The 72,089-nt window shown below is 43.8% G+C and overlaps 1 protein-coding gene, 2 long non-coding RNA genes and 1 other non-coding gene across 5 annotated transcripts; 2 read left to right on the forward strand and 2 right to left on the reverse strand.

The window, feature by feature from the left end:
* The first annotated feature begins 9,971 nt into the window (after positions 1–9,971).
* Positions 9,972–27,242, forward strand: LOC129640721 (uncharacterized). Of its 2 annotated transcripts, none has more exons than XR_008708931.1 (3): positions 9,972–10,269; positions 12,789–12,953; positions 27,220–27,242. It is a non-coding gene; the product is annotated as an uncharacterized LOC129640721 (long non-coding RNA). The 2 variants fall into 2 exon arrangements; XR_008708930.1 differs by lacking the exon at positions 27,220–27,242 and adding an exon at positions 16,750–17,185.
* Positions 22,097–22,203, reverse strand: LOC129640735 (U6 spliceosomal RNA). Its single transcript, XR_008708939.1, has one exon. It is a non-coding gene; the product is annotated as a U6 spliceosomal RNA (small nuclear RNA).
* An 11,568-nt stretch (positions 27,243–38,810) lies between the features above and the next one.
* On the reverse strand, positions 38,811–41,354 carry LOC129640716 (uncharacterized). Its single transcript, XR_008708926.1, has 2 exons — positions 41,015–41,354; positions 38,811–39,974 (listed from the first exon to the last, which is right to left on the reverse strand). It is a non-coding gene; the product is annotated as an uncharacterized LOC129640716 (long non-coding RNA).
* Positions 41,355–55,027: 13,673 nt separating this feature from the next.
* On the forward strand, positions 55,028–56,860 carry LOC129640725 (liprin-alpha-1-like). The gene is made up of 2 exons (XM_055565811.1): positions 55,028–55,329; positions 55,975–56,860. The coding sequence occupies exons 1-2, from the start codon at positions 55,204–55,206 to the stop codon at positions 56,077–56,079; spliced, it is 231 nt and encodes a 76-aa protein (XP_055421786.1). The 5' UTR covers positions 55,028–55,203; the 3' UTR covers positions 56,080–56,860.
* Positions 56,861–72,089: the final 15,229 nt, after the last annotated feature.

Consider the following 72,089-nt stretch of genomic DNA (forward strand, 5'->3'; position numbering starts at 1 on the left):
AGTTGTGGCACACGGGCTTAGTTGCTCCACTGCATGTAGGATCTTCCCAGATCAGGGATCAAACCCATGTTACCTGCGTTGGCAGGTAGATTCTTTACCACTGAGCCACCAGGGAAGCCCAAGGATACTGATTTTTAAACTTAGCATTACTTGGGATTTTCATTGTACGAGTCAAGTATTGGCTTTAAAGCTCAATCTCATATTAGAAGTAAAGTCACTTTTAAAAACAATCTGGATAGTAAAGGGCAAGATGTAATGTGAAACCTATTCAATGATAGACAATCCAAAAAGTATTTTATATTTAGCCATGTGTGCATGCTCAGTCGTGTCTGACTCTTTTGCGACCCCATGAACTATAGCCCGCCAAGTTTCTCTGTGCATGGGATTTACCAAGCAAGAATATTGGCGTGGGTTGCCATTTCCTTCTCCAGGGGATCTTCCCAACCCAGGGATCAAACCCAGGTCTCCTGCATTGCAGACAGATTCTTTACCAGCTGAGCCACCAGTAAAGCCCAGGATAATATAACCAAAAAGCAAAAAAAAAAAAAAAATAACAGCCTCTTCCTTCATCTTGACCTCACTGCCTGAGAACTTTCCTCTCCTTGCCATTTGGTGTGCGATGAGTGGCTCTGATGCCCTAGCAATGGTCCTCACATCTTGAAAGTGCAGCAAGAATCCTTGTAACAACTACTCTGAAAATGGGATTTTCACAATCCTATTGTCAAGAAATCCGGAAAGGCATTAAAAGTAACTATAAAATATAATTATGATATGATATAAGATAGTATTGTTGCTGTTTAGTAACTAAGTCATGTCTGAGTCTTTTGCGACCCTGTGGACTGTAAACCCACCAGGCTCCTCTGTCCATGTGATTTCCCAAGCAAGAATACTGGAGTCAGTTGCCATTTCCTTCTTCAAGGGATCTTCCTGACCCAGGGATTGACCCCCTGTCTCCTGCTTGGCAGACGTATTCTTTTCCACTGAGTCACCCGTGATGGTCATAGCATATAAGATAGTGTAGCATAAAATAATGTAGCACAATGTCGTATACTAATTACATGGTATTAATATTAAAAAGGAACTAACTGTAAAATGAGGTATCATACATGGTACTAGGATAAGAAAATGGTCTTAGCTGCTCCCCTACCTCACACATTAGATCCCTGGCTGTGATGGTATGGCTCTTTTTTCTTGAAGAGCTGAAGCAAGAGATGTGGGACAGATATATATACTACTATATATATATATAATAGATTTGAAAAAAAAAAAAAAAAACAAACCCAGGAACCTACTGTATAGCACAAGGAACTATATCCAATATCTTATTATAACCTACAGTGGAAAAGAATCTAAAACAGAATATGTGTGTGTGTGTGTGTGTGTACATATATAAATCAATATGCTAGATACCTAAAAGATTGTAAAATAACAATGCTTCAATTTAGAAATTTTTTTAAAAAAGAGAAAGATACTGGGTGATTACCAAATTCATGTACAGTTAATTCTTCCATGGATTATCTACTTTTTGGATTATTCCCAGCACCTTTTAAATTCCAAGGGTTTTCCCCCAGCTGTTAAGCATTCTTCTCAGTCATCTACCCACCTTCAACTGGTAGAAGTTCAAGGAATGCAAATTTGTTTTCTATTAGACTAAATAAACACAATTAGAAAGGAGAAACCCCCAAGGCAAGAACACCTATCAAAGCCAAATATAAATTATCTTTGACTGTTATAATCAGGGAAATAAATGAGAAACCAATGTAATTATCTTTTTAATCTCTAGAGGAAAAGGTTTGAATGTTTTCTTTTATAGATTTCTTCAGCGCTTTATAATCCTAATGTTCTTTTATATTCATTCTAAATCACTGTTCTTCAATCTGAGCCTGTTCTCTTCTTCTGGGCATCCGTGACAATAATTGAGCTGACCTCAATCCTTGCAAATGTGCTTCCTGTCCTTGTTAATGTACAAACATGGTAACTTTATGCTTTGTAATTTAATTATTATGTATCTAATGATTTACCCCTCATGCTTATTATTTTTAACATCACTATGATATTTTCTAACAGGGGTCCCCAACCTCTGGGCCACAGACCCACTGGTACCTCTCATCAGATCAGCAGTGGCATCACATTAGAAATAAAGTGCACAATAAATGTAATGCTGTAGTTTTCCCAGTAGTCATGTATGGATGCGAGAGTTGAATCATAAAGAAGGCTGAGTGATGAAGAATTGATGCTTTTGAACTGTGGTGTTGGAGAAGACTCTTGAGAGTCCCTTGAACTGCAAGGAGATCAAACAAGTCAATCCTAAAGGAAGTCAGTCCTGATCGTTCATTGGAAGGACTGATGCTGACGCTGAAACTCCGTACTTGGGCCACCGGATGTGAAGAGCCGACTCATTAGAAAAGACTGATGCTGGGAAAGATTAAAGGCAGGAGGAGAAGGGGACGACAGAGGACCAGAGGGTAGGAAAACATCACTGACCCAATGGAGGTGAGTGTGAGCCAGCTCCAGCAGATGGCGAAGGACAGGGAAGTCTGGCATGCTGCAGCCCATGGAGTTGCAGAGTCAGACATGACTGAGTGACTGAACTACAATAAAATGCAATGTGCTTGAATCACCCTGAAGCCATCCCTCCCTGCCTGTTCCCCCTGTCCGTGGAAAAATTCTCTTCTATGAAACTGGTCCCTAGTGCCAAAAAGTTTGGGGACCACTGTTTATAACATTAGCTACCATGAGTTCAAAGAGTCCTACACTCTTTCAGGAATTTTATACATATTTTCATTTCTTTAATCTTCCCAGTAACTCTAAATTTTGATATAATTATTCAATCAATGTGTAAAGGAAGGAATTAAGAGATTCTTAGTGAGACTCTGAATGGCCTCACTCCCAAAGCCCCCATGCATCCTTAATGCCGTATTTTCTCTTATCATGTTGCTGAGCTGATTCACTATTGTGAGGCATTTGCGGTTATTTCTGATTTACTGTAGTGATAATTATATCCCATAAACATTTCTTCCCTCATCATCCTGGGTCCCCACATAGCTCAGTTTCTACAGAGTAGCACGTAGCACTGCCCAAAGTAATTTTAAAGATGAATACCAATTTTCATGTTGTCTCTCAAAGAAAAATCACAGGGGATCCAATTCAGAACTCATAACACTACTTACCAGATCCCCTTTCTTCACTCCCCAGTTCTCTCACACTGTATAACTGCTGGAAGGGCAGTTACAGTCTGAACCGCCACAAACTGCCTACACGCCAAAACCCTGCAGCTCTCCTATTTCCATATGCCCCCCACTGGCTCCTTGTTTTAGAGATCACCGCAGCATCGTGGGCTGGTCCTTCCCCCAGCCCTCACCACTCTGGTCTGGCTTCTCTATCATTCTAATAACCCATCCCCAAAGGAAAGAAGTCTCATATTACGTTAGTTAGAAATATGGACTGTGCAGAAACAGGCGGAGAGGAAATCTGGGAACATTCATACATGAATACATTTTATTCACTTATTTGTAAATTAAGGTTTCTGATGGTTTTTTTTTTTCTTTTTATTTCATTTGAGAGTCCCCCCTCCCCCTTGAATGATAGTGTCCAAAGTGAGATTGATGAGCGCTGAAAAGATCTTGTAACAGTGAATAGTTTTTGCTTTATTTAAAAATCTTTGGTTTGGCTGCACTGGGTCTTTGTTGCAACACAGGCTTTCTCTAGTTGTGGCATGTGGGCTCTTAGTTCCCTGAGCAGGTTATCAACCCTAGTCCCTTGCATTGGAAGGCAGATTCTTTTTATTTATTTGTTTATGGCTGAGCTGCGTCTTCATTGCTGTGTGCGGGCTTTCCCTAGTTGTCGTGAGCATGGGACCACTCCTCCCTACTTGAAGGACGCAGTCTTCCTACTGCAGTGGCTTCTCTGGTTGCAGAGCACAGGCTCTAGGGTGCTTGGGCTTCAGGGGCTGTGGCACGTGGGCTCAGTAGTTGTGGCTCTCAGGCTTACTTGCCTTGCAGCAGGTGGAATCATCCCAGACCAGGGATGGAACCCATGTCCACTGCACTGGCAGATTGTTAACCACTGGACTTCCAAGGAAGTCCCACAGTGAATGGTTTTAATCAAGAAGTACTCCAACTAATTAAAAAAAAATAGATCCTATGATTACAAAGAAGTTGACTTGTCATAAGGCTTAAAATACATTTTTACTTTATATGCCTTTTTTTTTTTTTTTTTAAAGGGCCTCCCTGGCGGCTCAGATGGTAAAAGCGTCTGCCTGTAATGTGGGAAACCCAGGTTCGATTCCTGGGTCGGGAAGATCCCCTGGAGAAGGAAATGGCAATCCACCCCAGCACTTTTGCCTGGAAAATCCCATGGACAGAGAAGCCTGATAGGCTACAGTCCATGGGGTCGCAAAGAGTTGGAAATGCCTTTACTTGCACTTTCATGCCTTTTTAGGTGGTCAATGTATTTTATGATTAAAACTAAAGTATTATAAAATTCTGATTACTTTATACTAACTAGCAAATATCTATTGGTGAAATGCAATAGTGTATAAAATACAAGTAGCCCCAAACTTTCCTGTTTTCTCTCCTCTAATGGACTAAAGAAGAAAACCAGAGGTTTAGACTCTGATAACAGCTCCTTCCGCTGCTAGCTGTTCCCATAAGAACCTTTCTTTTGATTTTGGCCAGCTCTCACACTCTCATCTTTGATTAGTCACTAATCTTGGGACTGGTTTGGGGTCATCACTGGGGAAAATTGTGAAGTAACCCAAGCGTTTGTTTGGTATGCCCCAGATTGCTTTGGCATGTACTTCCTGTCTCTGGCACTCTTTTTTTTTTCCAGGTCCTCCTATCAACTTTTCCTTTCCAATCATATCAATCATTTACATATTAGTAGGACTTTAACTCGGAGAAGGCAATGGCACCCCACTCCAGTACTCTTGCCTGGAAAATCCCATGGGCTGAGGAGCCTGGTAAGCTGCAGTGCATGGGGTCGCTAAGAGTCAGACACAACTGAGCGACTTCACTTTCTTTTTTCACCTTCATGCATTGGAGAAGGAAATGGCAACCCACTCCAGTGTTCTTGCCTGGAGAATCCAAGGGACGGGGGAGCCTGGTGGGCAGCCATCTATGGGGTCGCACAGAGTCGGACACGACTGAAGCGACTTAGCAGCAGCAGCAGCAGGACTTTAACTGGAGCTTCCCAGGTGGTGCTAGTGGTAAAGAATCCACCTGCCAATGCAGGAGACCCAAAAGACACAAGTTCGATCCCTGGGTCGGGAAGAGCCGTTGGAATAGGAAATGGCACCTCATCCCAGTATTCTTGCCTGGAAAATTCCATGGACAGAGGAGCCTAGCGGGCTCAGCAAAGAGTCAGACAAGAGTGAGTGACTGAGAACACACACACACACACACAGGACTTTAACCCTATATACTCCCCCTTCTCAGAGATATTTGCTTGTATTGCCTTATCTCTAATTGTGAATGCAAAGGTTTGTTTCTGGTCCTGGAGTTTTAATCACTAATGAGCTGATGTAAACTATGGGGGAAGACTGACTGCCCGGGTGTCTTCTCTTAAGGTTGTACAGACAGTCTGTGGCTTAAGATGCTTTGGCTTAGCAACTTTTTGGCTTTACAGTGATGCAAAAGTGATAGACATTCAGTGGACACCATAGTTAAAATTTTGTATTTGGGTTTTTTTGGGAGGGGTGGCTAGCCATGTGCAGTAGGATACTTATTTATGGTTCTGGGCAGCCAGTGAGCCACAGCTCCCAGTCAGCCACTCAGTCACAAGAGTACAGGCCAAATACACTTAAAACCATCAGTACCCAGACAGCCATTCTGGTTTCACATTCAGTGTGCTTGTATATATGCTAAGTTGTGTCAGTCATGTCCAACTCTGTGCAACCCCATGGCCTGTAGCCCCCCAGGCTCCTCTGTCTATGGAACTCTCCAGGCAAGAATACTGGAGTGGGTTGCCATTCCCTTCTCCAGGTGTAGTAGTCAATAAATTACATGAACTAGTCAATGCTTTCTTCTAAAATAGGCTTTGTGGTAGATGATTTTGCCCAACTATAGGCTCATGTGAGGGCTTCCCTGGTGGCTCAGTGATAAAGAATACTTCTGTCAATGCAGGAGACTCAGGTTTGATTCCTGGGTCAGGAAGATCCCATGGAGGAGGGCACGGCAACCCACTCCAGTATTCTTGCCTGGAGAATCCCATGGACACAGGAGCCTGCTGAGCTACAGTCTATGGGGTCGCAAAACAGCTGGACATGACTGAGCGGCTAAACAACAGCAAGGAGCATCAGCGTTCATGTAAGCGTTCTGAGCACGTTAAGGTAGACTGGGCTAAGCTAGGATGTTTGGTACGTTAAGTGTATTATGTGCATTTTTAATTTATGATACTTTCAACTTAGGATGGATTAATTGGGATATAGCCCCATCAGAAGTTAAAGATCTACATTTTACAAGTCTGTATATATTATCAGTTTACGACTATGACCAGCTCCCAAATTTTTCTGTAACTCCAAGTTTTGAGGTCAAGTGCATGTCTATGTCAACACTGGCCTTGCTTGGGCTCACACACACACATGTGAGAAAGAACAGGTAGGTGGCAAAACATGGGGTGTACTTGTTAGGGAAAGAAATGCATGCAATTCGTTAAGAATAAGTTACTAAACTCACTTTCTATGCAGTTCTTTATCTCTTTCATAATGCGTCTCTGGTGTCAGACTAAACCTGGAGCTTTTTTTTTTTTTTTGCTTTGCTTTTTTTTTTCTCCAGTTTGACAAATGGATGGACACTCAGAGGAGAAGAATCCTGACAGTCCTGTTAGAACGCTGCTCCCTGTCACAGCAAAAGTTCTGCTGTTGAAAGCTTCAGGAGAAAATTCCAGCAGAAGCTCTGGATTTTACGACCAAGCTCCCAAAGGTGTTATCTTTATACATCTTTTCTTTCCTGGACCCCCAAAGCCTTTGTCTCTGTGCACAGGCACAGATAAAGAAGCAGGGTTCAGTGTTTTGTAAAGACAGCCTAGAAAACACTGAACCTTGAGGGAAAAAGGAAAGCACGCATACAAAACCGAGCACCGACAAGACGCTCACCGCGTTTCGTTTGCACGGTTTGGATTGGCCCCAGCTCTTTGTGTCTGGCTGTGCACTTAGTGCTCAAAGGGGAGAAAAAGTAAGCCATCGCTAAGTGTCCGTAAAATAGTATTAGCCAGTTGGGGAAATATATACACATGTATATAATGGTTCATCATCAGAATAGCCTTATATTGCACAGCAGAGGACCATAAGAGTGTAGAGTGCAGGCCATTCATAAATAGAAAAGCATGAAATAAGGTGCTAATGTGATAAATACAGAAGCATGTGAGACTAAAGGAGTTCAGAGTGGGCAAATGTGCTCACAGGTTGGAAAAGCATCTGACCATTATTTTCTTACAAATAATTTCACGGTGTATTCAAGTATATTTTTTAAGACATAAAATTGATAGTCATTTTGTTGATTTCTTTTCATAGTCTAGAAAGACCAGAAATTCCCTGTTACTGTGCATTCACAGGGTAACTTTAGTTTTTAAAATTAAGAAAATGAAAAAAAAATTAAGAAAATGAATGCAGTAAGATAGATGACGTATTTAATAATTGGTGCTGGGACAATTGGGCAGTATCTGGAAAAAAATTCTAGAAGGATAAAAGATTGATATGAAATTATGGAAAACCATTCCCTACTCAAAGGAGGGAATTCCCTGGTCCAGTGGTTAAGTCTCTGCTCTTTCACTGCTGAGGGCAGAAGTTCAATCCCTGTTTGGGGAACTAAGATCCTGTAAGCCACCAGGCATGACTAAAGGGGGAAAAAAATGTAATTAAAGGAAATCTAGGGAAGGAAGACTTTGTGAGTAATCTATAATATTCAGAGCCTCAAAAGAAAATGTATAACTTAAAATCTTTCTTTATTTATTTTATATATTTTGTATATATATTATATATGCTTTATAAATAAAGAAAGCAAGATTTTAAGTTGTGATTATAAAAGTTAAAATTTTCTCCATCGAGAAGAAAACTGTAAATAAATACAGACAGTAAACAGGAGGGAGCTCCCTGGGAGTGGTTAGGACTCAGTGCTTTCACTGATGAGGGCTCAGGTTCAGCCCCTGGCCGGGAGACTATGAACCCACAAGCTGCTGCAGTGTGGCCCCCCAAAATTAAAATAAACTGGGGGAAAACATATTGCCAGCAAAGGGGTAATTTTCTTATTTTTTAAAGAACGACTATAAATCTACATTAAGAAGAAAAAAAAAAGAGCAAAGCCTAGCAGAAAAATGAGCAAAGGAGGCGAACAAATAGTTCACAGAAAGAAAAGCAGATGTTTCTAAAATAGATAAAATGCTTAGCCTCATTTTCATGCCATCGTTTGTGACTCAGATGGATTGAGTTTCTTTTTTTCTTTTTTTATTTATTTTTTTAATGATAACATTTTATATTGTTAGGGGTGTGGGGAAACAAGCACCTTCATATGTTGCACCTTCATAGATAAATTGATGCAAACACCAAGGAGAGCAATTTGGTAGTACCCAATTTTTAAATAAAGATTCCTGGACATTCCCTGGCGATCCAGTGGCTTTCACTACCAAGGGTGTGAGTTTGATCCCTGGTCAGGGAACTGAGATCCTGCAAGCCATGAGACATGGCTAAAAACTTTAAAAATCTTTTTAATTAAAAAAAAAAAAAAAACAAGATTACCTTTGGCCAGTAGTTCCACTTCTTGGAATTTGTCTGATGGGTATACTTCAACACATGCAAAATGTATGTCTATATAAGAATATTGCATCATTGTTTGTGGTAGCAAAAGGTTGGAAACAATGGAAATGTCTGCTAATAGCAGACTGGCTGCAACTATCTCCTCAATATATCATCAATAAAACAACAAAGGTGCAGAATTATCCTACCACTTTGGAAGAATAAAAGAATGCATCCATATTTCTTGCTCTTCTGGAATGGCACACAAGAAGCCAGTAACAATGGTTACATTCACAGAGGGAAATGAGTGGCTACATGACAAGGATGAGAGAGGCTTTTTTTTTTTTTTTTTTACTTTTTTTACAGTGTGCCCCTTGGTATCTGTGATTTTAGTATTGATGTACACATATTATTCTAAAACTGAAACAATTTGTTTTTTAAAAAAACATAGTGTTTTAAATGCCCAGTAATAGAGTATCATTCTGCCATATAAAGAATTATTAGGCAGTCATTAGAAAACATGTTTTGCAAGAACAGAGATGCTTATTATATGTAAAATGAAGAAAGCATGATTTTAAATTGCATGCAGTTTCCCAATTTTGCTTTCATATATACCTGAAAAACAGAAAGGAAAATAACTCTACCAGCTTGTTGATAATGTTTGGTCATCTCTGATTGACAGAGTTCTGGGTATTGTTTTTCTTCAGGTTTCTCAGAATTTTCCATGTTTTTCACAATGAGAATGTTATCATTCCAGGGAGATGTGATATGAAATAGATAATCTTATCATCTATGTGTACCATATGTCAATCTTGGTAGATTTCAACATTTTATTTTATTTCCCAGAACTGACTGTGAGGCAATTGTTCTTTAGCTAGATTTAAAGTAAACAATAAAGTCATTGCACCAAGATGAGCTTTGAGCTGTTTAAAAATGTGGTGGCGGTTGTCTTACAGTTTTGAAAGAGCTTCCCCACCCTCAACTTTCATCATTCCTGTTTAGTTTTAAACAAACAAAAAGCAGCAAAAATCAAAAACAAAGCAAAATTTTATCTATCCCCAGTGCGGGGGCAGTGGGAACCCCAACTTAACTACCCAGGTCTAAACCCGATCTAAGTCAAAAGAGGAAAAGGATGAGAGTTGAGAAAAACTTTCTCCCCATCCCCTCCCTCCCAAATCCCACATCTTGATTGAATTAACTAACCATATGAGGTTTAAGGGCAGTGCAGTTTCATTCTGGGTTGCACAAAGTGGTTGTGATCTCTGTTTCTGCCTGCAGTGTTGTATAAGATCCTCTAAGCCTTTTCCTCCATCTAGATCCTGAACCTACTGTTTCTCCTATTTGTGCCCCACTTCTGCTTCCCTCTCCCCTACATGTCTTATCTTCAGCCCATAAAATAATCCTGGACATAACACACGGGCCACCTGATGCAAAGAGCTGACTCATCTGAAAAGACCCTGATGTTGGGAAAGATTGAAGGCAAGAGGAGAAGGGGACAACAGAGGATGAGATGGTTGGATGGCATCACCAACTCAATGGACGTGAGTTTGGGTAACTTTGAAACTCCGTACACAATGGATGGAAGGAGGGAGGAAGACAGACAGATAGATAAACAGATGGATGGGTAGTGAGTTCCATTACAGAGTGTTCTGCTCCTTTTGGGGGCACTCAAACATTATTTATTATTGAGTTAACCTTGAAAAAGAGGCCAGTTTTCCAAAGATGGAATGAATGTGAAGACTAGCTACCATCTCTGCAATTCATGTTAAGAGATATGGAATGCCTAGTCTGAACTTTATCTATGGACTTGATTCTAGTTTCTACTAAGACTTATTTAAAACCTGGAATAAATTATTTTAAAAACTACTACACATAATAGGGTCACCTCCACCATTTGCTGGATATGTAGGATTGACCATAATGCTATGAAAATGGAATGTACAGAATACTTTTTAAAAAATGTATTAATTTGGCTGCACCAGGTGTCAGTTGCAGCACGTGGAATCCAGTTCCCTAACTAGGGATCAAACCCTGGCCCCCTGCACTGAAAGCATAGAATCTTAGCCACTAGACCACCAGGGAAGTCCCCAGGACAAATACTTAATGCTTCATTGAATCTTAAAGGCTATTTAGGACACATCAATATAGTATTAGTCATTGTGTTCCCTTTATATATTGAGTTAAATCATAAGCATGGAGGGAAAACAGAAGCATATCATGAAAAAAATAAGCAATGTGCCAACTGGAGTTTCTGTAGCCTTCATACAACGTTCATATGCAGACTCCCAGAGATCCTTCAGTTCAATTCAGTTCAGTCACTCAGTAGTGTCTGACTCTTTGTGACCCCATGAATCGCAGCACACCAGGCCTCCCTGTCCATCACCAACTCCCGGAATTTACCCAAACTCGCGTCCATTGAGTTGGTGATGCCATCCAACCATCTCATCCTCTGTTGTCCCCTTCTCCTCCTGCCTTCATTCTTTCCCAACATCAGGGTCTTTTCAAATGAGTCAGCTCTTTGCATCAGGTGGCCAAAGTAATGGAGTTTCAGCTTCAACATCTGTCCCTCCAATAAACACCCAGGACTGATCTCCTTTAGGATGGACTGGTTGCATCTCCTTGCTGTCCAAGGCACTTTTAAGAGTCTTCTCGAACACCACAGTTCAAAAGCATCAATTCTTTGGCGCTCAGCTTTCTTTATAGTCCAACTCTCACATCCATACATGACTACTGGAAAAACCATAGCCTTGGCTAGACGGACCTTTGTTGGCAAAGTAACGTCTCTTCTTTTTAATATGCTAAGTTGGTCATAACTTTCCTTCGAAGGAGTAAGCACCTTTTAATTTCATGGCTTCAATCATCATCCGCAGTGATTTTGGAGCCGGGAAAAATAGTCAGCCACTGTTTCTCCATCTATTTTGCCATGAAGTGATGGGACCGGATGCCATGATCTTAGTTTTCTGAATGTTGAGCTTTAAGCCAACTTTTTCACTCTCCTCTTTCATCAAGAGGCTCTTTAGTTCTTCTTGACTTTCTGCCATAAGGGTGGTGTCACCTGCATATCTGAGGTTATTGATATTTCTCCCAGCAATCTTGATTCCAGCTTGTGCTTTCTCCAGCCCAGCATTTCTCATGATGTACTCTGCATATACGTTAATAAGCTGGGTGACAATATACAGCCTTGATGTACTCCTTTTCCTATTTGGAACCAGTCTGTTTTTCCATGTCCAGTTCTAACTGTTGCTTCCTGACCTGCATACAGGTTTCTCAAGAGGCAGGTCAGGTGGTCTGGTATTCCCATCTCTTTCAGAATTTTCCACAGTTTGTTGTGATCCACACAGTCAAAGGCTTTGGCATAGCCAGAGATCTTTAGGAAGTTCCAAAGTCTTATCTGAAGCTTAGTTTCCCCATTTGCAAGGGAAGAATATTAATTATACTACCCTTCAGGTTGTGACGAGGATGGTTAATAGGTGCTCGATAAATATTAGTTGACTTGGATTCTGTCTGAATTAACATTAAAGAAAAGAAAAGAAAAAGGGGTACCCAAAGCCAGTGCTCTGTGAGAACCTGGAGGGATGGGATGGGGAGGGAGGTGGAAGTGGTGTTCAGGTTGGAGGCGACACATGTATACCTATGGCCAATGTATGGCAAAACCATCATAATGTTGTAATTATCCTCCAATTTAAAAAAAAAAAAAACTTCCTGCCTTGTTAGGAAGCACTTCAGGTAAGAGTTAACTTGGTTGTGATTTGGAAAAAAAGACCAAAAAGAAACTACTTGTGAATTCCAGGCCTGGTTTATCAAGTTAAAATTATGTTTGCTCTGATTCATTCATGAACGAATCCATGAATCCACTTCCCCAGTGGCTCAGTGGTAAAGAACCTGCCTGCAGTGCAGAGAAGTGGATTCGATCCCTGGGTCAGGAAGATCCCTTGGAGGAGGGCATGGCAACCCACTCCAGAAAAAAAATAAAGAAGTTCTCTCAGTACCAGGGTGACGGCTCAAAACCTAGAGAAAGTGGACATGTAAGCTGAATAGTTTTTTAACATTGTTTCTCCAGGTGAGCTGGCATTGGAAGAATTTAACTGAACTGGATCAGCTCTGGATGCTAAAATGTTTACGGTTTAACTGGTATATCAATGTCTCCCCAACTCCCTATGAGCAGGGTGTATGGAAGAAGCATTATATTCAAATGGTGAAAGAACTCCATGTTACCAAGCCCAAGGTAAATTTGGGAAAAGAAGAATTACTAACATCAGCTACTTAAGAATTCTAGAACTAAGTTGGAGAAGGCCATTGTTTCAAAAGAAATATACCATGACTTCAAAATTCCCTTGTTCTAAGAACTTAACAGCTCTTTTCAAGATATCCATGTTAGTTGAAAGTAATCTGACACTCACAAACCACAGTTCCACCAGGTTATGACTTGGAGCTCCTCATTCTCTCCAGATTCCTGGATTTCTGTGTCTCTGATGCCTATAGTACACAATTCTGACACTGGGATTCTGTGGGTAATGTGCAGTATTTATTACCTATGGGTCATCAAATTTTACTTAACTAATTCAAATTTTCTGTGATTCTCCCAGGCAAATTGAAGTTTATGTTTCTATCATTAATAAAGAAAAGTTTGCAAAACATTAGTAACTAGGAAATGGCATAATGGGCATATTAAAGTTCTTTTCACTTTAGAAACTAGCAATGTAAAGTCCTTACATAGAATTGTAAACAGTTAACAGTATGAGCATCAATTTTTTCTAGTGGTTTTCTATGCATTGCAACCAATGTTTATGTTCATTCTTATAGTCAGAGTTAATTAGATAACTTATGGGAAATTTGTATGAGCTTTTTCTTTATGGCATAATCTATATACATGCAGAGTTTTGTATAATAGAAGAGTTCCTGAAAATTATGTGTAAATTACAATTTTAAAATTATTTTTAAAACCACAGGGATTTTTTTTTTATAGAAAAGCTGCAGTGAGTCCTTTTTGAATTGGAGAATCCTTTTGAAATATGAATAGTTGGCTCTTAACATGCTGATTTACGTTTCATTTTATTGTGTTTACTTGAAGTAGAAACCCTCTACATTTAATATAGTAATAAAGTGCATAATTAATATTGTTATAATTACAATGACAAAAGCAGTCTTTCTGATTTCAATGATGGCTGTTCTTCGTGAGAATTTCTTTTAAAAAGAAAAATGTAAAGTGCAGTGGTGGAAGAGTTATTTTAAAAATTACAATAGCTATGACTCCTTTCATCACAAGGTTTCCCTTAACTCTCCTTCAACGTCACTCATAGCCAGGGAAAGGCTTCAATAGCTGACGCGTGGGCTGTTCTGGGACAGAGGAGAGAAAAGTGATCCACCAGGTTGTAGAATGAAAAAAGGTTTTGAGTATTGTATGTAATACTGATTTTAATACTTGGTCTTCAACAATAACTCTTTTTCCAGAAACCATTTATGGACTTCCCTGGTGGCTCAGATGGTAAGGAATCCACCTGCAATGCAGGAGATGCAGGTTTGATCCCTGGGTTGGGAGGATCCCCTGGAGAAGAGAAAGGCCACCCACTCCAGTATTCTTGCCTGGAGAATCCCCATGGTTGGAGGAGGTTGGTGGGCTACAGTCTGCAGGATCATAAAGAGTCGGACATGACTGAGCAACTAACACACACATATTTTAAGACGATGAATAGTTCTGATACAAGAAAATTGCCACATTGTTGCTTAGTATTTCATTTCTTTAGGGAGTAGTTTGTTATAGTAAATTTCAGTTTTTCTATTAAAGAAAAAATTGGCAAATTAAACCTGGTAAGATATAAAAAAGGAATAATACATGATGACCAAGTGGGATGTATCCAAGGAGAGTAAGGTTGGCATAATATTAAAAAAAATCAGTACATGTAATTCACAGAATAAAAGAGAAAAGATGTCTGGTTATTTCAATATATGCAAACAAAAGCATTTAAAATTTTTTCATCATTTGCCATTTAAAAAAGTCTCAAATGGCTTTGGGTAAAGGGAACAAAGTTTTTGTTTACTTAACAGAAAAGTCATCAGTTTTCATTATTATCTATTCTGTTAATGGGTCAAATATTTTGTACTTTTCAGAATTAATGTTTATGTATATAGTTACGAGCATTCATGCCTAAATTTTCTCCCCTGAAAATGCTTTTTTATTATCATGTATTCTTTATTACCAGTGGTGTTAAACAAGACCTCTTCCAGCAAAAATAGATTTCATTCAATATAAACTCAGAAAAATGAAATGAATGCCCATCTTATTTTATTTATTTTATTTTTTTGGCCACTCCGTGTGACTTGGGCTCTTAGTTCCCTGACCAGGGATTGAACTCCTGCTCTTGGCAGTGAAAGTGTGGAGTCCTCACCACTGGACCACCAGGGAATTCCTTGAATGTCCATTTTAAGTGAGATCCGCACTGTGCTGTGCTTAGTTGCTCAGTCGTGTCCAACTCTTTTCAGCCCCATGGCCTGTAGCTCACCAGGCTCCTCTGTCCATGGGGATTCTCCAGGCAAGAGTACTGGAGTGGGTTGTCAGGATTCACACAAAACACTGAACACTAATCTTGTAATGAGCCATCGATTATATAAAAGTAAAATGTCTTCTTACTCTACTACTTACAATCACCCACTAAATCAGTAAATATGTATTAAATACTGTTATGTGCTAGCTGCTAAGGGTACAATGGTCTTAACCCCACTTTCTGGGAGCCTAGTCTATGGCCCAGGACACAAACAGCTAGTTACCACACTGAATACGAAGTACTATCCTATAAGAGAAATATGCACAAAGAAAGAGCAGTTGAAACAAGGATAAGAAACTAACTGATTCTGCTTGGAGGAACTTGGGGAATTTTTAAATTTTCACAAACAATTTAAGCAAATCAATTTACTGAGCAAAGCTTCCCTAATCTCTTAAAGAAAAAAAAAAATTAAACCTTTAATGGCTTCTCAACGTAGCAGTATCTCTTCCCTTAGGCTACAACCGCATAAAAACCCTTACGAATTTTATATACAAAAGAACAAGACTTTCATTTTGGGCAATTAAAAAATAGACTTTCCAAAAAAAAAAAAAAAAGATTTTCATTTCCCAATTCTTTAGGAATGGCTGAAGTTTTGATAATTGATAAAATCTATAGTTTACCCCTACATAATGGAAATTGTTTCTGTGTTTTAGATAGGTAGAACAGGGTACTGTTTTTAAGAACGTATATTGTTATGAACAAACTAACTGCAGTTGTGGAATAGCTGTATAATGATATGGTAGGAGAGGTGGCGACACAGGATAGAGAAGCTCACTGTGTGGCCTGAAGCTGGAGAGTCCCGGATTCAAATTCTGACCCTGGGTCTTACTGCTTATGTCTTCACAGTAGTGGTGGAAAAATTTATCAGTTTATCCTACCTTCAGTTTTCTCTTCTGTAAAATGGAAGCAGTTACAATTACCTTTTAAAGTTATTATGAAGGTTGAATAAAGTAATGTAGGAACGGGACTTTCCTGGTGGTCCAGTGGTTAAGACTCTGTGCTTCCAATGTAAGCGGTGCAGGTTCGATCCCTGGTAGGGGGAACTAAGATCCCACATGCCTCACTGTATAACCCCCCTCAAAAAATAATAAGGTAGGAATACTTCCTGAGACAGTGCCTGGCACATACAAGTACCTCTGGGTTGGTGGCTGCTATAATCACTGCCACCATTATCAGTGCCATCATGGTGATGATGATAATGATTCTTTTAAAGGATTTATTTATTTATTCATTTTTGGTTACAAAGGGTCTTCGTTACTGCCCTTGGGCATTCTGTAGTTGCAGTGAACAGGGGCTACTCTTGACCTTCCGTGCTCAGGATTCTTATTGCGATGGCTTCTCTTGTTGCAGAGCACAGACTCCAGAGCTCTGGCTCAGCGGTTGTGGCACACGGGCAAACGGAATCTTCCTGGACCAGAGATTGACCCAGTGTCCCCTGCATTGGCAGGCACATTCTTAATCACTAGACCACCAGGGAAGTCCATGTTCTTTGTTTTACTTTTGTTATTATTATAGTGTTTTGAGAACAGAAATAATTTTCTCCTTCTGCTGCTGCTGCTGCTAAGTCTCTTCAGTCGTGTCTGACTCTGTGCGACCCCATAGACAGCAGCCCACCAGGCTCCCCTGTCCCTGGGATTCTCCAGGCAAGAACACTGCAGTGGGTTGCCATTGCCTTCTCTGACAAACTAGGAGCACAATCGGACATTTCTCTGGCTTAAAAAACAAAACAAAAATCAAAGGCTAAACAGAAACCCTCTCTCTGGGTTTTTGACATTTACCATCTGTCACCCTCTAGCAGGGCTTGCTTAAGTTAAAACAGTCATAAATTAAAGACTTCAAAAGTTGTGCTCATTCAAGCTGAAAGGGAAACCAGGGCAAAGTAAACACGGATGGAACACCATTAAGCTACGAGTAGGTGAAGTGTGTGATTATATGGACCTACTTGTGCGTGTTATTTGCTCAGTCATGTCTGACTCTTTGCGACCCTGTGGACTGTAGCCTGCCAGGCTTCTCTGTCCATGGAATTCTCCAGGCAAGAATACTGGAGTGGGTTGCCATTTCCTCCTCCAGGGGATCTTCTGACCCAGGGATCGAACCTGGGTCTCCTGCATTGCAGGTGGGTTCTTTACCATCTGAGCCACCAGGGAAGCATACTTGTGTGGTTTCTGTAAATATGCTAATTAGAATCACTATTTCTGCTTAATTATGATAAGGAGCATTAAGGCATAATTAAACCCTCCAAAAGTGAGCTGGGATGTTTGACTCAACATTGGTGTCTATGATATGCGTGCATGCTCAGTCTTGTCTGACTCTTTGCAACCCCATGGACTGTAGCCTGCCAGGCTCCTCCTTTCCATGGAATTTTCCAGGCAAGAATACTGCAGTGGGCTGCCATGTCCTACTCCAGGTGATCTTTCAGACCCAGGGGTCGAACCCGAGTCTACTGCATCTCCTGCCTTGGCAGGCAGAGTCTACCACTCTGCCACTGGGGGAGCCTTGTGGCTGTTCAGGCCGCAGACTGCAGGTGGCTAAGGCCCCCTCCCTCCACTGCGCCAGTTTGCCCCCCACCCCCCCACCCCCCACCCACCACACTCCTACATGAGGCAAGGTGATTGTGAAAATGAAATACTAGCTATGGGGCCTGAGAGGAGAGGAACTGGGTTTTGAGGAAATTCATTTAGGGGACATAAAGAAAGTAAGGAGTAAATAAAATCTGACAATAAAATGGATAATGAAGGACCTACTGTACAGCACAGGGAACTCTGCTTAATGTTATGTGGCAGCCTGGATGGGAGAGGGGTTTGGGGGAGAATGGACACATGAATACGTATGTCCGAGTCCCTTTGCTGTCCACCTGAAGCCATCACAACATTGTGAATCGGCTGTGCTCCAGTGTAAAATAGAAAGCTGAAAACGAAACAGAAATGACAAGTGCAGCTGTGGAGAGAGTGTGGTAGACACGGCCCAGGTGTGATTAGAGTGGAGAAAACCACAGATTCATTAGATAGAAAGTTCTTGCATCATTTAGACAGGTTTATCTAGGAAGATTCAGGAGGAACTAGAGAAACAGGGGAGCAGGAAAAATTTAGGGGAGCGCCTTACAGAGCCAGGATGAGAAGGACAGATCACCAGCGCCCAGGGAGGACCTGAGGCCTGAACACTGGTGTGCACCCTGCCCCTCAAAGTGGGAAGAGGCATGTGACGCTAGGGGAGGTTAAAGCTTTGTGAGATGGGGCAGTTAGAAGACAAACAGTGTGGGTGTGAAGGACAAAGAACATTCCTTTGAATATCCCCAAACTTTTTGGCACCAGGGACCAGTTTTATGAAAAGGGATTTCCCCCATGAATTGGAGAAGGGGGGGTGGTTTCAGGATGATTCAAGTGCATTACATTTATTGTGTACTTTATTTCTATTATTATTACATCAGCTCCACCTCAGATCATCAGGTATTAGATCCCGGAGGTTGGGGACCCCTCTCTCAGCTCTCTCTCCAGGGCATGGCTATCAGGTCACTGAGGCATTTTCTCTGTTTGCCTGTCATTACTTAGAGCCTTCAAATAAGAGAATTATCCCCCCAAACAGAAACATTCTCAAAGAAACAGTTTCAAATCTGTGTATATTGCTGTGAGTGGGTGATGTTTTCTACTATTATTAGGTTTGAGTTTCAAGGGTACCTGATTCCCCTTTGAATTCTAGCACTGCCTCGTCATAGCTGCTTCATTGAACCACCTTTTGGTGTGAATCATTGATAGAAGCTAGCCTTCCCATGTGGCTCAGTGGTAAAGAATCCACCTGCCAATACTGGAGACACGGGTTTGATCCCTGGGCCGTGAAGATTCCCCTGGGAGAGGAAATGACAACCCATTCCAATATTCTTGCCTGGGAAAATCCTATGGACAGAAGAGCCTCGCGGGCTACAGTCTGTGGGGTCCCAAAGAGTTGGATATGACTGAGTGAATCTCTATTTGATTACTAATGTTTTATCATTTTGAAGATGATTTATTAAAATTATGTAAACATCAAGGTATGTTCATTCCCATTAGTTTTTTGTGGTAGTGGTTGTTTGTTTGTTTTGCTTCTTGGCCACACCATGTGGCATGTGGGATCTTAATTCCCTGACCAGGGATTGAACCTGTGACCCCCTGCATTGGAAGCTCAGAATCTTAACCACCGGACCATTAAAGAAATCCCATCATTAGTTATTATAATAAAATTCCAGACAGAACAAAGCCTTGAAAAAAATACAAGCACTACAGGACAGCCAAGTGCCACCTTAAACTTCAGAGATTTTCCCATGTTGAGTAAAGACGTGAAAAAAATAATTGTTTGAAATCTTAACAGCTGGCCCCATGATTCCTTTTTGGGAAGAGGAAGGAGGGAGCTGTCTCCTTGGGGGAAAGCCACTGAGGAGCAAATGCTACAGGCACCTGGACTCCAGGGGAGGGAAAACCTGCCAGGCTGGAGATTAGAGGAAGAGTTTCTTGTTTCTGCTCCTGCAAGGAGAGGAGAGTAGGGGCAGAGGGCAGAAAGGAAAGAAATAAGACCATGAAAGAAAAGCCAGCCGGATGGATGGAAGCTGAGCCCGGGCAGGGGAAAATGACATGTCAGTATTAGATGGTAACCCAGCCATTCCCAATCAAATTTGTTCCCTATTACTGGGATGTAAAGCCTGACTTCCATCTCTTTAGGAAATTGGACTCAATTTACACATGGAAGCAAGATCTCAGTAGTCTAGAAACCAAGAAAGCCCTTCAGGACTATTTACAAAAACCAAGGTGGGGAGGGTGGGACTTCCCTGGCAGTCCAGTAGTTAAGACTTCACGCTTCCAGGGGGTGAAGGTTTGATCCTTGGTAAGGGAACTAAGATCCTACACACTGAACGTGGCCAAGGGAGGGAAAAAATGCTATCCTTAAAAATAAAACCAAGAGGGGCGGGCTTTGGGCTTCCCAGGGCTGGAATTGGGACCCAGCTGAACTGACATCTTGTTTTTTCTTTCCTTTTCCCTACCAAGTTAAGTATAAAAACAAATACCTTTTTGTCTCACGCTCAGCTTTTTTTTCTTGAAGGTTAGAAGTCCTCACTTTCCAGGTTTTGATTTAGCCAAGGATTTCAAAAAGCTTTCTGTTCACAGCGTTCAGCTAAATACAAGTAACAAAAGCTTACCTGCTTACTCTAATTGCTTTAGATTAAGACCTTATCTTGCCTGGTTCTCCTCCCCTTAACTCCAGCCTCTGTGGTTACCGTCTTGACCTCCTTCCAGGATAACTTGATTCTTAATGTCCTGATTGTTTTTTTTTTTTTTTTTTTTTTTTTGATATTTTAATTGTTTCTTTATTTTTAAAAGGTAGTTTTATAATTATAAAACATTTTTTTTAAATTTTATTTTATTTTTAAACTTTACATAACTGTATTAGTTTTGCCAAATATCAAAATGAATCCGCCACAGGTATACATGTGTTCCCCATCCTGAACCCTCCTCCCTCCTCCCTCCCCATTCCATCCCTCTGGGTCGTCCCAGTGCACCAGCCCCAAGCATCCAGTATCGTGCATCGATTGTTTTTTAATAGTCTTTAAGCTTTCTCACTTTTCCCCCCCCTATCTGGATTAAGAGAGGAGGAGAAAGGAGTATTCTCTAAAGGAATTCATGGTTCATGTCTAAGAAAAAACAATGGTTTAAGAATTGGGAAACCCCAGGTTCTGGCCTTAGCTCTACTGTTGACTAGCAGACACTCAAGCTATTTCTAAAATAAATTAGAATTGCATTTTTTTAAATAACTGAGGTTTCTTTTAAATATTTAATTTATTGAGTATTTATTTCACTGCACCGGGTCTTAGTTGCAGCACATAAGATCAATCTTCCTTGTGGCATGTGGGATCTAGTTCCCTGACCAGGGATCGAACCCACACCCACTGCATTGGGAGCACAGAGTCTTAGCCACTGGACCACCAGGGAAGTCCCTGAAATACCTCTTTAATGTCTCTTCCAGGCTAAAGTCTGAATCTCTGGGCCCTCCTAGTTTCCCACCACATTTACTCTCTGCTTTCCCCCAGTACCAAGAAAGAATCCAGTGTATTCATGAATCCTAATTCCAAATCATTAAAAACTGGTTTCTGTTTCCTTTTTTTTCCTTCAAACTTTAGAAAACCTAAATAATTAAAACAGAAGAACTTATAAAACATAGTTTATACAGTGGTTTTCTTGCAAGCAGTCTTTAATAGACTTCTTTCAAATTCTGACAAATACACTAGGTGTTTGGCTTGGATATGCAGGACTAAAAATATCTAAAGGAGAGATTTTTAATTACTTAGTTCAATCCGTGAAATTCCTGCGAATTCTATCTGGAAGAAAGAATAAGAAAGAATATGAGGGACTTCCCTGGTGGTCCAGTGGCTAAGACACTAGTCCCACTGTAGGGAGCCTGGGTTTGATCCCTGGTCAGGAAACTAGATTCCACATGCCAGAGTGAAGACCTGAAGAAGCCAAATAAATAATGATAAATAAATAAAATTTAGGAGCAAAACAACAATATATATTTTTTAACAAATAGAATATGGGCTTTGCAGTCTGAGAGACCTGGCCTTTTTCTTTTTCATGGTAGCAAGCAAACAGGATTTATTTCAGAGAGAAAGTACAAAACTCTCAGCATAGACACAGAGGAGGTGAAGTGCCCCAGACCGGGACTTTGCAGTGCAACTTTAGATAAGTTACTTAACCTCTCTGAGCCTCAACTTCTAAAGAAATTTCCCTGTTTCATTCATACTTTTTTAACTTTATTTTTTAATTGCAGGGAAATCGCTTTACAATGTTGTGATGGTTTCTGCCATAAAAACATGAAATGCTTCACCAATTTGCATGTCATCCTTGAGCAGGGGCCATGCTAATCTTCTTTGTATCATTCCAATTTAAGTATATGTGCTGCCAAAGTGAGCACTGAGCCTCAATTTCTTCATCTATGAAATGGGAATGATACCTCCCTTGCAGGACTGTTGTGAGGATCACATGCCAGGTATATATTAAGTACTCAATACATGTTCATGTTCTCCTCCATTAAACACCATCTTATTTTTTACTTTGCTCACCAAGAGCACACGTTTGGGCCTGAAACAGCCTAGGTTCAATGGCCTGATCCCACAATTTTAGCAACTCGGTGATTTGGGATAAGTTGTTAACAATCTCGGAAGCACTGTATTCTCATCTGGAAAATGGAGTTAGCACCAACAGTGCCCAGCTCCAGGAAGCGTTCATGAACTAGTCACATCCATCAGAATCACATTAAATCACCATGGAGACAGCAGGGATACTGAGAGAGTGCTGATGCTGAGTGGCTGCTGAGTTGCTGATGAGGGGTCAGCCAGGTGGCCAGGAGGAGGCTCCATCCTTCTCTTTCTTGATTTTACCTTTACTTGCCCCACTTTTCTTTTTTTAAATATTTTAAATTATTTTACAGCTACGCTGCTGCTGCTGCTGCTGCTAAGTCGCTTCAGTCATGTCCGACTCTGTGCGACCCCATAGACGGCAGCCCACCAGGTCCCCTCGTCCCTGGGATTCTCCAGGCAAGAACACTGGGGTGGGTTGCCATTTCCTTCTCCAATGCATGAAAGTGAAAAGTGAAAGTGAAGTCGCTCAGACGTGTCTGACTCTTTGCGACCCCATGGACTGCAGCCCACCAGGCTCCTCCACCCATGGGATTTTCCAGGCAAGAGTACTGGAGTGGGGTGCCATCGCCTTTCAGTTCAGTTCAGTTCACTTCAGTTCAGTCGCTCAGTTGTGTCCGACTCTTCGCGGCCCCATGAATCGCAGCACGCCAGGCCTCCCTGTGCATCACCAACTCCCGGAGTTCACTCAAACTCACATCCATTGAGTCAGTGATGCCATCCAGCCATCTCATTCTGTTGTCCCCTTCCTCCTGCCCCTAATCCCTCCCAGCATCAGAGTCTTTCCCAATGAGTCAACTCTTCACATGAGGTGGCCAAAGTACTGGAGTTTCAGCTTTAGCATCATTCCTTCCAAAGAACACCCAGGACTGATCTCCTTTAGAATGGATTGGTTGCATCTCCTTGCAGTCCAAGGGACTCTCAGGAGTCTTCTCCAACAGCACAGTTCAAAAGCATCAATTTTTTGGCGCTCAGCTTTCTTCACAGTCCAACTCTCACATCCATACATGACCACTGGAAAAACCATAGCCTTGACTAGACAGACCTTTGTTGGCAAAGTAATGTCTCTGCTTTTCAATATGCTATCTAGGTTGTTCATAACTTTTCTTCCAAGGAGTAAGCGTCTTTTAAATTCATGGCTGCAGTCACCTTCTGAAGTGATTCTGGAGCCCCCCAAAAATAAAGTCTGACACTGTTTCCACTGTTTCCCCATCTATTTCCCATGAAGTGATGGGACCAGATGCGATGATCTTAGTTTTCTGAATGTTGAGCTTTAAGCCAACTTTTTCACTCTCCTCTTTCACTTTCATCAAGAGGCTTTTGAGTTCCTCTTCACTTTCTGCCATAAGGGTGGTGTCATCTGCATATCTGAGGTTATTGATATTTCTCCCAGCAATCTTGATTCCAGCTTTCCATCGCCTTGGTGGGTCTCAATTGCAGCATGTGGGATCTTTCATTGTGGGGTGCGGGCTTCTCTCTAGATGTGGCTCCCGGGCTCAGTAGTTGTGACTTGCAAACTTAATTGCCCTGTGGCTTGTGGCATCTTAGTTCCCCCACCAGGGATCAAACCCTCGTCCCCTGCATTGGAAGGCAGATTTTTGACCACTGGACCACCAGGGAAAGCCCCTCCCCACTTTTCTTTGTCTTTCTCCTTTATCTTCTCTTTCAGTTTCTGCTGTGTGAAAAATGGTTGCATCCAGAGTGGTATGATATGTAACCCATATATTTTCTTTCCCTGCATGGCCTCCATAAATCTTGTGTCTGTGCATGACTCCTTCTCAGTGCTGGGTTTTTGATTCCACGTCCCCAGGTAGAATACTGTGTGTTGAACTCTGTGCCATGGATTTGGTGCTGTGCGTCCTCCTTTGCCTCTGATACCTCCAAGATGAAAAGACCTAATTGCTAAGAATCCTGGGGGCAAAATTAATTCTCAGGAAGGACCACGACTTAGCATCTTTGCATTTCTCTTTTACCTCGGAAAGAGCATAGTCTGCTTGTTCTGTCTTGGGCCCTCTTGTTTGATCATGCTATGCATAATAAATTAATGTGGCATTTCCAACAGGAGTAATTCTACTTACTTCTTTCCCCGAATATTTAGACTGTGGCCAAATGGCTTCTTGTTTTTACTTAAGAGTTAAACAAAAGGGACTTCCCTGGTGGTGCTGTGGTTAAGACTGTGCCTTCCAATGCAGGGGCTGCAGGTTCAACCCCCGATGGGGGGACCAAGATTCCACATGCCTCACTGCTCAAAAACCAAAACGAAAAACAGAAGCAATATTGTAACAAATTCAATAAACAACTTTAAAAATGGTCCACATCAAAAAATTCTTAAAAAATATATACGTGTGCATATGTAGTCTATATGTATGTGCATGAGTATAACCCTTTGTACTAAATAGTTTGGCTTTTTACAGCAAACTACATTAGAAGCCAATTTGTTCAGACATGGATGCTTTGAAATGTAAATTCATAGTCCCTACTAACAAAGAACCATAGGAATTCTATGTTCTGTGCACATGTGGCGGCACAACCCGACTTTATGCCACCTATTTGGGAGGCTGAATGGTATATTATATATATATATATATCATATAATCTTGGACTTAAATTCCAAAGCCCTGGCTAGAATTTTCTGCTTAGCCTTTCCCCCACAACTGATGGTTTTACCCCAGAGCTAAAGACAAATGAAGAACAAAAACAGGCCTGTTGCTGTGTTGATTATTTCTTGCTCACCTCTATTTCTCTATTAAAAACATTTTTTAAGGTATATATTTTTTAATGTGGACCAATCTTTTTCAATGGCCACATCATACAGCATGCAGGATCTTTAGTTGGGGCGTGCAAACTCTTAGTTGTGGCATGCAGGATCTAGTTCCCTGACCAGGGATGGAACCCCAGCCCCTTTGCATTGGGAGCTCGGAGTCTTAGCCACTGGACCACCAAGGGAGTCCCTAGACCCATTGTTTCTTGACTGCTTTCCCTTCGTGCCTGTAGTCCTTTCTCCCCTTAAGATCATTAATTACTGAGACCTGTTTAAGGGCAAGCATTGTGGCCAGGTTTAGATCACAAAATGTCTTGGACCAAAATGAGGTCAAGCTTGATTATCTTTCTCCAGGGACCCCCTCCCCTGTCTGCTTAGAACACCCAATGTTGACATAAAGGAAATTTCCAGTTATTTCAACCAGATCATCAGATGCTGTGGACCAAACTCAAGACTGTTAGATTTGTAGTCTGTATATTTCCTCAGGCTTCCCAGGTGACTCAAGTGGTAAAAAAAATCTACCTACCAATGCAGGAGATACAGGTTTGATCCCTGGGTCAGAAAGATCCCCTGGAGGAGGAAATGACAACCCACTCCAGTATTATTGTCTGGAAAGTTCCATGGACAGAGGAGCCTGGCAGGCTACAATCCACGGGGTTGCAAAGAGTCAGACACAGCTTAGCCACTGGACGCACACACACACGCATGTAATTTCCCATATTTTGTCTTTCCTCCTGTGATAATGGGCATTAAAGTCTTAAAATGAGGGTCTACGAGCTTTTTTTCAGGGACAACCAGGAAGGGTGGTGGCTGACTAGCCCACTCAAGATGGCTGTTCCCTTGCTCTCTGTCCGTCCCTTGCCCGACCAGTGCCTGCTTCATTTACACTTACTCTGGCCTTCCTACATACTTGCCTTGGGCGCCAGCTAGTGGTTGTTCTTATCAAAGGGGCGGTGAGGTGTGTGCCCTTCTGTTGGTTTCCCTGGTAATCGATGAGCCCATCTGACATCAACTCCCCTGTAACTGGCAATCTCCCCCTCCACCAGGAGCAAAGACTGCTGCCACGTCCTGAAGGTGTGTGCTGCACAGCGTGGGAGGTCGCTCCAGGACTTCGCTTCAGACACAGAAGCTCCCCATCTGTCAAACCACTGAAGTCTCTGTTGCCTGATCCATGTGTGCATGCTAAGGCACTTCAGTCAGGCCTGACTCTTTGCAACTTTATGGGCTGTAGCCCGGCAGGTCCCTCTGTTCATGGGATTCTCTGGTCAAGAACACTGGAGTGGGTTTGCCATTCCCTTCTCCAGGGGATCTTCCTGGTGCAGGGATCGAACCCCCATCTCCTGTGTCTCCTGCATTGCTAGTGGATTCTTCACCGCTGAGCCACCGGGGAAGCCCTCTGTTGCCCAATCCAGGCTTTCGTCAGTCTTGAAGCTGGGCAAATGCAGGCTTTGTAGGCCTGTGAGGTGCAGTCCAACAGGTGGGCATAAAGAGACCAGGTTCCAGAGCCCCTCAGGAAGGGGTGAGACACTTGACAGCTTGGGGTGGTGGTGACAATTACCAAGAGCAGAGGTGGTGGGGCGGGGGAGTCCCTGGGACCTGCCAGGGTGGAATAGGAGAGTTTGAGAGGAGCCTGCCTGGGCCTGTGGATCTCCCCCGGGGGGACTTAGGAGAAAGGGTTCCTCAAATACACTGATAAATATACTCTGCACCGTAATAGGATTCCATTTGAAACGGTTGCAGCCGAGGTGTTATGAGCCCATTCTTGTGTGACAGAAAGCTAGGCTGTTCCTCCGTTTCGAAGGTATTATTTTATTTTCCTTGTTCCTAAAATAGCACAAAGGAAGGCTTCTGTTTGTTCTTTTACCTTGTGCTAATCCTAGAGCAACATGAATATGCTGACTGTACACGGATCTTGAAACAACAGCGAAAACTTCCAACACGGGAAGACAATTAATTCCCACTCCTTTCCCCTTTCCTCTTGGATTCCAATGACTGGCTGTGTTTAACCCTAGTTTTGCCTACTCTTTCCCAGAAAAGTCACAGCTAACATGCATGGATCTACTAGCAGGAGCATAGATTCAGTAGGATGTGGGATTCCAGCTTGATTCTCCAGGGGCTGACATCTCATCAGAGAACTAGTCCTGAAGAGCATATGTTCAGTGCTGAGTTTGGGGGTCTGTATGATAATAGCTTCAGGAATGCAGCTGAGACAAAAATCCCTGAGGGTTGAAACACTCAAGCTTCTTGGAGAAGGTGGGCCTCCATGGATAGATGTAGAGAAGGAGTAAAGAGAGCAGGTGAGTAAGTCAGAAAGAGCAAAACAAATATTGTATATTAATGCATGTATGATATGCATTATGGCAGGCTACAGTCTATGGGGTCTATATGACCAAAGTCACGACCAAAGTGACTCAGGATGCATGCACCACACATATATACAGAATCTAGGAAAACAGTACTGATGAACCTATTTACAGAGAAGAAATGGAGATGCAGATGTAGGGAATGGACTTGTGGACACGGCAGGGGAAGGAGAGGCTAGGACAAATTGAGAAGGTAGCATTGATGTATATACACTTACTCACTCTCAGAGTCACTCAGATGTGTCTGACTCTTTGAGACCCCATGGACTACAGCCCGCCAGGCTCCTCTGTCCATGGGATTTCCCAGGCAAAAATACTGGAGTGGGTTGCCATTCCCATCTCCAGGAGATCTTCCCAATCCAGGGATCAAACCTGAGTCTCCTTCATTGCAGGCAGATTCTTCACCATTTGAACCACCAAGGAAGCCCCATGTATGCTCGTAACATGTGGGAGGCTGCTATAGAGCACAGGGAGCCCATCCTGGAGCTCTGTGATGACCTAGAGAGGTGGAATGCGGGGCGAGGGAGGCTCAAGAGGGTAAGGGGATATATACATATATATCATTATGGCTGATTAATATTGATGTACGGCAGAGAGCACCACACCATTGTAAGGCAATTATCCTCCAATTTAAAGATACATAGAGAGAGAGATAGGCAGGTGGAGGGTGCAGGCGAGAGCAGCCTGTGTGGCGCATCTCTGTGGAAGAAGAGGGACCCAGTTCACTGGAGACAGCAGTCATGGCTGAAGCAATTTCAGATTCAGTGAAAGCCTAAAGTAGGACTTTCCCCAGATTAATGGAAACCCTGTGTGTTGCAAACATATCCATCAGAGCATTAGAGGGAGGTAACGGATGACCTGACTCCTGGGGCCTGCCAGCTGAATATGGAGTCGGGAGGGGGACAATGTTCGGAGAGGCTCAGCCTCTGTACATCTGCTTGCTCTCCTGTGTTGCTCTGCCCAGTCGGGGCTGAGATAAGAGGGCGTGTGCCCCTTCCTGCTCCCTGTAAACTCAGCTCGTATGAGGTCTTTCTCTCACTCTCTCCCTTTCTCTGCCTTTTCTGCTCACGGCCAGATGTTGAGAAGTCCTTCCTCGCTGTGAGTTTTGGATGGAATGTCCACGTGCGACATCAGTCTTTAGTGCGCATGCCCAGATTAGCAGGGAGGGTAAACGATGGGAACTCTAGCAATACCCACCTGGTCTGAGGATCACAAGTCTCCAGGCCCAGCTCTAACACTTTTTAGCTCCTTGAATGCTGGCATTTCAACTACCTGCTCTTCAGTTTCATTTATTTGTAAAATGGAGACATTAATACCTCCCTATCTACCTCACACAGTTTCCTTGAGGCTCAAATGAAATATGGGTGTGAAAGTGCTTTGGAGACAAAGAAATGTATTTATTAGGAGTGACTCAATAGTTGAGGGGTGAATGAGGGGGAAGGTGGTAAAACTGGGACATCTCAATAAATCCCATCCCGTCCTATGATTTTATAAAATTGTTTTACACTACTTTGTCGTTGGTCAGTAACTAGGTTGTGTCCGCCTTTGGCCAACCAGCCTCTCTGTCCATGGAATTCTCCGGGCAAGAATACTGGAGTGCAATGCCATTCCTTTCTCCCAGGGATTTTCCCAACCCAGGAATTAAACCCACATCTCCTGCTTGGCAGGTGGATCCTTTACCACTGAGCCACTAGGGAAGCCCTTTATTGCCGGGAGCCGGCATATTGCATATTGAGTGCAGCACTTTCCACAGCATCATCTTTCAGGATCTGGAATAGCTCAACTGGAATTCTATCACTGCTGGGAGCCAGCGTGAGGAACTCCGCCCATGACAAAGGTCATGAGGAAGGAGGCTCGGCATACGCAAAGGCGGGATCGAGCCTCAGGAGTCCCCCTGGAAATTCTCGAGCATCTACCCCCAAAACCAGAGTCTGCCTACTTTCTGCTTTGTGCTTTCACCTACACCTCTGACTTTACGGGGGGCTGTCCCCCACTACCTCTCTCTGGAAAAATAGTTAGCTTACAGCTCCAGTTAATAATTCCTGGGTGTGACAGTGTTTAACCTACAAACTCCTTTGGAAATCCTCTAGCCTGCCTGAATAGGTTTTTCCGGCCACATGTGATTGTTCAGAGCCTCCCAACTGTGAGAGGCAGATGTTCTAAACTGCCTAAACACAGATTCCTTTGAGTAGTTAAAAGATTGATTAGAAATTGTATTGGTGAAGGGTTTTTCACTTGTTGGGCCAATGTTTGCTGCTAAGTCTCCATACTCCTTACCTACTGTGTCCTTGGCAGTGTATTGATTGATATAATGGGTGTATAGAAATGTAAAATGCAGCTTTGTCCAATGCTTTTTGGAAGGCTGGCGCCTGACTTTGGAATAATCACCTTTAGAGAAAGATAAGTTTCTTAAAATGTTAACAGGCCTCCTGGCCAGAAGATGATGTCTATCACCTGAACTTTTGCATATGATAAGTTTACAGGAAAAAAGCCTGGCTTGCTGCATGACTCTACCCCTTCCCCCATTATCCTCTATGCACAACTTTAGGTATAAAAACTATTTTGGAAAATAAAGTGCGGGCCTTGTTCACTGAAACTTGGTCTCCCCATGTCACTCTCTCTCCCAAATTCCAGCTGAGTGTCCATCTGGAGCGCTGATGTCCTCTGCGACCATTTATTTGCCTGGGCTTCTAAGACCCACTCGAGAAGGTGTCTAAGGTGGGGCACCTTCCGCTATTCGAGAGGGCGCCTGCGGCCTCCGTGGTCAGAGCTAACCTGGTGTCACGGGTTATATTGATTTTCCGCGTAAACCAAGCCACTCAGCTTCTTTTCTCCACTGAATTTTCCTACTGAGCTATCCTTATTTCAGCCGCTTTTCTCCACTGAATTTCCTCACTGAGCTATCCTTATTCTATTACTCTTTATATCTTTGATGAATAAATAATTAAATAAGTCGCCGACGCCGTCCCCGCTTCGAATACCCTGGCTCAGCCGGGGCTGGACCCCGGCACTTTATATTCCTTCAATAAGTTGAATTAGATAGCTTTTCCTGCTGTTCTAACAACTCTCACTGTAGCGGTATCTTTTCTTCCTCCCTAGATCTCCTTACATGCAGAACCCAGGGCCTCCCTACATGTTCCAGCTCACCTTGCTCAGCTTCCTCACCAGCCACTGGGTCTCCCAGCCACTGAAGCAGCAACAAAAACTCTCACACAGCATCTCCAAAAGCTCTCTGGACTTCAGTCATCACCCCAGGCCTTCCAGCAGCAGCTGATGTAAAAAATGTGAAAAGAGTTTTCCAAAAACGACAAGATGCTCCACACAGAGACTTGGATGTCACTTGGCTCCTCGCTTAGAAACAGCTTAGGAACCTTATTGTGAAAGTAAGTCCTGCAGTATTTCAGGAACAGGCATTCACAACACAAACGTTGACATATTTACAAACTTAGGAATGTGATGATAGACACCGTGGAGTGGATAAAGGGACATATGATAAGTGTCCTTGGTGAGGTTGGCTGTGTGAGACCAGGTCCGAGAAGGATATAACCAGCACATCCCCAGGGCCCCACAAGTGGTTTAGTGATGGGACGATTGACCATGGTGTCATAGTTTGCTGGGGCTGCTGTAACAGAACCTTAGCCCGTTTAGGCTGCTGTAACAAAAGTGCCATTGATAAGTGGGCCTCCCTGATGTCTCAGAGGTAAAGAAACAGTATGCAATGCAGGAGACTTGGGTTTGATCCCTGGGTTAGGAAGATGCCCCGGAGAAGGAAATGGAAACCCACTCCAGTATTCTTGCCTGGGAAATCCCATGGACAGAGGAGCCTGGTGGGCTACAGCCCACAGGGTCACAAAGAGTTGGACACGACTGAGTGACTAAGCCACCACCACAATTGATGAGTGGCTTAAAAACAACAGACATTTATTTTCTGGAGGCTGGGAAGTCCAAGATTAAGATGTGGGCAGGGTTGGTTTCTTTTGAGGCCTCTCTCTTTGGCTTGCAGACGGCTGCCTTGCCCACAGACTGTCTTCCTTCTCTGCTCGTCGATGTCCTAATCTTCTCTTACTGTGTATATGCTAAGTTGCTCAGTCATGTCCGACTCTTTGGCACCCCATGGACTGTAGCCCGCCAGGCTCCTCTGTCCATGGGATTCTCCAGGCAAGAACACTTGAGTGGGTTGCCATGCCCTCCTCCAAGGTGATCTTCCAGACCCAGGGATCAAACCCACATCTCTTATGTCTCCTGCATTGGCAAGCGGGTTCTTTCCCACTAGTGCCACCTGGGCCTCTTATTATATGGACACAAGTCAGATTGGATTAGGGTCCACCTGTATGACTTTGTTTAACTTTAATTACCTTTTTGAAGACACTCTCCTAAGACAGTCACTTTCTGAGGTCTTGGGGGTTAGAACTTCAACATAGGAATTGGGGGCGGGGGTTACAACTCAACCCTTAACTCACACTGTGGGCAAGGTAAAGAGAATCAAGATGAATGGAGAAGCCACTGGGAACTATTAACAGCAGAAGCTTCCATCATCCTTGGGCCTGGAGAAACAAAAGAGAAAGGGTGTGCTATTCCTAGAACCCATCCAGAGCTGTGGTCATAGGAGAGGGGCCGCCCAGCGTGGGTGCTATATGACAGAGGAAGGCACCCATGGTGGAGACCAGGCTCTGGCAGGGAGGGAGGGACGGGGAAGACCCACCCCTCTCTCTCCCCGCCCTTCACACTCCTCTCTTCACACTCTTCTTCTACTCAAAGTGCTTCCCTTTGGTCAAGAGCCGAGAAAGAGGCGCTGAGAACAGCAAAGCCTGGGGGCTGCAGCTTGTAGATGTCAGGCTTTGAGGCAGGGAACGGGATGACAAGTGTGGCCAGGGGTGGGAGGGGAGTGGTAGGATTTGAGTGGGACGATGAAGAATCACCAGCTCAGTGGAGAAAACAAAGACATTTCCAAAGGAGGAATTAATTATGCATACTCAGTAACATAAATGGGCTTTAAAGTATCATTGGAAAACAGAAAATGCTACTTAGCTGCAAAAAATATTAGTCATCCATTTGAAACTGAACCACGTATTCATGTAACCATTTCCAGTCCCAGAAGTTACTATTCTAAGATACTTGTTTGCAGAAGTAAAGCCGAATGATAGAAAAATAGGTTTGTCAATCTTGTCATGTTGAACACTTATGTTTTTAAAGTGGGATGGGAAGTATTATTGGAACGGTTTTGGAATAGAAAGCAGCTCTCTGACTCAGGAGGGTGTCTGTATGACCACACCCATCAATCGTCACAGCATGGTTATATGAACTGGGTACGACCCCTGTGTTATCGCGCTGGGTGCATCATAACAAAATACCATAGGCTGGTGGCTTTGACTACAGAAATTTGTTTTCTCACCACTCTGGAGGCTGGAAGCCTGAGACCCAGTGTTGACAGGGTGGACGTCTGCTGAGAGCTCCCTTTGGGAGCTCCTTTTCAGTGTGTGCTCACACGGTCTTTCCTAGGTGACTCTGCAGGGGGAAAAAGTGAGGGGGATGGAGGGAGGGGGAGAAAGAGCCGTCTCTTGGTGTCTCTCCTTTTTTTTTTTTTTCCTTGCTGCTGCTGCTGCTAAGTCGCTTCCGTTGTGTCCGACTGGGCGACCCCATAGACGGTAGCCCACCAGGCTCCCCTGTCCCTGGGATTCTCCAGGTAAAAACACTGGGTGGGTTGCCATTTCCTTCTCCACTTCTTTTTTTTTTTTACCTAAGTTCAAATCATCCTGACTTTATGATCACAGAAATACTATAAATATCCACAGTTGGTGAACACCGTTATAACAAATACAGATAGAAGGGTGGATAGAGAGCTGCATAGATAGAGTGACTGTAACAGGAATAGGCTCAATCTGCACATGCTGTTTTTAAAGTATAGTGTTGAATTTAGTGTTACTTGAATTTTTAAAAAAATTTATTTAATCACACCAGGGCTTAGTTGCGGCAGGTACAATCTAGTTTGCTGACCAGGGATCAAACCCAGGCCCCCTGCATTGGGACACAGGCTTGATCCCTGAGTCAGGAAGATCCCCTGGAGGAGGAAATGGCAACCCACTCCAGTATCCTTGTCTGGAAAATCCCATGGACAGAGGAGCATGGCAGGCTACAGTCCATGTGGTCGCAGAGAGTTGGAGACGACTGAGCGACTTAGCACACACTCATGCATTTCCCTAAAGGCTCCACGTCCAAATACAGCTGCTCTGGGGGTTAAGACTTCAACATATGAGTTTTGGAGGGGACCCAAACATTCAGTCCATAACATCCCACGTAGTGATATGAAATAGATGACACTTGATATGTTGATACTGATAGTCATTAAATCAATAAAACTTCATTGCACACCTACTGTGCACCAGAATCTCTGCTAGGCTCTGAGATTATAGGTAGAAGGAAAAAAAAAAAACCTGCCTCAGTCTTTAATGAGTTTATAACTTGAAGAGAGACAGAGAAGCTGTTAGAACACAGTGGTCACTGCCAGGAGAGCCTGAGCATTTGTGCTAAGTCACTCGGTCATGTTTGGCTCTTTGAGACCCCTTGGACTGTAGCCCACCAGGCTCCTCTATCAATGGGATTCTCCAGACAAGAATACTGGAGTGGGTTGCCATTTCCTTCTCCAGACCCAGGGACCGAACCCACATCTCTTGGGTCTCCTGAACTGGCAGCGGGTTCTTTTCCACTAGCACCCCTGGTGACTCAGATGGTAAAGATTTCACCTGCAATGCGGGAGACCTGGGTTCTATCCCCAGGTCAGGAAGATCTCCTGGAGGAGGGCATAGGTACCAGTATTCTCGCCTGGGATTTCCATGGACAGAGGAGTCTGGCGGGCTGCAGTCCATGGGGTCGCAAAAGAGTCAGGACATGACTGAGCGACTAACACTTTCACTTTCTGTTCAGTGCCTCCTGGGAAGCCCCAGAGCTCCTAGACAGGACGAATAAACCACTCCCTGGGGGCAGCAGAAGTGATGTGCAAGCAGAAACGGAGGATGAGGAGTATTGGATAGTAAACACGGGGTGGGACAGACAAGGGGGAGCATTCAGGATTGAGGAAGACGATACACAGAACTAGGGTGACCAGGATCCTGGTTTGCCCGGGGCTGTCCTGGTTTTAGCACTAAAAATCCCACATCTGGGAAAGCTCGGGGTCGCTGAGCCTTATATGCTGCTGCTGCTGCTAAGTCGCTTCAGTCGTGTCCAACTCTATGTGACCCCATAGAAGGCAGCCCACTCAAATGAACTCGAAATGAAAAAGGAGACGTTTCAACAGACAACACAGAAAGAGAAAGGATCATAAGAGACAATTAGAAACAACTGCATGACAATAAAATGGATAACCTGGAACAAATGGACAAATACTTAGAAAAGTACAATCTTCTAAGACTGAACCAGGAAGAAAGAGAAAATATGAATAAGTCAAGCACCAACACCAGTCACAAGCTCTAACTATGAACAGATCAATCACAAGCACTACTAACTGGGATCAAAAGTCTCCAACAAAGAAATGCCTGGGACTTCACAGATGAATGCTCTCAAATGGTAGAGATGTGATAATACCTATGCTGGTCAAACTGTTCCAGAAAAATGTGGAGGGAGGAGCATTCCCAACTCATTCTGCGAGGCCACCATCACCATGAACCAAAAGGAAGCAGAAATGCCACACAGAAAAGAAAGTTACAGGCTAACATCACTGATGAACATCAACGCAAAAATCCTGGGGAAAATTGCAGCAAAAACCAAACAAAAACACATGAAAAGGATCATACACCAAGTTCAAGTGGGGTTTATCCCAGGGATTCAAAGATTCTTCGCTATCTGCAAATCAATCAATGTGATACACTATATTGACAAACTGAAAGATAAAAAGCATACGATAATCTTGATCGACGCAGAGAAAGGTTTTGACAAAACTAAATACCAGTTTAAAAAGCACTCCATAAATGGGCATGGAAGATACCTACCTCAACATAAGAAAGGTCATATAGGAAAATCTCTCAGCAAACATTATTCTCAATGGTGTCAAAATGTAAGCATTTCCTCTAAGATCAGCATCAAGATCATGGTGCCCACTCTATTTCTATTAATCAATAGAGTTTTTAAAGTCATAGACACAGCAATCAGAGAAGAAAACGAGAAAGAACGCATATTGGAAAAGAAGAAGTCCATCTGTCATTGATTGCAGATGACCTGTTTCTATTCATAGAAGACCCTATAGGTAGAACCAGAAAATTACTAGAGCTAATCAATGAATTTAGTAAAGCCCAGGATACAAAATTAATACACAGAAATCCTTTGCAGACTTACAGCACAACAAGAAAAATCAGAAAGAGAAACTAAGAAAAAAGTGCCATTCCCCACTGCAACAAGAAGAATAGCATAGCTAGGAATGCTGCTGCTGCTAAGTCACGTCAGTCACGTCCGACTCTGTGCGACCCCATAGATGGGAGCCCACCAGGCTCCCCCATCCCTGGGATTCTCCAGGCAAGAACACTGGAGTGGGTTGATATTTCCTTCTCCAATGCATCAAAGTGAAATGTGAAAATGAAGTCGCTCAGTCGTGTCCGACTCTTCGGGACCTCATGGACTGTAGCCTATCAGGCTCCTTGTACATGGGATTTTCCAGGCAAGAGTACTGGAGTGGGTTTCCATTTTTCTTCCCCAATAGCTAGGATTAAAGTTACCTAAACAGACAAAACACATGTATGCAGAAAGACAGGCTGTATGATGAAAGATAGCCAAGTTGAAACAAACAGATAGAAAGATATGCCTTGTTCTTGACTTGAAAGAAATCAATGTTGTGAAAATGACTATACTACCCAAAGCAATCTGAAGATTCAATTCATCCCTATCAAACAACCAATGACTTTTTTTTTTTAAAGAACTAGGACGAACAATTTTACAATTTACATGGGGGGGAAAAAGACCCAGAAGGGCCAAAGCAATCTTGGAAAGAAAGGTGGAACTGGAGGAATCAACCTTCTGACTTCAGACTATACTATCAAGACACTATGGTACAGGCACAAAAGCAGAAACAGAGGGCAATGGAACAAGACACAAAGCTGAGAGATAAACCCACACCCCTATAGGCATCTTTTCTTTGACAAGGGAGGCAAGAATGTACAATGGAAAAAGGACAGAAAAGACAGCCTCTTCAGTAAGTGGTGCTGGGAAACTGGACAACTACATGTAAAAGAATGAAATTAGAACGCTTCTTCATACTATACACAAAAATAATTCACAATGGGTTAAAGACCAAAAGTAAGGCCAGAAACTATAAAATTCTTAGAGGAAAACATAGGCAGAACACTCTTTGCCATTTATCACAGCAAGACCTCCGAGAATGACTGAAATAAAAATAAAAATAAATGGCATCTAGAGAAACTTCAAAGTATATAAGCAGCAAAGAAAACTATAAACAAGATGAAAGGACAACCCTCAGAATAGGAGAAAGTAATTGTAAATGAAGCAATTGACAAAGGATTATCTACAAAGTACACAAGTAGATCATCGAGCCTAATATCAGATAAAAAGCAACCAATTGAAAAGTGACCAGAAGACATGAACAAATTTATCCAAAGACGACATTAAGAAGGCCACCAAACACAGGCGAAGATGCTCCACATCACTCATTACTAATGAAACGCTAATCAAAACTACATGAGGTATCACCTCACACCAGTCAGAATGGCCATCATCAACAATTCTACAAATAATAAATGCTGGACAGGACATGGAAGAAAGGGAACCCTCTTGCACTGTTGGTAGACATGTAAATGGATACAGCCACTATGGAGAGGGAATGCAGGTTTCTTTAAAAAGTAGGAATAAAGCTACCATATGATGCAACAATCCCCTACTGGCCATATAGCCGGAGAAAACCATACCTCTAAAAAGACACATGCACCCCAATGTCCACTGCAGCACTATTTAAAATAGCTAGGGCATGGAAGCAACCTAATATCTATCAAGAGAACAATGTATAAAGAAGTCGTGGAACATATACACAATGGAATATTACTCAGCCACGAAAAGGAACAATACGAGTCAGTTTAACTGAGGTAGATGAACCTAGAAACTGTGATACAGAGTGAAGTAAGTCAGAAAGAGAAAAACAAATATAGTATACGAATGCATACACATGGAATCTTGTAAAATGGTACTGGTGAATATTTGAAGGGCAGAAATAGATACACAGATGTAGAGGAAGGACTTGTGAACTCAGCTGGAGAAGGAGAGGGTGGGATGAATTGAGAGAGTAGCACTGAAACATCACCTACTACCATATGTAAAATAGCTAGCTAGTGGGAAGTTGCTATATAACATGGGGAGCCCAGCATTGTCCTCTGTGACGACCTAGAGGGTGGGATGGCGGGAAGTGGGAGGCAGGCTCACCAAAGAGTGGATAATATACTTATGGCCTATTCGTGTTGTTGTATGAGGAAAACAAACCAAACAATGTAAAGCAGTTATCCTTCAATTAAAAATTAATAAATACAATCTGAAAACTATCATTCAACACTTTTGTACTGTCGTCTAAAGCTATATGGGATCATCGTCTATTCCTAGCTATTTTTCCACTATAAGTGCTTATAAATGTCATTAAAGGTTTTGAAAATATGATTTTAATAGCTACACAGTATTGCTTAATATCTCACACATAAATAACAACATTTCAGTCTCAACATAGAAACATAATACCAAAAAAGGTTTCCATTTTAAACTAAAGCTTGCATTTTAATTCAGTTCAGTGAGAATTCCTCTGAAGGCCTAAAATTCTTATGAAAAGTACATTATGTGGAGTCCTTCTTGCTTTCATCTGTTATGCCGTATCCTCATTTACTTCTAAGGACTCTTGGACTTTTGACATTTTTGCCTGAGGCTGTAATTTTTGACTGAGATAAAATCTTAAATTTAGATATTAAGAATGTCAAGAAGCACTCTTGTAAGTGTGAGTCACTCAGTCATGTCCAGTTATTCGTGACCCATGGACTGTAGCCCACCAGGTCCTCTGTCCACAGAATTTTCCAGGCAAGAATATTGGAGTGTGTAGCCATTCCTTTCTCAAGGGGCTCTTCCTGACCCAGGGGTCAAACCCTGGTCTCCCGCATTGCAGGCAGATTCTTTACCATATGAACCACCAGAGAACCCTGACCCGGGTGTACACGGATGTAAAAATCCTCAAAAGAATATTAGCAAACCAAATTGAAGACACATTAAAAAGAATCATACACTATGATCAAATGGAATTTATTCTGTGCCTGCAAGCTTGATTTAGTATTTGCACATCAATCACTGTGATACACAATATGAGCAAAATTAAGAATGAAATCATGTGATCTTCTCAATAATTGCAGAAAAAGCTTTCAACAAAGTGTAACATCAATTTTGGTACAATCTCTCAATACAGTGGTTAAACATGGAACATCCTAAAGGGTATATAAGACAAGCCCACAGCTAACATCCAAGTCAGTGGTAAAGAGGTGAAAGATTTTCCTAAAAGATCAGGAATAGTACAAGGATGCCCACTCTCACCAATCTTGTTCAACATAGTAGTGGAAGTGTCCTACCCAGAATAACTAGGCAAGAAAAGGAAATAAAAGCATCCCCATTGGAACAAATGAAGTTACACTGCCACTATTCGATTATGACAGAATTTATATGAAACCATAAAAACTCCACCAAGTAACAAGTATTAAAACTAATAAACTCAGCAATGTAGCAGGATATGAGCCATCAGAGAGAGAACAGAACAGTACCATATACAAATGCATCAAAAAAAAAAAAAAAACAACATGAAATAAATTTTACCGACGAGCAGAAACACCTGTACAGTCACAGGCTCCAAGACATAGAGTCTGGATTCAAATCCCACCTTACACTGACCTGCAGAGTGACCCAGGGCAAATCACACAATGATCTGAGGCTCAACATATTCAACTGTAAAATGGACACAAACCCAGTATCTCCTCCCAGGGCTGTGAAACTCCAAGGAAATGCTTATTTAGGCCCGGGCATTGGAGTGTCTCCGGGAGCCTCTCCTTGTATGAAACTCCTCTAGAACTGGGCTCTTCTGATCCTGTGGGTGAGGGTCAAGTGTAGAGCCTGGGAGCCAAATGGGACTGGACAATGACGAGGACAAAAAAATATACTAGTTCTGTGTCAGGGAGGGAAGTCACCTCCTTTCCAGATCTCAGAGTGGGGCCTGCACCGAAGGCCTGGGGGATGTACAATCAGATGTGAACCCCGAACCGCCCCCCCACCCCCAGCAGGGATGGAGCCTTCCTGGCAAGAACCTTCTGTCTGGTCCGGGCTTCAGTGTGATGTGGTGCTGCTCCCTGAGTTCTCCAGGTCTCCACCAGGCAAAGAGCTCTTGGGACTTGGAGGTCTATTAAACCACAGGTGCCTGAGAGTCAGAATGACACAAGGGCTAACAACATTGAAAATTAGCTATATTTAAAAAAATGACAGAAGTACAGACAGGGCAGGGTATGAGAAGCAGAAGGATTGACTACCTCGCAAGCCTTTAGCAGAAATATCTCCGCACCAGCTCAGCAGAGCCCACAGGAGGAAAATATAATGGAAAAGCAGGCTATGGGTATATCTCTACACTGCTGGACCCAGGGACCCAAGTCCCAATCCACCAATATTATTTTGCATATCCAGACAGCAAGAGGGAGAAACACAGACCTTGCCTTAGGAAGTCTCAGCCAGACTTAATATTGGGGTTGCTGAGCATGGTTACATGGTCACTAGGGTCACTCAGTCCCTCCTCTGTGCTCACATCCTCTGTCCTCACAGAAACATACATGGTTCACTACAGAGAACCCTCTGAGGGTACTTGTGTATACTAGAAACAGGCAATGGTGAAGTGTGAAGAGAAGACACAGAAACGGAAACATGCTTCTGGGGTGCTGTACAAATTTCCAAAGATCTGAAGTTCTTGATACTTGGCATTTTTAAAAGAAGCTTCTTAATGTGTAAACGCAGAAAGGATATTTCCAGGAGAAAGGACAAAGGAATCGTCCCATTGGGACAATTTGGTGTCCATGTGGGAAAGTTAGTTGGATCCCTACCTCAAAAGACAGCACCAAATCAATTAGACACATAGTAAAAACCAACAATTGAAGGAAAAACTTGACAAAATTTCGAACCATTTTTGATGAGGGAATATCTTTTCTTTAAATTGAGGTATTGTTGATTTACAATTTGTTTAAGGTTTACAGCAAAGTGATTCAGTGATTCAGCCTCTCAGGTACTTCCTTGGACAAAATTCATTCCCTTTGGGAGGCCCCTAGGCCATGCCCTCTACTCAGAACAGCTAAGAATCCTGAATAGGCAAAGCAGCATGTCGTGGTGCTCAGTGAGGGTTTTTAGACTGAATAAACTATTCTAACACGATACAAGGAACAAGCCCAGAGTTTAAGAGAGGATCTCCAAACCTACCTTCCAAAAGGAGGTCTTGCTCCCTTGAATGTCAGTGCGTGAAACAGCGCTTGGGAAGGGAAAAGGTGTGTCATGAATATTTGGTCTGCAGAGGAGACAAAGTGGTGTGTAGAGATGATGTGCAGGCATGTCCCAGGACACTGAACACACGGACAGAGTGACCGGACTCTCAGCCCTGCTCTGGGGGCATTGCACTCTCTCCATCCCTGACAGAGCGTGAGCAGCTCACACGTGTCTTGGCGAGTATGGTCACATGACCTGGACCTGGCCAATCAGTGTGCTCCATCCCTGGGCACCATGATTGGCACTGACCAATCGGGACCCAGGACCAGGCCTCAAGCTGGATTCAAAGGAAGAGGAGGGCTGGCTCTGCCGGAAGGGTTGGGGGCCTGTGAGGTCAGGCTGCAGCAGTGGGAGGGGGTGTGAGTTCACCTGGGGCAGTTGGTGACCTTCTTGCGCCCGTTAGGGCAGAGCCGCTGGCCTGAGAAGGAGGGCGCTGCTGAGCCCAGGGGTTGAGAGCGCCGGTTCCTGCTGTGGTCCCTGGGCTCCACCTGAGACCGGAGGGAAGCCGCCTGCCCGTGAGTCCTCTCCTGCTTGACTGTCAGCTTGTTTGGACTACGCTGGGTTTTCTGTCCAGCTGGCTACGTGAAGACCCTGGAAATGCACCTGTGTGGGTTTTGGCTGGCTTCAGGGAAGAAATGCCAGATGACACTGGGAGACTCCAGTTTAATCCGGATTCAGGTCATATCTCTTGAAAGTGAAGTGAAAGTCCCTCAGTCATGCCCACCTCTTGGCGACCCTGTGGGCTATACAGTCCATGGAATTCTGCAGGCCAGAATACTGGAGTGGGTAGCCTTTCCCTTCTCCAGGGGATCTTCCCAGTCCAGGGATTGAACCCAGGTTTCCCGCATTGCAGGCAGATTCTTTACTAGCTGAGCCACAAGAGAAGCCCGAGAATACTGCAGTGGGTAGTCTGTCCCTTGTGTAGCGGATCAGCATTCCCGACCCAGGAATCAAACCGGGGTCTCATGCATGGCAGGAGAATCCTTTACCAGCTGAGCTATCAGGGAAGCCCAGTATCTCTTAAGGCCAGCTATTCATTGTAGTATCAACCATATTAGTCTTCATGGGGTTAAGGTAGCAACCTGCTAAGGTAGCCATCGATGTCCTTTTTCTAGAGGACAAAACTGGGGCTCAGAGAAGGGGGTAACACAGCTAGAGCAAGGAAGTGTGTACCTAGACAAAAACCCCCCGATCCTGCTGTTAGAACTCAGGGAAGCCATACGGTGTGGCTTGTCCATGTGACGGGGGCTAAGACACCCAGCCCACACCGGATACTGTGGGGACCTGACTTGGTAACTGCCTTCTCGCAGCTCTGAGACTCAAAAAAGCGATTTTCACTGGAGAGAGGAAGGATACGTCCCTCCATCCAACCCACCACATCCTCCAGGTACTCCCACACCCTGCCCCCTTTCTCTTTCTTTGTGAGGGAATAAGTGTCACGCTCATGTGACCACATTGGCTGTCCACTGTTCACGAGCTACCACCTGGAGCTGCTACCAGAGAGGCCAAGAGCCTTTGCCCCCGAGTACCCCTCTTTCCTTTGCACCGTGGGGGCCCTTCTCGACACCTGCAGACCAGAGGCCATTTCTGAGGCATGCAGGGACCCTCCTTCAGTTTGCAACAGATTGCATCCATCACTGTCCTTTCAATGCTTCCCTTGACACTCAGCTCCTGAGCTCCTTTGTCTGCATTGCGACCCACCTGGCTGCCACGGGAGGGACAGAGCTGACCATGAATCCAAAGCTCAGATCTGACAGGCAGGAATCTGTGTATAAAGGGCCTGATTAATCATGCCGTAGAGGCTGTAGTGGGCTCCAAGGATCCGTAAGTAGGACTTGGGCCAAAGTGATTCCACAGCTGTTTTAATGCCTGGGGAGGGTCTGGCTATAGTGGGGGTGGGGTGAGTCTCCTGAGGTTCTGAAGGCCCACTGTGTGCAGATTCATGGCACATAGAGAAGAGAAGGCGGAGTCCTTCCCTGGAGGTGGTCCAAGCTCATGGATGAGCCAGACAGGCAGGCAGGGCACGAAAGCACCTGAGCTGCCATTATGAGTGAATGGTGTGGGGGCAGAGGAAGAGAACCAGGTCTGCTCGCTTATTGGCGCCCAGGGCAGGTTGTCCCCAGACTAAACACTTACTATGGTGATGACCGTCACTGCTGTCTGCAAAGGGTTTACATTGGTGTGTGTCTTCATCGAGTGGTCAGGCCGTCTCTAAGCTACACTGGCCATGAGCATTGCCTCTCCTTGGAACTTGACATGATTCGTCTCTTCCTTATGGAACATTCATTTCTAAGAGGGTTTTTGGGCCACAAGGATGTTGGGTTTTTCTCTAGCTTTGTCTCATGAGGAACGTTTTTCCACTTGTTGATGTGGTTTGTTTTCCCAGCTCTCTTTCTTGCTTTATTTTGTCAATTTGTTTCTGCCAGAGGAAGAGCTCAGAATTTGCCTCTGGCTGATATGTGACACTTACAACAGCGACACCCACCTGGGTATTATGACCACATTTGCCGAAAGGGCTTTGTTTTGCAGAAGACATCTTGAAAGTACCTACACTGTCCTTTCAGATTCCCAAAGGCTATTTGAAATGAAAGAAAAACAAGAATTCTCAAGTTTAGTCTTACAATATGTGGGGAGTCAGAAAAATCCCCTGGAGAAGGGAAACACCACCCACTCCAGTATTCTGGCCTAGAGAATTCCATGGAGTGCCTACTCCGTGGGGTCACAAAGAATCAGACAAAATCTGATGACTAATCAACAACACCGAAGCTTCACCATTTGTCAGAGATAACAACAGTATTTACACGACCGTGTGCATGTTCAGTGGCTCATATGTGTCAAACTCTTTGCAGCCCTGTAGCCCCTAAGATCCTCTCTCTGTGGAATTTTTCAGGCAAGAATACTGAAATGGGTTGCCATTTCCTCCTCCAGGGGATCTTCCCAACCCAGGAATTGAACCCAGGTCTCCTGCATCTCCTACATTGGCTGTCGGGTTCTTTTCTGCTGAACCACCTGGGAAACAAGTCATTACATCACTGGGTTATCCTAAAGTACTTAACTTGGAGTCTGGCACTGGGGAAGTTCTCACTGGTGATGTGAATATTCAGTCATATATCATTATTGCTCATATGATAATGAAATGGCCATGCTCATAAAGGAGAAAGAAGAGCCTTTCCAAGTCCAATTAAATCCTTTGCCACACATATGTTTTTAAAAACTTCTTGACTTTGAAATGAACATCAAACATAAAGACATTGGTTATGGCCTCCAGAAAAGATTGAGCTGTACCAATAAGTGACGAGGATTCTTCTCCCAGTTCCAAAATGCATGCGTTGTTTCCCGGGCACCACCGAGCACTTCTCCGGTGGGCTCAGAGAGGCTGAGTCACTCACCAGAGACCACACAGCAGCAGACCAGGACTCCGACCCAGGTTGCTGAAACCACGGCTCCCTCCTGTGCCCATCTGACCTGCCCCTTGAGGGCAGCAGGAGGATCTGGGCTCCCCTGGCCTGAGCCCCTGGGCCTGCCTCCCCTCGTCCGTGCTGGGATGTGTCCATTCCCAAATCATGCACTGTGTCCCCCAGCCCTGGGCCGTCATGTCAGGCTCCAGGCTCCCTGCAGGTGAGCCCCACGCCCACCAGCACACCTCCGAGCCCTGCCCATCTGGTCTCTGTGCCTGGTCTCGAGTGTCCTGATCCTAACTGTTTTCTTGAGGCAGCCCCAGGACTGGGCCCTGCTTCCTCGAAGCTCCCTTCACCAAGCCCAGTGAGGCTCTGCCCTGTGGCTTCATGACAAGTATGTTGGGCTGAGTGGTGGCTCCGAAAGCCATCCATCCTTCTGCAGCCTCCAGAGGTGGCCTTATTCCGATGAAAGGTCTCGGCAGATGGAAGTAAGTTCCTGACCCCTGCACCAGATCACCCGGGATGCATGTGGACCCTAAATCCAACGACAGGTGTCCTTGGAAGAAAAGAGGGGGTGATCTGAGGCACTGAGCCACCCAGGGGAGAAGGTTTGTGCAGATGGACGCAGAGGTCGGGGTGATGTGGCCAGAAGCCCAGGGAGGCCTGGCGTCCCCCAAGGACTGGACCAGGCCAGAGGGACCCTCCGCTGGAGCCTCTGGAGGGAGCTCAGCCCTGCCCACACCTTGATCACAGGTTTCTGACTCCAGAACTGGGGGGGGGGGGAATGAATTTGTGTTAAAGCTGTCCAGTCTGTGGCCAGTGGCTGCAGCCACCCCTGGACACTGAGAGTGAACTTGCTGGCTCCAAGGTGAGAACAGTGGCAGGACCCACCCCCTACCCCCCAACCCCAACACACAATCTTGTCATGAGGTTAAATGAGTTCATACACACAGATGGCTGAATCAGGGACTGACACTTGGATCTCAGCCCGCTTCACTTCCTCCTCCTCGTCACCATCACCGTCATTGTGAGGGGCCCTCATCCACTCATTCAGTGGACATAAAAGGGCCTGATGTGGGCAGCGAGGCCAGCGAGCTGGGAGGCTCCGCACAGGACTCACCCTGTCTGCTGGGGCCGCATGGACGAGGCTTGTGCGGTGACACGGAGGCCCCGGGAGAGGCTGGATCCTCCGGTCGTGGGAGGCATGAGCGCCTCAGCATCAGAGGTGGAGGGTTGAGCTGGGTTCATCCTGGGGGGGGCGTTCAGCCCTTCACTCAAAGTGAGGGAAGAACCCCATGTGGCACCCAGTGTCCGGTAGCCTCCCCTTGCCATGGCAGGCTGTGGGCAGAGCCATGGATGACCAGGAGTCTGCATCTCACTAGGAGCTGAGGCTGGCACTGAGGGAATCCTCAGTGAGGATTTTTTTTAAAAAAACCATCCTAAGTGACTTCAGCTCCATTGCTTTTTGCCAAAAACCTGCAATGATCCCAAGAGCTTTGTACACTCCAAGGGTGGCGACTGGACGTGGAGCCCAGCACAGACCCAAGTCAGTCCTGCCCTGAGTCCCACGGGCCGGCCACACCCTCCCCCTTCCTTGGCCTGGCTTTCTTCTGCCAGGACCCCCAGAATGGTGGAAAGGCAAGTGTGGCCTCAAGCTGAGGGGCCCAGCCTGGGCTCCAAGCCCCTGGGGGTCCCCTTGGGACGTCTGGTGGACCTAGTTCCCCCTGCCGTGGGGCAGCTCTCTCTCGGGGACTGTTGTGTTTCTTTGCTTTCTGTTGTGATGGGGCACCCCAGTTATCTCGGGGCGATGGGAAGTCTGTTGGTGTTACATGCTCCCGCCTTAGATGGGGAAACGTTATGGCTGCATTGACACTGCTCACTCGATACTGGGAATCGGTTAAACACAAATGGCAAGGGGAACAGAGCAAAACAGAAAAAGAAAAATAGAGAGTTGCTGGGTTGCTTCAGGTCTCACCTGTGATTAAGAGTGTGTACAGCCTGCACGTGAACCTGGGTTCCCACACCTGCCAACTACCAGGTGCCAGGCCCTGATTTTAGACCCCCAGCTTCACTAAGGAGTCATTGACAGATACAGTTTATGTGTATTTAAAGTCTACATTGTGATGACTTGATGCCCACAGATGTCATGGAATGATTGCCTTACATACGCATCACCTCACACGGTTAACTCTGTGTGTGTGTGTCTTTATGTTGTTCTTATAATCCGTGAACACAATATAGATAGCTCTCCATTTTTTAAGATCTTCTTTAATTTATCTTAGAAGTTTATAGTTTGCTGTATGTCTTACAAATGTTTAATTAGATATCTTGATATTTTCAGTGCCATTATAAATTCCTAATAGATACAGAATTTACTTTTCTATATTCACTTGGTAAATCCATATATTTCAAATCATTCTAATTGTATTTATTTATGTATACACAATTATGTCTGCAAATAAGTTCTTTTTTCCCCTTTGCAACTGTGATAACCCTTTCCTTTTTCTTGCCTTATTGTATGGACTAGGATCTCCAGTCCTGAGTACATTGGTGAACAGAAGTAGTGAGAATAAGTATCCTTGTCTCTTTCACATTATCAGAGGAAAAGCTTTCAGTATTTCACCATCACACATGATATTAGCTTTTCTGTAGACAGTTTAATCAAAATATGTAAATTCTTCTCTGTTAGTTTACTAAGAGTTTTTTCTTAGTCGTGCACTAAAATTATTACATTAAATTTTCTTGTTTATTTTCTGCAGATTTTGAAACAGGTAATTTTTCTTGTATGTGATTATTTTTCTTTTATGTGATTTAACTTTTAAAAAATTTTGTGATTCTAAAACGACCCCAACCTGATCTCAATGTATTCTCCTTCAGTTGGACTTTATTTCTTAGTGTTTTATTTAGGATTATTTCATCTATACTCAGAGTCTGTAATTTTACTTTCTTGTACTCCTTCCTGGTTGGATTTAGTATCAAGGTTATGCTAGTCTTATAAAACAAGGTTGGAGAGTGTTCCTTGTTTACTGCAAGAATTCCTGTGAGATGACTGTTTTCTTCCCTAGAATTTTGGAAGAATTGATTGGCAAAACCAGTTGGTTTTATTGTGGGGAGGCTTTTAATTTCAGATGTAATTTTTTTCATGCAAATAAAATTTTCTGATTTTGTATGTCTTCTTGGGTCTATTTCAGTAAAGCATTTCCCTCCTGCTAGGAAGTTATTGAGGCGAGCAGACTCTCCAGTTAGTAAGTGAACTGTGGTTCATAATATTTTTCTTATCTGCAAGATGTGTTGTCTCCCCTTTTAAAAACCCCTGATGCTGGTGATTTGAGCTTTGTCTCTTTCTCTTAATAAGTCTCTTTAGGGGTTTATCAGTTCTTTCAAAGAGCAAACTTTTGGCTTTGTTTTTAAAAAACTTCATATTTGCTTTCTGTTTCCTTGTTTTCTGCTCCCTTTTTTCCCCATCTATGTTGTGTTTCGTTTGCTATGTTTTTTCCCTGGTTTCTTGGGAGAGAGGCTTAACTGATTTTTAGCCTTCCTTCTTTTCCAGTGTATGTGTTTAAGGCTTTAAGTTACCCTCTAGACACAGTCGCTGTGTCCCACAGGTTTGAATAAGCCAGATTTTCATTATCTTTTATGGAAAAGTATTTTCTAATTTTCATTGTGTTTTTCAAAACCATTATCCATGAAATTCTTCAAGCAGTATGTCATTTAACTTCGCAATGTTTGGGGAGCTTTTTCCAGTGATCCTTTTTTGATTTCTAGCTTAATTCCATGAAGAGCCCCGTCATAGGCTTTTGGGGTTACTGTTATAAATCCCGTAGACTAGCTGATAAACAACAGAAAGTTGTTTCTTGTAGTCCTGAGGCTGGGGAGTCCCAAGATCACCAGCAGGTGCCACATCTGGTGAGGCCTGTTTCCTGGTTCCTAGACTGCCTCCTGCTTCTCCCTGTCCTCGCAGCACAGGAGCCCATTCCCTCCTGGCCTGACCCTTCCCAGAGTGCCTGCCTCCTCGGATCATCACCACGTGCTGGGTGAAGTTTGAGGGCCCATAAACCGTCAGCCCATTGCAATCCCTAAATATACTCTGCATTATTTCAGTCCTTTGAAATAATTCAAGCTTTCCTAATGGCTCAATACATATTCTTTCTGTTATATGTTCCTTGGGCTCTTGAATATGTATCAGTGGGAATGCAATGTTCCATGTGTATCAGTCAGATCAGGCTTGTCACTCATGTAATTCAGATTCCGGTAGCCACGTTGAATAAAAGCAGAAGTAGGTGAAATTACCTGTAATATATTTTATTTTAACACACCCCAAATATTATCATTTCCGTGTGTCATCAACATGATAAAACCTAATGAAATAGTTCAGGTTCTTTTTTTCACGCTAAGTCTTTAAAATCCAGTGTGTGTTTCATGCCTGCAGCGTATCTGATTGTAGAGCAGCCACATTTCAGGTACTTCATGGCTGCAGGTGACTACATACCAGGGGGCCCAGTTCCACGAGAGATGTGTCTTTAACGTCTCCCACTGGGATTATGAACTCGGCTGTTACTCCTTTTCTATTTCTGTTGGTTTTTATGTATTGATATTTTGAAGTTATGTTATTAGGTACATTAAAATTTAGAATCCTCATCTTCTTGCTAGACTGAACTTGTATCAGTATGAGATGCTTCTTTTTATCGTTAGAAATGCTTCTTTTTTAGAGACTATTTGACAGTGATATTGCCACATCGGTTTTCTGTCCTTGTTGGCCTGGGTATCTTTTAGGTTCACCTGTCTAAAAGATATTCCATCTTAACATGTAGCTCTGTGAATAGTGTGTAGTTTTCATTGGAATCAGTTTGACACTTTATCTTTTAATGAGAGTATTTGCTCTGTTTATAATGTTGATATTCAGTGTGTAGACACCATGTTGCTGTGTGTTTTCTGTTTGTCCCACCTAGTCTGTGTTCTTTGCTCTTGCCTTCTTTTAGAAGTTTGAAATGTTTCTCTAGTTCTGTGCTCCTCTGTCAGATTGTTGGGTGCACATTCAGAGACACAGCGTGTGTTTTACATTGAAGTCTAACTTAGTACTTTTACTGCCTCCCTGACACGACTGTTTCCTCCTTGTCACTGTTACACTTTGAACTGTTAGATATATATTTGGCGTTAACATCATTGTTTTGTAAAGTTAGTATTTACCCTCACAGTTACCTCATTGTTGGTCTCTACTTGTTTTTTATATTTCCATCAGAGACTACTTTTTTTTTTTCCCCAAAGCACTGCCTTAATATTTTTTTAGTGCATGTGTGTGGGTGATGAGTTGTCTCATTTCCATTTGCCCTAAAAGTCTTTATTTTGCTTTCATTTTCAAAGAGTGTTTTTCTTGGGTATAGAATTCCAGGTTGGTGGTTATTTGTTTTTCAGCATTTTACAGATGCCAGTCCATTATTTTCTGACTTCCTTGCTCTTGGAAAGTCAGCTCTCAGTGTTGCTCTGCCATTAAAAGCCACACCATTTTTCCTCTGAGCACTTGAACATGTTCTTCTAGCCTTAGGCACCCACAGAGCTGCTGAAACCAATGGGTGATTTTCATTTTTGAGTCAGTGGTCTGAGTCTTGAACCAAATCTTGCCACTGTCCCTGTCAGCCAGTTCAGTCGCTCAGTATCTGCCCCGTTGCGACCCCATGGACTGCAGCACACCAGGCTTCTCTGTCCATCACCAACTCCGGAGTTTGCTCAGGCTCATGACCATCAAGTCGGTGATGCCATCCAACCATCTCATCCTCTGTTGTCCCCTTCTCCTCCTGCCCTCAGCCTTCCCCAGCATCAGGTTCTTTTCCAATGAGTCAGTTCTTCGCATCAGGTGGCCAAAGTATTGGAGCTTCGGCATCGGTCTTTGCAGTGAATATTCAGGTCTGATTTGCTTTAGGAGTGACTTGTTGGCTCTCCTGGCAGTCCAAGGGGCTCTCAAGAGTCTTCTCCAACTCCCCAGTTCAGAAGCATTGATTCTTCGGCATTCAGCCTTCTTCATGGGGCAACTCTTACGTCCATACCTGACTACTGGAAAAACCATAGCTTTGACTCAGTGAACCTTTGTCGGCAAAGTAATGTCTCTGCTTTTTAATATGCTGTCTAGGTTTGTCATAGGTTTCCTTCCAAGAAGCAAGCATCTCTTAATTTCACCATCTGCAGTAATTTTGGAGCCCAAGAAAATAAAGTCTGTCACTGTTTCCATTGTTTCTCCATTTATTTGCCATGAAGTGATGGGGCCGGATGCCATGATTTTCATTTTTTGAATGTTGAGTTTTATGCCAGCTTTTTCACTCTCCTCTTTCACTTTCATTAAGAGGCTCTTTAGTTTCAACCCCTGGAGGCATTTCTTATTCCCCTTTCTGTCTTTTCTCCACCATGAGAGTCCCCATTTATACTTTTTAACAACGTAGTTTAACAAGGGGCTCCTTCAATATATTCTATCCTTTTTTTCTCTCTCTCTTATATATATTTTTACCTGACCAATCCTTCAGTTCACTGATCCTCTCTTCAGCTACGTCCAATTTGATGTTAAGCCCAGAGACTGAGTTCTTAAATTCAGTCACTGTTATTGTAAAGTTCTAGAGTTGGTTTTGATTCTCAGAAATTTTTCCTTTTGTCAAGTATATTTTTGAACAGGTGACATTTGCATCTGATACCTCTAGCACACTTCTGATATGCTGATATACATCTGATACCTCTGGATCTGGTTCAGCTCTTTTTCTCTTGGTCCTGTTTGTTGTTACACCCTTTTTTGCTTCTTTGGTTGCATGTTGGACATTATGTTTGGAAAACCCTAGAGGTTCTGAGTGATGCTGCCTTCTCCAGAGTTTCCTCTGACACACACGTCCAGTGGGAACAGAGCTGTCTGTTCACTTAGGGCCTGAGGGACTTGAGGCTGGGGAGGGGGCGGTGTCCTTGTAAGCTCAGTCTCAGCAGCCTTCACCCACCTTCCACCACCACCCCAGGGAGGAGCTTTCCAGCGTCTCGGTCTGGAAGCCTGGGCTGCCCCATAGGGCGCCCCCCTTCTCGGCAGGTCCTGAAGTGGGGGGCTGCCCCCATCCGCGAGGCTGTGTAACAGAAGGTCCCGCCTGTGGGCACTTTTTCAGTGTTGCAACCCCAAGGCAAAGACCAAGACCAGGAAGAACTTGGCCTCGGCCCAAGTCCTGGAAGCAGAGTGGCCTGAGGTGAGAGCAGCCGGGGGCTGGGCCCGTCAGATTGGGCCTCACTCAGCGAAGCGTTGGGGTTGTGTTTCATTTTGTTAGCATGGTTGTGGGCCCTGCCGGCCAGGGCGCTTTGGCCTTAGTGGGCAGGATCGACCCCAGCAGGATTACCTTGTAAGAGGTTGTGCAGGTGCCACGTGGAGGATGGGCGGGGGGCCCCACAAGAAGGGAAACACTGGCTGGAGGAGTCACTGGGGCACGTGGACTAAGCTATAAAGTCAGTCCTTGAAGCAGAAAGGCTAAGCCCCTTAACGTCTCCCTTCTTCCAAAGAAAGGATACACTGGCTGGAGGAGTCTCTGGGCATGAGGATCGAGCTCGAGAGTCAGTCCTTGAAGCAGAAAGGCTAAGCCTGTTAATGTCTCCCATCTTACAAAGCACAGACCAGTGTGTCCAGTATTTTAATGATGGGTACCTACTGCTTACATGTATGACATACACCCTCATAGCTACACATGTCTACTACATGCCTCTTACAAGTGCTGGGCACTGTTCTGGGTGCTGGACACTCAGTATGTAGTAGGGGATACGTAGCCCAGGATTTTTTTATTTCTGCAAAGAAAAATAGAACGAAAGATTCCATGTGGTTCAGTTTGAGAAAGTTCACCATGTGGAGGGCCCCATGTGCACGCAAATTGTGGTAAAATACATATAACATAAATTTAACATTTTAACCACTTGATTGAATGACTGGGTGGCTTCAGTGGAGTCAGGCTAACAGATGGCCCTGAGGTGCCATCCGCCTTTCTCCCAGAGGAACACTCCAAAGCTTGGTGGCCCTGTAGACCTTCCCTTTATTCTTCACTCTCCCCAGTGGCTCTAGGTCATTGGTCTGTGTGTCATTTAAGAACCTCTTTATCCACTTTGTTGTTAGATTTATGTTTTGGAAAGCTTCTCAGCCCTCCCTGGGTCTTGAGAAGGCAGGCTTGGATTCCAGGTGCTCCCTTGCCACGTGCCTGCCAGGTCGAGGTGGAGGCCGAAGGCTGGTCTGAGTTGTGGTGGTCTGTGTGGTCGTGGGGTCAGTGGACCGCCTCTTCTGTGGAGGGGCAAGGAGATCCTTTGTGTGGAGCCTGGAGAGACTTGACAGGGTCAGTCTTCACAGTCTCGCTCTCATTTTTAATTTATGTTTGCATTTAGTTTCTCATTTAACTGTTTTCTAGGAGTTTCCAACTGCTACTGAAGAACTAAAAATATGCAGGGAGCAGCTTCTTGAAAGATTAAGAAGAAATCACTGAGCTTAGAGTGGAAAGAAGCAATACCAGGGTCAGTAAGGGGATTCTCAAGTGTTGACATTTGCCCCACGGGGGGTCACCACTGGCCTCCGTTTTGGTGTCTTTAAACTCTGTCTGATTTTCAAGTCATTTTTCATACCTTCCCACTGAGCAGACCAGGGTGGATCAGTTCGGGATTCTCATACCTTGCTTCAAATTTATGATGAGAGCTAATGTAATTTTAGAACATTTGAGGGGGGAGTTCTCTTAACTTACATTTTTGTCCATGCTACACTTTGTGTGGGATCTTAGTTCCCTGATCAGGGATTAAAACCAATGACCCCTGCAGAAGTGTGGAGTCTTAACTACTGGGCCCCTGGGAAAGTCCACTCTAACTTTAGCTTGAACTGGCGGGATTCCGATGTGCCTTAGCATGCTTTCCGCTATAGGGTGAGTCTGAGAGGAGTTATTGGCCCTGAATCAAGCATGAGGTTGATGGTGCTCCTTTGGCCCTGCCCTGCAGCTGCTGCTGGAGCACCTGGAGTGCCTGGTTTCCTGGTATGTGCCGTCCCTCCAGATGACGGTGGGCAAGCAGCAGGCGCAGCTGCTGCTGGAGCTCCTGGAGTGCCTGGTTTCCTGGTATGTGCCGTCCCTCCAGATGACGGTGGGCATGCAGCAGGCGCAAATAGCAGCAAGCTAGCCAGCATTACCAGCGACGTGGAGGTGCTCAGGGCACCAAAATTGCTGTTTGAGCACCACAAGACCCTGGACGAGAAGGTACCAGCCACCCAACCATCCTGGATTTGTACACTTGCTGTCTTGTTAGGTGGATGATGCATGTATTTATGTAACTACTTGACTTTTGAGCTTCTTGAATTCTTGTATATATATTTTTTTCTGTAAGAAGTCAGAGTTTTATATAGTTAAAAAGCATTGCCTGTGTACATGCTCAGTCATGTCCAAATCTTTGTGACGCTGTGGACTGTAGCCCACCACGCTCCTCTCTTCATGGGGCTTCCCAGGCGTGAATACTGGAGTGGGTGTCCATCTTCCACTCCAGGCAATCTTCCCGACCCAGAGATCGAACCTGCCCTCTTGTATTGGCAAGCGGATTCTTTACCACTGAGCCACCTGGGAAACCCCCAGTTAAAAAGTATTCGTTGGCATGAATGTCTCAAGATTTATTATATTCTGTATATCAACTTGCAGTTAAAAACTGGGTAATAGAATTAATTTAGGATAACATTTTGTTCTCTCAAATTTAGAATTTAAAGCTGTTAACAAGCAGATTCTCTTGACGTTAAGATCAATGAGAGACATTAAAGGTATTCTGTGACAGTATCTATGTATTAGGGTGAGTATACACTAAGAAGTGTACTAACGTATATACACACATCAACACAAGGTGACTTGGCCCCTTTTATTTGAGTTGAGAGCGTGATTACAAGTAGCACTCGAAAGGTGTAGTTTGTTAGAAGAAGAATTAGGTGCCACACATAAAGAGGTAAGTTTGATCAGTCATTGTGTAATTTCCGTGAAGGGTTTGTCATTTGAATCCTTTGATTTTAAAAAAGAATGAAAGCTGTAGTGGTGGGCATCAGATGTTATTTATCGTTCTGATTGAGAACCTGCCCACCTGGGTTATTTTAATGACTAGTAAACTAGACTTGTGGCTCAGAGCTGCAGGATCTCTTAAGTACCCCCTTTGTCCAGCAGAAGACAAATTCTGACTCTAATCACCTGGTGGTATTCGGGATGGATAGCATCACCATGTATTTTCTTTATATGTTGCATTTTCAGTTTAGACTTGAATATTTCCAGGTGTTTTGCTGTCTTTACTTATTTCTTGACTCTAATTCAACTTTTTGGTTTTAGCAGATGATTCTTAAAGAGGAGAATAACCAGGAAAAGCTACTAACGCACAGGGTGCTAGATGTAAATCATGAGCAAGAAAACATGCCAAGCGCCAATGGAAAGGCAAGTCCTTGGTCTCACCCTCTGTCTGGTTCTTGTCTTACCATCCAGTCTGTGTGGGGCTGTCGGGACCTCTCACCAACATACCATGTAGGTCTGAGTGGCTGTGAGGGTCTTGTGAGCTCCCAGAGCGCAGAAGGCAGTTTTGACCTCACCGATTGCCCGGAAGTGCTGTGGTCCCTCCCTCTCAAAACAAGGCTGTCTAAGGCTTCCTTTCCCCCTTAGAGACCCTCTAAGCCACGAGGAGGACCTGGCTAAGGTGATCAACCTCCAGGAAGTCATAGACAAGCAGGAGCAGAGCCAGATGGAGGAGCGCCTGGCAGCCCTCTTTGCCCATGTGACAGAGCTGAAGGAGGACCTGGACACGGCCAGGAAGGACCTCCTCAAGTCCGAGGACGTGAACAGGAAACTGCAGCAGGATGTTCACGAAGTAAGTGACGGCAGCTGTGTCTGTTGTCCTGAGGTGGACTGTGGGTCCCTTGTTCCCCGGTGATCTCAGCCTTGGCATGGCTGCGTGAGCAAGAGCAGAGCTCTGGCGAGACCGCAACTGGCTGCCTCCCCGCCTCTGCGTTGAGATCTCTGGGGTAGAAGAGGCCTGGTCCAGGCAGTCCGTTGGCAGTGAACCAACATTAGGGCAGCCCTAGCGCTGTGCTGCACCCTGGGTGTGGACTCCTCATTTCTACAAGTTCTAGGGTGCCCAGTGTGTTCCTTTTCTAAAAATTCATTCATCCATTCATTCATTTCTTGGCGTATAGTTGCTTTACACTGCTGTGTCAATTTCTGCTGTACAGCAAAGTGAATCAGTCATCTATCTATCTATCTATCTATCTATCTATCTACGTATCTCCCTCTCTTTTAGATTTCCTGCCCATTTACTTCACCACAGAGCACTGAGTAGATTTCCCTGTGCTATGCACTAGGTCCTTACTCGTTGACTTTATGTGTAGTATCGGTGCTGTATATATGTCAACCTGAGTCTCCCGGTTCATCCTCCCCCACCCCCACCCCCACCCCTCTGCAACTCCCTGTCAAATGTGTTCCTGATGATGCTGAAATTTCCTTCTGATTCACTCAGGCGAGTCTGGTGACGTCTGTGGAGCCCGTTCTCTCGGAGAGATGGGAGCATGCTGTGTGGGCTCTGCTGAGGCAGCTTGCCTGGCCATCTTCTCTAGTTTTCTGAGGTTCCGCTCCTTGAAGGGATGTGTGACAGTGATACCGGCGGCCAGACAAGTCAAGTGGCATTTGCTCACCCTCAGATCCTCAGGCCCGAGCTGTGTGACCATGTGGAATCATGATGTTTCTGGCGGTCGTGTCTGCGGGTGTCATGATTTATGAGAAACTACCTATAACGGTCACTGTGAAAACAGAAGAGTGCTGGGGGTTCAGGCCTCTTCCTGTGAGCCTCGCCTCTCCTCTGTGCACAGACAGACAGCGCCCACCCTGCCCACCCCTCCCCCGTGAGACCATCTCAGAGAGAACCCCTCCAACATGTGGTACAGCAAGTGTCCTTGTTTAGTAGCTTGGTGTGAGTAATTCTGTGTGAGAACTCAAAACAGAAATATTTGCACAGGTTTGTATAAGCTATTCACACTACTCTTTGGCAACAGGAGATTAGGTGGCAGAGTTTAATACATACAGAATTCTGGGAAAAGCGTTTTTAAGACCTTTCACTTTTAATGTTAGGACTTTGCCCACATTGGTTACTTAATGACCAGGGAGGGACCTGAAATGGATTTTGAACTGGCGCACAGGAGTTGTACCAGCAGCAAGTTCTGGTCCTGGTTTGAGCGTTTCATACATATGGTGTAACTCTGCTTTAGAAGAACTAGGCTTGAGAAATCTGCGCCCAGTTGTGTTACACTTTGATCTGCTTGCCTCATTCACAAGCCAGGTGATTCCTCCCACCGTAGTCAAGGACAAGTCATGTCTCAGTCTCCATTCACGTAAAAAAGACTACAGGTTATTAACCTTCTGCGACTCTTAAGAAATAGCACTGTCACAGTCTGTCAGGCCCCTCAAATGAATACGCTCAAATATCAACTTGTCGCCCCCCCCACCCCCAGCTCCAAACCTCTGCCTGTGCTTTTGAGTGTTGTCAATCCTGTGACTACCACTCCGTGGTACCATGTTTGACCCTAAGGAACAATGTTTGTCTCTTCTCTCTCGCTGGCCACGAAGCTACAGGCTCCTTGAGGTGCGACCATGAGCAACACCCAGTCATACTGTCCACACACCAGACAGGCCCTTGTCACACTTGACAGCGCTGAGGGGAGCTGCTTGGGGGAGCGGCCTACCCATGGTGGAAGGGAGCCCCTCGTAGCCTCGTCTGGTCCAGTTCGGCTCTCAGGGTTTCCAGGCTGGTCCTATGAAACAGCAAATGACACAGCCTGCACTGCTTGCTTTCTGGATGTAAAATGACTTGCACCAAAATGTGCAGAACAGGTTACAGGAGTAGTTATCAACTCCAAATATTTTCATTGTGAGAAAATATTCTCTAAGTGTCCCATAGCAAATAGAAGCACTCAGAACAATAGTAAACCCTATAAACCATAATGAATAAGAAGTTCCATCTCAGGTGTAGAAAAGCTTCTGGAGGAAACACGGCAAGCCATTAACAATGATGAAGTCTGTAGAGAGAAGCTGGACTTGGGGCGGGGGTTCGGGTAGGGGGGCAGGACTCACTCTATTGCCCTCACTCCTCTCATTGCTTTAAACTGTATCCATGGAGCTCACCTGCATTCCTGGGCATTCCTCACATTCATTCCTCTACACCCCCCTTCTTCACGGGGTAAAACAAGTCAAACGGGCCAAGTTTCTGAGTCACTTGACTCAACCTGGCAGCTCTGTGCTGTCGGCCACGGCAGTCACTCGCCTCGTGCAGCCCCTGAGCACGTGAGACAGGCTGGTGCAAACCTCGATGAGGAAATCACACAGGATTTCAAGACTCGTAGTGAAAAAAGGACGTCAAATAGCCTGTTGGTTTTTAAGAAAGTTTAGATTGCATATGTGGCTCATATTATCTTTCTAACGGACAGCACAGTCCACGTGAAAGGCTCACGCTTTGTCTCAGCTTTCGGGTGAACCCAGAAAGGACTACTCAGAATTCTGAACCACACACAAACAGAATTTAGCCACACACTCTAAATCCATCTACAATGCAAACACATTCAGTGTTCAAAGCCAGAAATGCTATACGTGTTACAGCAGTGGATTAGCCATAAGGAAAATGTAACTCGACATCTGCTAAGCATCTTTAGTGACTGGAACAACGAACCCAGCTCAATTCAGCTCTTAGCAAATTTCTAAACGATTTAGAGATTTATGTAGCTTGTTGTTTTGCATTTCTTCTAATTGCTTTTTAGCATTTTCAGCTTCCCATAGGAGAGAATTCTGAAAAAGATACAAACAGCTTTAGTGTCCATTCTTAACGGACGTTGCATGGACTGTGGGATGGCTACTCTTCTGTCTGAAAGCATAAAGCACCTCGGGATGAGTGGCGGACCTCGCGCCCAGAGTGAAGTGCCAGCACGAGGCTGGATGACAACTTTTAACATCAACTTGTACGCAGACAATCTCCTCCTTCCCCGACTGATCTTCTAGATACAAGGAGGCCAGGTCCCGGGAGAAGTGAAACTGCTTATAGCTTTTTGCAGTTCAGTGGTCACTCAGGAAACTGGCGCAGGTTTCACATGCCAAATTCAAACCTGAGACAAAACGATCCCCACCTCAGGGCCAGCCCACAGGTCAGGGTGAAGTGAGGGGACCACACTGTGTGGTCTCTAGTGAGGTGTGTTTCATCTTGGGTTTTGTGGGGGGAAAACGTGCCACAGAACTTGTAGTGACCATTGGTCTCTCTCAGACAAGCGTTGCCCAAACGCCAACCTCAGGGAAGGTTCTGGGCCTTGTCTTTAGGGCACTGGTGCAGCTGGGACAGGTTTTCACCGAACCTGAACCAGAGTGTTGCCCACTGAGCTGCTCTGGTGGAGGTTCTCAGCCATTTTTCAAAGCAAATGAAAAGAGAGAAGGCTGGAGTTGGAATATGAGAATACTTGCTTTTAGTTGATTCAGTCTTTTCTATCACTTTATGTAAAAGATCCTGAACTAAACTTATTGATTTGACTGTGTCAGGCCTTAGCTTAGCTGTGTCATGCGGGATTCCTTTGTCGTGGTTGCCACGTGGTCTGTGGGATCTTAGCTCCCCAACCAGCCATTGAACCTGCGTCCCTGACCTTGCAAGGCAGACTCTCAGTCACTGGACTGCCAGCAAAGCCCCAGAAATAAACTTCTAAGAAAGAAACGAAAGGGTGAGGGTGGACCTAGAAGAAAGTTCTAGCATGGTGGCTGGTAACACTGGGGCCATCAGTGGATCCGGCTCTCTGATGCTTTCTGTAAAGGTTGCAGGCACACATCTATGTCTGTTCCTTTACACACTGCCTGTGGATGCTGTCACGCTTATTCACTAGCATGAAATGCTGCTACTCAATTATTCATACCAGTAAAGACATTCACTCCGGGGCCCTCTATGGGAAGAGTTTTCCAACTGCTATCCTGGAGATTTCCCACACACAGACCAGGCCAGGCCAGGCCAGGCCAGGCCAGATGCGCCTCTTTCTAAAGAGGCCGTGGGGCTGGCTCACCTTATCCTCCAAAGCTGCCATTCTCTCCTTCAGATGAAGCTGAAGCTTCTCATCTGATTCGGATAGAAGCTTATCCACGGTATCTGATAAGTGTTTATTGTGCTCTTCATTTTTAATCTCTGCATCGCCCAAAACAGGAAAAACACAAACTCATAAACTTCAAGAGCAAATATGGTCTTTCTTTTAAAACACCAGGGAGCCGTGACATGAGCGGCCTATGTCCTGGTTCCCAAGGCGGTCCCCTCCCATGGCCACCTCTGGTGGGCTCTTAAGCATCACCAGAGCAGACAGGCAGGTGCAGAGGGAGGCAGGGACTTCACTTGTCAAAGGTCACTCCCAATGCTTCTCTTTGGCAGAGCACCTGGTGGACCTTACTGTCACCAGACATTACTCGTCGCAGGGGCTTGGGGAGCAAGCAGATTTACACTCAGAAACAAACAGACTTTAAAGGGGATCAGCTTACACACATGTTGGTGGAGGAATTTCCCAGTATACAAACAGAAGCTTGAGTCTGGATTAAGGGGGTAAAATGAATTCAATTTATAAAGCAAAAGGTGAGAAAATTCATTTTGGAAAAAAAGCCAGTGGAGATAGGCTTTCACATATTTTTCTTTACATGCAACATCACTTGAATTCTTTGAAATAATTGCTGTTGTTCAGTTGCTCAGTCATGTCTGACCCTTTGTGACCCCATGGACTGCAGCACGCCAGGCTTCCCTGTCCTTCACTATTTCCCAGAAGTTGCTCAAACTCATGTCCATCGAGTCAGTGATGCCATCCAACCATCTCGTCCTCTGTCGCACCTTCTCCTCCTGCCTTCGCTCTTTCCCAGCATCAGGATCTTTTCCAAGGAGTGTGTTCTTCACATCAGGTGCCCAAGTATTGAATCTGCAGCTTCAGCATCAGTCCTTCCAATGAATATTCAGGACTGATTTCCTTTAGGATTCATTGGTTTGATTGCCATACAGTCCAGGGGACTCTCAAGAGTCTTTTCCAACACCTCAGTTGAAAAGCATCAATTCTTTGATGCTCAGCCTTCTTCACGGTCCAACTCTCACATCCATACATGACTACTGGAAAATCCGTTTCTTTAAGTAGGTGGACCTTTGATGGCAAAATAATGATCTTAGTTTTTTTTTTAATGTTCAGTTTAAAGCCATCTTTTTCACTCTTTTTCACCTTCATCAAGAGGCTCTTCATCAAGGTCCTCGTGGCTTTCTGCCATAAGGGTGGTGTTATCTGCATATCTGAGGTTAATGATATTTCTCCTGATCATCTTGATTCTAGCTTTTTCTTCATCCAGTCCAGCATTTCTCATGATGTACTCTGGATGTAAGTTAAATAAGGAGGACGATAATATACAGCCTTGACTTACTCCTTTCCTGATTTTGAACCCGTCTGTTGTTCCATATCCAGTTCTATCTGTTGCTTCTTGACCTGCATACAAATTTCTTAGGAGGCAGGTCAGGTGGTCTGGTATTCCCATCTCTTGATGAATTTTCCACAGTTTTTTTGTGATACACACAGTCAAAGGCTCTGGTGTAGTCAATTAAGCAGAAGTATGTGCTTTTCTGTAAGTCTCTTGCTTTTTCAATGACCCAACGTATGTTGGAAATTTGATCTCTGATTCCTCTGCCTTTTCTAAATCCAGCTTGAACATCTGGAAGTTCATAGTTCACATACTACTGAAACCTGCCTTGGAGAATTTTGAGCATTACTTTGCCACCGTGTGAGATGAATGCAATTGTGCAGTAGTTTGAGCATTCTTTGTCATTGCCTTTCTTTGGGATTGGAATGAAAACGGACCTTTTCCAGTCCGGTGGCCACTGCTGAGTTTTCCAAATTTGTTGGCATATTGAGTTCAGCACTTTCACAGCATCATCTTTCAGGATTTGAAATAGCTCAACTGGAATTCCATCACCTCCACTAGCTTTGTTTGTAGTGATGCTTCCTAAGGCCCACTTGACTTCACACTCCAGGATGTCTGGCTCTAGGTGAGTGATCACACCATCGTGAATATCTTGGTTGTGAAGATCTTTTTTGTACAGTTCTTCTGTGTATTCTTGCCACCTCTTCTTAATATCTTCTTCTTTTGTTAGGTCTATACCATGTCTGTCCTTTACTGTGCTATCTTTGCAGGAAAAGTTCCCTTGGTGTCTCTAATTTTCTTGGAGAGATCTCTAGTCTTTCCCATTCTATTGCTTTCCTCTATTTCTTAGGATTGATCACTGAGGAAGGCTTTCTTATCTCTCCTTGCTATTCTTTGGAACTCTGCATTCAAATGGGTATATCTTTCCTTTTCTCTTTGCCTTTCGCTTCTCTTCTTTTCACAGCTATTTGTGTGGCCTCCTCAGAAAACCATTTTGCCTTTTTTGCATTTCTTTTTTTGGGGGGATGGTCTTGATGATCGTTTCCTGTACAATGTCACCAACTTCCGCCCATAATTCTTCAGGCATTCTATCAGATTTATTCCCTTGAATCTCTTTTATCACTTCCACTACATAACTGTAAGGGATTTGATTTAGGTCATACCTGAATTGTCTAGTGGTTTTCCCGACTTTCTTCAATAGAAGTCTGAATTTAGCAATAAAGAGTTCACGATCTGAGCCACAGTCAGCTTCCGGTCTTGTTTTTGCTGACTGTATAGAGCTTCTCTATCTTTGGCTGCAAAGAGTATAATCTGTCTGATTGTGGTGTTGACCATCTGGTGATGTCCATGTGTAGAGTCTTCTCCTGTGTTGTTGGAAGAGGGTGTTTGCTATGACCAGCGTGTTCTCCTGGCAAAACTCTATTAGTCTATGCCCTGCTTCATTCTGTACTCCAAGGCTAAATTTGCTGTTACTCCAGCTATTTCTTGACAAATTAAGGTGCGTGAGTGTAAAGTCACTTCATTCGTGTCCCACTCTGTGCGACCCTATGTGCTGTAGCCTGCCAGGCTCCTCTATCCATGGTATTCTCCAGGCAAGAACAATGGAGTGGATTGCCATGCCCTCCTCCAGGGGATCTTCCTGACCCTCATAGTGGCACCTGTGAAGCTGCACAAATTAGGGGGGGGGGGTCATATGTATTTTCATTTTGTAATCTATGGCTTTGTACTATTAAAAGACTCTTAGTTCTTGGAGGATCTCTTCAGTATTGAAATGTTGCTGCGATGAGCTGTGACAGATGCCAGGATTCTTGGCCTCTGGAGGAAAGGAATTCGATCCAGGGCCAGTGATGAGGCTTGATTGCTCAGAGCTTTTTATATATAAAGTTTTATATATATAAAGTTTATATATATATATATATATAAAGCTTTTTATATATAAAGTTATAAATAAAGTTTTATTAAAGTATAAAGGAGATAGAGAAAGCTTCTGATGTATGTCGGGAGCCACCATGAGAGATCCCAACCATGACAAACGTCATGTGGAGAGGACCTGACAGACAAAGGCGAAACAGGACTCAAGGGATTCCCTGGATCTGCTCCAGCATCTACCCCAAAACTAAAATCTGTCTGTCTACTGTTTATTATATTATGCTTTTCACCAACTTTTTTGACATTTACAGGGGGCTATCCCTGACCACCTTTTTCTGAAACAAATCAACTTAAGGCTCTAGTTACTAAGTCTCCTGGGCTTGAAAGGAACATTTTTACTTTAACCCCTCTGTTACTATTTTAGCTTGTTTGGCAGGTTTATCCACATTCTTACAACTAATGCACATGATTGTTCACAACACCCCAAGCATAACCTTCGAGCGATAAAAAAGCTTTATTAAAATAATACTGCATTGTTGAGCCAATGTTTGCTGCTGAGTTTCCTTGTCCTTTACCCAATGTGTGCCTGGGAGTACATTAACAAAAATAGTTGGTATGCAAGAAAAACAAGCAGTAGCCTTGGCATTAGCAACAGAAAACCCTTGAGTTGGTAAGTTCTTTCTTTGTTGTAACCCACTGTGCCTTTGTTCCATAAGAATGTATCTCTGTTTCTTGAGGGGGACTGCAGACTAAAAAGATAAAGGGAAAACAGGTTTTCTGGGCGACCAACCTTTATCACAAAAGAGTTACAAAATGTTAACAGGCCACAGGGCCAGAAGATGGTGTGCACAACATAAGACCCTTGTTTATAAAAAGCTATGCAAAAAATGTCCTGCTTTTGATAAGGGTGAAACTGATGTAATGTTGAGCTGACTCGATATAACTCTGTATCTTTCACTTCTGGAAATGTGTAACTTAGGGTATAAAAGCTCCTTTTGAAAATAAAGCTACAGACCCGGCTTCATCAGAGCTTGGTCTCCCTGTGTCATTTTTTTTTTTTTCCTTTTCACTCTTTTTTTCTCTCTGTTCTTTTTTTAGGATGACTACTTAAAACACAGGGGCTCTCTGTTCACTTTTTGCCTGGGCTTCTAAGACCCTATCGGGAAGGCGCCCTGCGTCTTCACCAGGGAGAGGGCATCCTGCGTCCTAACCCCATCTGAGAGGGCGCCTGCAGACTCCGTGAACAGAACAAGTTCTGTGTCAAGAACTTTATTGGCTTTCTGTGTAAACCAAGGAAGATTAAGCCTATTTTTTTCCCCTTTTATCTCTCTTCTTTACTTTCTCCATTTGCCGACACCGTTCTCCTGAGAGAATCCCTGGATCCAACTGGGGCTGGACCCCGCAAAGTGGCACCCGAAACAGGGTCCCGAAGGTAAGTCTCCCCCATTGTACAGTTTTTCGGACGGCTAGGACCCCACTCAGGATGCCGCAGACCCCCCTGCATAAAATAGGTAGAGTAAAAAACAGTGGGAAGTAAAAATCTTTTTGACGAAGAGGTAAAAAAGATAATTTTCTGATACGGGTAACAGTGAGTCAAAAGAATGACAACTCTTTATAGGAGTAATCTTACAACTGTTAAACAAAAGAGGAATTAAGTTTAAGAAAGCTAATGTTCAATCGTTTTTACATTTGTACAAGAGCAATGTCCTTGGTTTCCAAAAGAGGGCACTGTTAACCTAGATATCTGGGAAAAGGTAGGGAAGCCCCTAAAAACTTACTACACTTTACATGGCCCAGAAAAGGTCCCCACTGACACCTTTTCTCTTTGAAATATGATTAGAGACGCTTTAGACCCTGCTCATGAATCTGGTTAATCCACTACATTAATTGCCAACGTGATTTAGTAATAAAATATATAAATAATTTACATTAATTTATTAAAATGTATTGTTATTATTTTGTAATTAAATAATATAATTTTAATATTAATAAGTGTTTATGAATCTAATAATATATAAATGTATTACATTTATTAAATAATGCTATTATTACATTATTATATATATATTCATTATACTTATGTATATACATATACATTATATATGATTAATATTTAATAATAGCTATGAATTACATTGTAATCATTTACATTACATACATAATATTACAAAAATTTATTGTAAATACTTATATTTACAGTATATTACTTTAATTAATTAAAATGTACAATTATATAAATACATATATTTATGACAATGCATAAATAATTATAAATTATTAATAAAAGCAATTTGTTAATTGTTTATAATTAATATACTTCACCTCAAGATGAAAAAGATTTAAAAGAGGCAGCAGCCCGATACCATTCTAATAAAGATTGGTCTTTTTAAGCTAAAAATGCTCCTAAGAGCTTAAGAGAAACATCCCCAATCAGACCATCCATAAGATTCAGTCACCAAACAGTTAAAAGATCTCCGGAACAGGGAAAGAGAAACATGGGCCAAAAAGGGTTCCTGTAGATGCTTTTGCTCTGTGGAATGTGATTAGAAATGTCCTGGACCCCCGTCATGAGGCTGTTAGAGAGCCTGTGGGGGAGGCTATGGCGGTGGATGGTGGTGGGTCTCCACTTTCTGCGCAGATCATATTTTTCTGCCATTGATGAAGAAAAGGAGGGAGACTGTGCTTTACCTCCTGAGAAAGGAGGGGGCTTACAGGGCACTGCAGCTGGGTGCCCTGGCGAGCCCCCTGCCCCTCTGCGCAAACCTTTAAAAACTTATCCACCACTTTCTGATTTAAGGCGATCGCCGCCGCCTCCGTTTGCGCCTCCCAGGGCCCTCCCAATCTCTGAATCGGGAGGCACCTAACAAGTCAAGAGTCTTCGGAATAGTGTTTTATGTAGTGGTATCCGAGCCAATAACGAAACTTGTAACAGTAGTGGCCTGGATTCTTCAAAAAAAAATGATAATAATCCTGCCTTTAAAAATCTGTCTTATCTCCTGGTAGGCCTTATCACACCTCATCACTGGACCTGGCTTTTTCCCCTCAGGCTTTCCTAGGTATTCTTGCTCATTTTTCATGTGAAACTTAGAATCAGTTTATCCTGAAAATCAGTCTGAATGGCTGTTAATTAGGATTGCATTAGATGTTAGACTAACGAGAAGTGACATTTATATGACATTCAATCTGATCATTAAGAACACTGCGTGTCTTCACAATGACCCAAGTGCTTGCATGTGTGTAGTTTCCTCCAAATGGTGTTGAAGTTTCCTTTATGTTCCCTCTGGAAACACTGGGCATCTATACTGGAGATGCGGCATGAACGCAGCAGACACAAATTCCTGCCCTTGGACTTTTGGCTACCTGAGGTCATGAAGATATTCCCCTATGTCATCTACCGGTTTTTCTTTCCTTTCCACTTAGGTTCACTGTTCACTTGGAACTGACTTTTGTTGGATCGATTTTATTCCATCTAGATGGGCAGTTAATTAAGCAGCATTTACTTTAAATCTACTTGCCTGCTCACTGGTACTGAGTCAGTGAGTGAATGAATGAAAGTCACTTAGTCGTGTCTGACTCTTTTCAACCACCTGGACTGTACACTCCATGGAATTCTCTAGGCCAGAATACTGGAGTGGGTAGCCTATCCCTTCTCTAGCGGATCTTCCCAAGCCAGGAATCGAACTGGGGTCTCCTACATGGCATGCAGATTCTTGACCATCTGAGCTATCAGGGAAGTCACTGGTACCAGTAGTGTAGTAAAGCAAGTACTCGTGTATGGGCAGAACTAGATATGTCTCAAAGACAGAATCAACTTTGTTTTCTTCAATTCATGTCTGGAGCTGGTGGAAGGAAGGAGCCAAGAATGGAATCGTTGTTTGGGCCGGAGAAACAGTAAGCAGTGACTACTATGGGGGGAGGTGTGGGGGTGGGGGCACCTGCAGGAACAGAGTAGAGGCGGAAAGTCATGGCTGTGGCCCTGCTGATACTGAGGCAGATCTTAGACTTCAGAATGAAGGTGGGAGGTAGGCAGGTGGAGATGAAAGTATCAAGTTATATCTCTGAGCACCATTCCCTTTACAAAATTAGTTCTCTGAAAGCAAAAAAGTATTAAGATCCTCCATGTAGTCAAAAATCTGTGTACACTTTACAGTCAGCCCTCTATAACCTCGGTTTAATGTCTGTGGATTCAAAAACCATGGGACATGCCATAGATATATTTATTGAAAAAAATACAGGTGTAAGTGGACCTGTGCAGTTCAAATCTGTGTTGTTTGAGGGGTAACTGTGTTTGTAAAGCATTTTGCTTATCCATTGCCCATGGATGAACGTTTGGGTTGCATCTCCCTTTTGTCTGTTGTGAATGGTGCTGGTATGAATATTCGTGTACAAGTGTCTGTTGGAGTCCCTACTGGCAATTCTTTGGGGTTTAGACCTAGAGTAGTTTTGTTTCAGGAAGGAGGACCCCTTCCGGGGCCCGAAACTGGGCTCTTGTCTAACACTCAGAAATGAATTGTCCAAGGAGACACATGTGCTGACAAAGCAAGAGATTTTATTGGGAAAGGGCACCCGGGTGGAGAGCAGTAGGGTAAGGGAACCCAGGAGAACTGCTCTGCCGCGTGGCTCGCAGTCTTGGGGTTTATGGTGATGGGATTAGTTTCTGGGTGGTCTTTGGCCAATCATTCTAATTCAGAGTCTTTCCTGGTGGCACACGCATCGCTCAGCCAAGATGGATGCTAGCGAGAGGGATTCTGGCAAGTGGACGGACACACGGTGTCTCCTTTTAACCCTTCCCGAACTCTTCCTGTTGGTGGTGGCTTATTAGTTTCGTATTCCTTATCAGGATCTCCTGTCATAAAACAACTCATGCAAATTGTTACTATGGTGCCTGGCCAGGGTGGGCAGTTTCAATTAGTGTGCTTCCCCTAACAGTTTTGCCAGCTCATAGGTCAATTTTAACTTTTTGAGGAATGTGTGAACTTTTTTCCACAGTGGCCACATCATCTTCCATTCTCCCCAGCAAGATACAGGGTTCCTGTGTCTCCACGTTCTCCCACCACTTGTTAATCCTGTGCACTCTTGTCATATTCTGTTGTTTCTGATCTTTACATTGAAGCTATCTTAGATGTGAGATAGTTTCTCATTGTGGTTTTAACTTGCATTTCTCTAGTGACAAATCATGTTAAGTATCATTTCATGACCTTAGTATAATCCACATGCAGTAAAATTTAAGGGTATAGTTTTATGATTTCTGACAGATAAATACACCCATGTACAGCCACCACAAGCAAGATACAGAATGTTTCCATCACCACAAATCTTCTCTTGTCCTTTTCCCAACCATTTTGATCAACACCAGGCAGCCAATGATTTGCTGGTTTCGAGAGATTAGATCTATTGTCTAGGATTTCATAAAAACCGGATCATGGGTTTGCATTTGTGTCAGACTTCTTTTGTTTGGCATAATAGGTTTTCTGTTGTTGCTTTTTGTTTGTTTTTAAATTTCCTTAATTTATTTCTAATAACCATCAGGACTTTTCCTGAAAAGGAAATGTCCCCATTTTTTACAACATTTATCAGAAATATATGGATACTATTTTATTTTTTATGCTGTCTGTGGCATTCGTAATTTTTCATTTTTTTTTTTTTAAATTTGGCTACGCTGGGTCTCAGTTGCAGTTTGTGGGATACAGTTCCCTGACTATGAATCAAATCTGGGCTCCCTGCTTTGGGAGTGCAGAGTCGTAGCACCAGGACCACCTATTTGTTTTCTCTCTTTTTTAAATTGTGTTATAGTCATTTTACAATGTTACATTATTCTCTGCTGTACAATGAAGTAAATCATTTATATGTGCATATATATCTGCTCCCCTTTGAGCTTCCCACCCACCCCCTCATTCTTCTTCTTTAGGTCAATGGAGAGCACCAAGCTGAGCTCCGTATATTAGACAGCTGCTCTCCACTAGCTGTCTGGTTAAAGACCTGAGGATTATTAGAAATAAATAAAGGAAATTTAAAAACAAACAAAAGCAACAACAGGAAACGTACATCCTAGCAGGGCATGCATGTCCCTGCTGGCCTCTCAGTTTGCCCCTCCTCCCTCCCCTGCTGCGTCGTCGAGGTCCTTCTCTGTGTCTGTGCCTCTATGTGGGCTCTGGAGATAAGAGCCTCAGCACCATTTTCCATATACGCTGTGCTTAGCTGCTCAATCCTGTTCATTCTGTTGCCTGCAAGGCTCCTCTGCCAAAGGGGATTCTCCACACAAGGATACTAGAGTGGGTTGCCATGCCCTTTTCCAGGGTGTCTTCCCAAACCAGGGATCAAACTCAGGTTTCCCACACTGCAGGCAGATTCTTTACTCTCTGAGCCACAAGGGAAGCCCAACAATAGTGGAACGGGTAGCTTATCCTTTCTTAGGGGATATTGCCAACCCAGGAATTGAACCAGGGTCTGAGGCATTACAGGAAGATTCTTTACCAGCTGAGCTACTATGGAAGCCTATAGATAGACAGATAAACATATAAATTCATATATACGAATATATATATATGTGTGTGTATATATATATATATATATATATATATATATGAAGATACAATATATGTTTTTGTTTTTCTGTCTCATTTCACTTTATGACTGACCGTCCATCCACATTTCTTCAGAGGACCCACTTTCATTCCTTTAATGCCTACATAATATCACACTGTATATATGTAGCACTCTCCCTTACCCATTTCGCAGTTGCTGGACATTTAGGTTGATTCCATGTCCTGCTGCTGCTAAGTCACTTCAGTCGTGTCTGATTCTGTGCAACCCCATAGACGGCAGCCCACCAGGTTCCCCCGTCTCTGGGATTCTCCAGGCAAGAATACTGGAGTGGGTTCCCATTTCCTTCTCCAATGCATGAAAGTGAAAAGTGAAAGTGAACTCACTCAGTCCTGTCTGGCTCTTCCTGTCCCCATGGACTGTAATCTACCAGGCTTCTGCATCCATGGGATTTTCCAGGCAAGAGTACTGGAGTGGGCTGCCATTTCCTTCTCCAGATTTCATGTCCTAGTTATTGTAAATAGGGCTGCAATGAACATGAGCGTGCATATGTCTTTTTGAATTATGGCAGTCTCAGCAAACCCAGTGGGATTACTGGGTGGTATGGTAGTTCTCTTTTCAGTTTTTTAAGGAACCTACATACTGCCCCCCAAAGTGGCTATGTCAATTTACATTCCCACCAACAATTCATGGGGTCACAAAGAGTCGGACATGACTGAGCGACTGAACTGAACTGAACTGAATAGTGATAGAATAGTGAGTGATGTTGAGATGCTGTTGTGTTTGGTATTCCATCCTATGACTTATTTATACAATGAGTAAGTACATTTGAATAGATTCTGATTGACCCTTTGCACTACATAAAGTGACAGGCTTCGACAAATGCATATTGACAGGTATCCATCCTAAACGATCACTTCCAATTCCCCACTCCGTGATCTGCTTATCATCTATGTAGCTTTACCTTTCCAAGAATGTCACAATGGGGTCATACTGGGTGCAGCCTTTTCAACTGGATTCTTTCACTTAGCCATGTGCATCTAAGGTTTATCCCTTTCAAGGGTTGATGTTTCATTCCTTTCCACTGTTGAGTGTTATTCCTTTGCATGTATATAGGAGGAAAATAAATTTCCCTCTCCCCTTCCAGGTTCTTGGTTGAGCCCTCCTTCTCCATCATTAAACACAAATTATCAGGAGAAAGAACTTTAATGAACATGTATACCTTTTGCATAGAGAGGAGATGCCAAGGAAAACTGAGTCCTCCCTGAAATGACCAAAGACTTCACCATAAATAGCTCTTCAACCCCAAACAGAAGAAAGACCTTGAGGGGAAGGCAGAGGCCATTTATGGCAGGTTATCATGCAAAGCACAGTAAACAAACAGATGATTGTTTGCAGATTTAAGTCCTGACTTCTTCACTGATAAGTGTTCCTTCCTTGAGATGTAATTATTCCTCTCCTAGGTTCAAAGGGGGACACCCTTACAAATGGAGATTTCTCTCATAAATGTAAATGTACCTCACAAAAGGGTAACCTCAGTCTTCCCTGGTGAGCTAGCTGCTAAAACTCTGCCTGCTAATGCGGTGGACACAGGTTCTATCCCTGATCCAGGAGTATCCCACATGCCTCAGAGCAGCTGAGCTCATGCACCACAACTACTGAGCCAGCGCTCTAGAGCTGGGGAGCCACAACTACTACATGCAGGCACCACAACTACTGAAGCCTGCACACCTAGAGCCCATGCTCTGCAACAAGAGCAGAACTAGCTCTCCACAACCAGAGAAAGCCCTCTCAAAGCAACGAAGACACAGCATGGCCATAAAGAAATGAACACATTTAAAAAAAAAATAGGGGGCAACCTCTACTCAGATTCTTTTATTATTATTATTATTTTAAATTAAACTAAACTAACTCATGTCAGACATAATTCGGGGTGGTGTGTTCTGGTCCCCTTGATATCTGTGTACACCAATTTGCTTGCACATTCATCTACTGAAAGATATCCTGATTTCTTCAAGTTTGTAGCCATTGTGAATAGAACTGCTGTGCAAAACTGCATCCTCGTTTGCATTTGGATGTACAATTTCAGAGCAACTGCGTAAATACTGAAAGCATGATTGTTGGATCCCAAGGTGAAACCTGTTGAGCTTTGGGGAAAACTACCAGACTGTCTCTCATGGGGGCTGTACATGCATTCCACCAGCAATGAGGAATTGCTGTTGTTCCTCACCCTCCAGCAATTAGTATTATCTTATATTTGGAGTTTAGCAGTCCTAAGAGGTGTGGTGTGATAGATCACGATTTTAATTTGTAATTCCCCGATTGTACATGATGGTGAGCCTGTGTGCTGTTTATTTTTAACAACTAAGGAAATTCTGACATGTGTTGCAAATTGAGTAAAGTTTGAAGTCATATGCCAAGTGAAACAAGCTAAACAGTAATGGACAAATAATCTATGATTCCACTGTGAGATGTCCAGATAAGTCCACTGCAAACACAAAGTAGAATAAGGCTGCCAGGGGATAAGGGGAGTTGGACCTGTTGGACTTGAACAAGGGCCAGTGACCGTGCACGATGATGGTGGTGGTCAGTCAGTCAGTCAGTCAGTTCAGTCGCTCAGTCGAATCTGACTCTGCGACCCCATGAATCACAGCACACCAGGCCTCCCTGTCCATCACCAACTCCTGGAGTTTACCCAAAGCATGTCCATTGAGTCAGTGATGCCATCTAACCATCTCACCCTCTGTGGTCCCCTTTTCCTCCAGCCTTCAA

This window comes from Bubalus kerabau, unplaced genomic scaffold (genome assembly GCF_029407905.1).
Source record: "Bubalus kerabau isolate K-KA32 ecotype Philippines breed swamp buffalo unplaced genomic scaffold, PCC_UOA_SB_1v2 scaffold_38, whole genome shotgun sequence".
NCBI lineage: Eukaryota > Metazoa > Chordata > Mammalia > Artiodactyla > Bovidae > Bubalus > Bubalus kerabau.

What these genes read in the sequence shown, in the direction of transcription:
- LOC129640725 (XM_055565811.1), top strand. Translation starts at nt 55,204, where the DNA reads ATGGAGGAGCGCCTGGCAGCCCTCTTTGCCCATGTGACAGAGCTGAAG. An exon ending in TGCAGCAGGATGTTCACGAA is followed by an intron (nt 55,330 to 55,974) that starts GTAAGTGACGGC and finishes TGATTCACTCAG; the next exon opens with GCGAGTCTGGTGACGTCTGT.